The sequence below is a fragment of the Juglans microcarpa x Juglans regia genome, chromosome 6D (assembly GCF_004785595.1).
Source record: "Juglans microcarpa x Juglans regia isolate MS1-56 chromosome 6D, Jm3101_v1.0, whole genome shotgun sequence".
NCBI classification, from domain to species: domain Eukaryota; kingdom Viridiplantae; phylum Streptophyta; class Magnoliopsida; order Fagales; family Juglandaceae; genus Juglans; species Juglans microcarpa x Juglans regia.
The window spans coordinates 7,177,112-7,249,200 of NC_054604.1; the positions used below are offsets into that span (position 1 = coordinate 7,177,112).

Here is a 72,089-nt window from a genome sequence, read left to right on the forward strand (position 1 = left end):
CAATTAATTAGATTTAAGAAAATCATATAGCAAAATTAAATGGATTTAAGAAAATCATATAGCACAATTAAATAGACTTAATAAAATCATATAGAACAATTAAATAGATTTAAGAAAATCATATAGCACAATTGATTAGATTTAAGAAAATCATACAATACAATTAATTAGATTTAAGAAAATCATATAGCAAAATTAAATAGATTTAAGAAAATCATATAGTACAATTAAATAGACTTAAGAAAATCATATAGCACAATTAAATCATATAGCAAAAATATAATATCTTAATTATATAATTATCTGCTATTTGATATATTGTTGTATCCTGAATTGTTGTTGTGTATTACTCTCGTATCTTGTATGTTGCATCGAAATAAACCTTAAATCCGTTTGAAAGTTATCAATCCTATTGAATGGTTGATTGATAACTCTTGAATTGTCTAGAGTAAAAAATTTGGAATTGTAAGATTATTCTCGCAAACTTTCACATCTAACATTATGATTTTGGTAGAGACATATCTTGTTGTTATCTGAATATGTAGTTTCGGTGATGGTCCATCGACATGTTACTCATCGGTGCACACGATCAAACGAGCATATTTGGAGAACATTGAGGAAATACTGTTAAAATGATAGATAATAGTTGATAAGTTGGTAATTATGATCTTACATTTCTGAATGGGATAGGACGAACTACCCAGTGAAAAGAAGAAATTGCACAATATGTTAGATACATGCTTGCTTGTTGATGCCCACATAACTGCTTATAGTAGGACATTAGACATTGATAAGAGTTAGATGGGAGTTAGAGATCGCTTAGGTAAGGATTACAATGTATATGTTGAAGGTGTTAAGAATTCTTGGAGTTCGTATCTTGTATAGTTGATAGTGATGGGCGTATTAGATGTCTATGCTGATAATGTAAGAATTTGCATTCTCATAAGATAGACTTGGTGATAGAGCATCTTTTTGTCAAAGGTATTGATTAGGATTATACTGATTGTGTCTTACATGGAGAACATCGACGAAACAAAATAGTTGAAGCGAGGACTTGGGTTTGATTAAGAAGAAGACATAGATGAAGATGTACAACCAAAGGTTGTTGGGGATGAATATGATGAGGATATGGAGCAAATGCTAGGCAATATTGATGCAAGAATGTTTATGTTTGACTCGGGTTATACAAACACATCAAATTCAAATGATGCGGGCCATAACACTTTTGCACGCTTGTGGAATGATTCACAGCGTGAGTTATATCCAGAATGCATAAGGAATAGTAAGTTGTCATTTACAGTAAGACTACTTCAAATAAAATACATATGTTGATTATCAATTAAGGCTATCAGTCAATATGTTATTCGAGTTGTTTAAAGAGATATTTCCATAAGACAATATTTTACCTTAAAACTTATATGAAACAAAATAGTTGAAGCAAAGACTCGGGTTTGATTATAACGTAATACATGCATGTAAAAATGATTGTGTATTATTTTGACGAGAGAATGAGCAATTGAACGAATGTCCCATTTATCATGAATCAAGATGGACATATGAGAAGTAGAATGTGCCACAAAGTATTGTACGCCACTTTTCATTGATATCTGGATTACAACGGTTATTTATGTCATTTACAACAGTTGTAAACAAAACATGACACTCATAATCTAGAGTCAACAATGATTATGTCGTGTCACATCCTAGTGATTCTCAGGTTTGAAAGGAATTTAATTTGGAACAACCATAGTTTGTTGAATAACCTCGTATTGTGCGACTTGAGTTGACAACAGATAGATTTAATCCGTTTGAGAACATGAGTACTAGTCATAGTACTTGGCCAGCTGTATTTATGTCGTATAATCTATCAACGTGGAAGTGTATGAAGGATCCATATTTCATGATGAGTTTGCTAATTCCATGTCCGAAATCGCTGGAAAATGATATAGATGTACACTTACAACCATTGATTTTAGAAGTAAAAGATTTGTTAGAGAATTGGGTCCTAATATTTGATTTATCAACATGCAAGTCATTCAACAAGCAAGTCGTTATGGACAATAAATGATTTTTTCGCTTATGGAAACTTGTCAGGTTGAAATACTAAGCGGAAAATGGCATGTCCAACTTGCAACAAACATATCTAATAATAGCTTACGTATAGGAGGAAACTATGATTCATGGGTCATTATTGATTTTTACCTGATGATCATAGATGGAGTGTAAATTTTAGGATGATTGATGGAATTGTTGAATGGGGGCAACCTCCACCATATTTGTCTGGTCAAGGTGTACTTGTGCAATTGTTAGATATCAGTTGTAACAAATTTGGTAACAAATTGTTAGAAAATGAAATGCGAATGAGTAGAATTGGACAAATAAGAGTATATTTTTCAAACATCCGTACTGGTCAATGTTAAAATTGTGGTATAGTCTCGATGTTATGTGTATTTAGAAAAATATATTTGAGTCCGTGTTGGGACTTTGGTGTAAATTGAAGGTAAAAGGAAGGATACATTAAACTCCCGAAAGGATCTAAAGCGGTTGGGAATTAGATCGGAAATGCACTTGTAATAAAGTGATTTGTCTGTCTACATGTTGATTGGGTGGAATACATTGTCAAGAATTGAAATGGCTACATTTTGTGAGTGGCTAATGAAGATTAAATTACCGGATGATTATGCCTAAAATCTAACAAGGTGTGTGCGAAAAATGATTGGAAAATTACAGGATTAAAAAGTCATGATTGTCATGTATTTTTATAACGTATCTTGCCTGTTGTATCCGTGGGTACTTGATGAGAGATGTATTCCTGGGTTTGACTAAGTTATGTGCTAGAACGTTGAATGTAGAAGCTTTGGATCGTTTGGAACAAGAAATTACTATAATATTGTGTAAGTGTAAGAGTATTTATCCACCGTTATTCTTTGACGTCATGATTCACTTAGCTGTTCATTTGCCACGTGAGGCTCGACTTGTAGCACCAGTCCAGTATAGATGGATGTATCCCTTTGAACGGTTCATTCGGAAGTTGAAACATACAGTAGGTAACAAGGCTCACTCAAAAGGTTGAATTGCAGAAACATATATTGACGATGAGTGGTATACATTATGTTCCAATCACTTCCATGGAGTTGACACGAGGTGTGATTGACCGGAAAGAAACTTCGATGTTGACCAAGCAAGATAACGAAATGGGTTTGCTGTGTTTTCTTTCCCAACGTGTGCGTCGACTTGGTGCAGCGCGTTGTTATAATTTGTGTGGAAGAGAGTTCGAGAAAGTTCAGTGGTACGTACTAAGCAATTGCCCTAAGATAAAGAGCCACTTAAAGTAAGTTGTCATTATTTATTAATTAATATTGTAATTTAGTTAAAAAAATTATAAGATTATAAATTATTTGATAATTTTCAATTTCAGTGATCATATTAACGTACTTAAAAAATTGAGAGTAAATGATATAAACCGGAAACATGAAAATGAGTTCCCAAAATGGTTTAAACAACGGGTAATGACATTGCAAATGTGAGTTTGAATTACCAAAGAAATATTATGATTGTTTATTTTTGTATTTTTATGCTTTATTCAATATGTAGGTTATACAAATACATGCGAGTAATCCAAACGATATATTGGATGAACTATATGCATTGGCACGTGGCCCCTTTAAACGTGCTGCTTGATATTCAGCACGTATTTTTCGGAAAAGTATGTATCACACAATGGATCAAGATTACTATAGGAAAATACAAAATAGTGGTGTCCTTGTCGAGGGATGTCATGATGGAGAAAACATTAATTTCTATGGGGTTATTGTAAATATAATTGGAATGAGATAATTGGGGAAGCTTGTAGTGTATCTATTTAAGTTTGATTGGTGAGATTTAAGCAATCCTCGAAGGACAGTGCACGATAATGAATATTTCTTGAGTATTAATATATCAAAAAAATGGTATGGAGATGATCCTTTTATTTTGACTTCCCAAGCATCTCAAGTATTCTACTTAGATGATCTTGAGTTAGAAAATCAATGGCAAGTGATACAAAAGTTTTCTCCAAGAAATATATATGATGTTATCCCTGAGTCGGAGGGACAAGAACAAGATGATCCCTCTACTCAAGAAGTATACCAAGAGAGTCAACCCGTCTTCAACTTGTTTGTGGATTTGAGCTAGTATGAGATGATTCCATTACATAAGGAAGATACTGAGGTTGGAATTGTTGATGCGACATTTGAGTAAAATGTTGAGTCATTTGAAATATCTACAGATGATGAGGGTGAATGGTCAACTGAAGTTGATATAGATGATTGACCGATTTTGTGTTTACATGACACTTTCTGACAAATCTTTTATCTAATGAATGTATCAATATTTTGAAATTATGCAACCAAAGAGGAAGAAAGTTCACATCTCATCTCCACCTATTCCTAACTATCATTCTGACTCATCACTAAAGATTAACTCTACAGAAGAAGGTAAAAATCTAATCGCCATTTTGTTTCAATTAAGCTAATTCATATTACATCGTTTCTTGGGGGGTTTTGAACATTCTTATGGTCAGGTTACAAATAATATCGTTGACTGTAGAGTAGTGCTTGATGGGCTTTATCTTTGTTGATAGCTGGGTTTGCAAAATGTTTTAGTTGAGTCCAACTCTAGTGTGGTGATGAGATGGTTTATCTCGGGGACTTGTAACTATTGGTATTTGTGGGACTTTTGGGAAGAAGCAATGTCTCTTACTTTCTCGATGAATGTTCAGTTTAAGCATGTGTTTAGAGAAGCTAATATGGTAGTGAATTTTTTAGCAAAACACGGGGCGAGTGGTGGGACTTGGAATTTTTTGGGGAGGATTATGGTTCAGGTAGATTGAAGGGGCTTATACATTCAGATAGGTTGGGGATTCCTAATGTTAGATATTAGTAGGGACGGTTTGAGTTTGGTGCTTCCTGTCACCACGGTATTCCTCTACCATAAGTGAATGTTTTTTTAATAAAACTGGGAGTGGGTCACTCATGAACAGGTTACTTCCGTCCTTTTTTTTTTTTTAAAGAATCCATCATTTACTTCGTTTCTACAACGAATATTATATTCTTTAGAGTTAACAGTATAATCTTGTCAAGGTCGCGGCACTACTAGAGGCATTACGTTAGGAAAATATCGTTAAGTAGGTAAGATTAAAGTTAACATTCCGGAAAAACATACCGGAGGTGAAGGACAACCGACAGCTTGGCTTGCATTGCATATGGGTGCTCTTATACGAACTTATGCAACTTTGGCTATGAGTTCTTGGTAGAAAGTCTCCTAAAATGTGAAAGAGCTTATTAAGAAGCATTGTTTGGTAAATAATTAATTTATAATATTATTTAATATGTATGCAAAATATAGAGTATGCAAGTGATAATTTCTTTGTGTACATATTTTTTCAAGGATGACTTCAAACTAAATTTTGGTTAGAGAGAGGAGCGTAATACTGTAGATGAGATTATGTATAATGTATTCTGCAAATATAAGACGATGTATTATGAGCATTATAATAAATTTGAGAATAAGGAAGAGGCATGCCAACGTCCTTTTCACGATGTCCGACCTTCCGATTGAGAAAAATTTTGTGACATGTTTGATGATCCATCATATAAGGTAAATTAAATGAATTGTTTTATCTGTCCTATTTATAATTTTCTCTTCCTAATATTTACAACTTCTATGCAGGAGTGAAATTTTATAAACAAAACAAATAGATCGAAGTTGAAGATTCATTATCATACAAACTCGAGATATTTCCATCGTCTTTCTAAGAAATTGGTAATACTATTTTTTTTATTGTATATAGTTTTTTATTTGAATGTATTGTAATGACTTTATATCTCAACAAATGTCTCTTGTAGCAAAAGTCGAATACCAATTACGATCTGACAAAATTATATGTTACATCACATACTGATCATAATGGAGAGTAGACTCATCTCGATATCCGTGAAAATTCTGTTAGTATTATTATATATTTTAATTAAACATATTTGAATATTTGTGGCAATATTAATTCTTTCTTTTATGTGTAGGAAAAAATAGTTGCCTTACATGTTAAATCTGCGTTAGATCAAAATTTCTTAAAAAGTGATGTTGAGATTTTTACCCGAATTTTGGATCAACGTTCAGGATATTTGAGTGGTTTGGGTTACTGTGTAAAGCCTTCTAGCTCTTCCTCATCGTCTGGATATGCCTCCAACACCTCTAGAGTGTTAGAGGAAGCGAATTCTAAGATCAAGGAATTGAGTACAGATTTTGAGATCTATTTTTGTACGAATAACGCTAGTACTACTGTTTTATTTATTTAGTTCGCACTTATGAGACTACTTTTATGGGTACTCAACAAATTGTAATGTATTTTTTTAAAAATATTATGTATGTATATTTAGTTTTTCATTATTTGGTAAAATAAAATAGTTACCGTTCGAACGACCTAAAACCGTTCGAACAAAATCAGTAAAACTATTCTAACATTAATACAGAACATTCGAATTTAATTGTTATTAAATGTTCGAACAATACTAGGAACCATTCGAACGATAACATTGAACATGAAATCAATGTTCAAACGTCATCTCATAGCAAATCGTTCGATTGTATCATAGTCTGATCGAACGTTTTACTCAATAAGTTCAAAGATATTTTCCTGTTTGACCATTAAATTTTTTGTTCAAACATTTCCCATGCCAATTTGGTCGAACAGACTGGTATTGATTGACCACTCACGAATGATGCATTCGAACATAGTTGACGATCAAACATCATATTTGTACCGTTTGAATGTGATCAGGGATGAAATTCAATCATTCCAAAAAGAGGGAATATATATTAGGTCATTGCATACGTCTACTGCTTGTTTATTTACAACATCCCACTTGTAAATCTCGACCTCTCTCCACAACATCACAGCTTACCGCTCATGCATTCTGGTAGATGCATGCATTTTTCCTGCCACATATAATATATGTATATATATTGGGTCATTGCATACGTCTACTACATGTTTCAATGTGGAATGCAAGAATGAATCAAAAAGAGTAAGCGGCATATATGGTCTATAATTTTTTTTCTTCTGTTTTAGATATTGAGATCTTTTTTAGATATTGAGAACAAAACAAACAAACTCAAAAATAACGAATTAATTCGAGAAACAAATTTCTGTCTGTCTGTACGTACCATCATGTGAACAAGAAGATTTCAACGCAGAGGTGCCAAAAATGGCAACCTCCTTTGTTTTCTTGTGTCATTACATGAATGCGTACGTACGTGATGAATGGACCTGGACTCGATCGATAATCCTTTTTCTGATGCATTCATGGCTCTAACTATGTTGCCAGGATTTTTGGCCATCTATCTTTGCCCGGCCAATAAATTCTTAAGACTTTTGAGCCAAGAAGAGAAAAAAAGTAAAAGGTTTATCCAATATCGATGAGTTATAACAAGAATATGCATGCGTGGCATGAATTATCACTATCTTTGTTGTCTTTCAGCTTGTAAAGATAAGTAGTAGCTAGCTAGCTAGCTAGCTTCATTATCGCTAAATAATATTAGAAATTGACTACCATAAAAGTGAATATTTGTGATGGATTATTTGCGATAAAACTATCTATTTACGACGAAAACAAACTCATTTTAATTAGCAAGAAATAATGATTTTTGCAGAAAATAATTGATCACAAATAAATAATTTTCTTATTGTAATTATCAACAAAATCGTGAATGCGACAAATTATGTGATGGAACTATACAACAAAGTTAGCATACATCATCGTATAAGGATTTTAGCACATTAAGGCCAGATAACTTCGTACGAGACCTTAGAACACTTCTGACTTTATTTCTCTTTCACACAATCTTCTAATGCAGTTTTCAAGTATGCATGTCATGTGGCTTTTACATAATATGTTTGTCCTTACATGAAACATTTAGAAAACCTAGCTAGATATTAATCTTTTATTTCCCTCAAAATTGATGAGAATGTTATAGAGACTGTACTATATATACTTTTATAGGATCGGGTACAAAAACATTACCATCCATGGGTTTTATGATAGTAGCTATTATCTTTTGAATACTGTTATTGGACCATTTGAAACTTATAGCTCAAACGATCCTCTTGAAGTGATACCCTTCATGTTTAATTAAAAAAAAACAGTTAAACTAAAAGAGCTTCTAAAAATACAAAAAGAGGAAAACTCTAAGATCTCTCTCTCCCTTTGATATTTGCATGTGTTTTTAATTTTTTTTAATAAATTAAGTGGCATCACATGATGGTACTAGTACTGTCAGGTCAAAAGAGTCATCGATCTGAATGGTAAGTTTTAAATGCATGGCCAAGTATCATTATTTTTATCTTTTTACTATTTGAGTTTCCAATTTTATCGTTTCTTCTCTAATTAGCTAATTAACTAGGGTTTGGAATTTTTTTTTTTGTCAAATTAACAGAATTTGATGTGGCAGACTTCTTTTTTCATTTTCTAATAATTTGGTTTTAGTTTTTCCTATTTCAAACTTTATTGGTTCTAAAATTCAAATTTGGACAATTTATGTCTAAGGTTTGTGTCTTTGGTTGTTTGTTTTAATAATCTTAGTTAGTTAATGCTTATATATATAATATATATATTTTTTTAATTTTCAAAAAGACTTTTATATATATGTTTTCTGTAATTTTTTTTTTATCATGCATGTAGCATGACGTATCATCACTACAATAAATAAGTCAAAAGACTAGATTTTCGTCCCAAAATATTTTTTGAGACGAAAATAAAGCGTCTCAAGGTTGTCCCAATATAACTGTTCAAAAGGTATTTTGGGATGAAAATTACAATTTTGTCCCAAAAAATATCTTTTGGGACGAAATTTTGCTGGACCGTTTGATCATGTTTGAATGAAATTTTTATTCTGGGTTGATTAAATTTCGAACAATATGTCTATTCGAATGGTTATTTCATTGCTGGTTGATCAATACCAGTTTGTTTGACCAAATAGACATGAAAAAACGTTCAAACAAAAATATTGATGATCAAACATTAATTATATTAATTTTTATAATTGAATAAGCCGTTCGAACATGTTTGGGTAGGAAAGAGTGAGTTGCTTGTTCGAAAGTATTCGAACGGTTTGCAACATTTTTCTACCATTCGAACTCTAACTTGTAATGTTAGAACGGTTGTGTCCGATGTATATATGTTTGAACGTTTGATTATATAGCTACTATAGCATAAGTATTATATATAATTACTATATAGCTATTAGTAACATATATTATACTATATAGTAATATGTAATAATATAGTGCATATAGGTTTGAACGTTACAATTGAGCGTTCGACTGAGATACACGACCGTTCAAACGGTACTACACTATAAAGGGACCCAGCACCGCGAACAACCTCATTTCCGTTCAAACATTAAAAACCTTCAAACGATAGTCGTATCAATGCCATTTCACTGCCATATCACCACCACTGCCAACCAACAATACTACTATCAAATAGGTACATTTTTTATTTCGTATTGTCATATTTTTGTTGTTATTTTTCATTATTATTTAGAATTTATATAAAACTTATTTTAAGTTTAGATTTAGTACTCTAGGGCTGCAAAACACAAGGCCGGAATGGTTCTATGGACATTTCAGCCTTGCGTGTGTGTTATTTTGTTGAAGTGACGAAATACTTTTATTTCAATGGCCATTGAGTTGACTCAACCCATTGCTAAGCTTGATCCAGTTACCATTCGAATGGTAAGAACCGAAAATACTTTATTGAGAACAGTGTCTCAACCGTTCGACTGCCTATATACAACACCGTTCGAATGATTAGAACCAAAAAGACTTTCTTGGGATCGGTGTCTCAACCATTCAATTGCCTATACACATTACCGTTCAAACGATTGTATACCGTTCGAATGACTAGAAACGAAAATACTTTCTTGGGAATGATGTTTCAACCGTTCGACTACCTATACACATTACCGTTTGAACAGTTTGATATTGGTCGAACGAGTAGAACCCAAAAGACTTTCTTGGGAACTGTATCTCAATTGTTCGACTGTTTATATACAACACCATTCGAACTCTTTGTAACTGTTCGAACGTCTATAACCCAAATCAAAACCTTTCGAACGCTATTTGCAGCATTCGAACGGTTGAACACAGAAAACAAATTTATATTTTTTCATTAATTATATAATTTTATGATTGTTTTGTATATTATATTTTGTAACTAATCTTTTTAATTTTATTATTTAAATTTCACGTTGAAATGTCAGATAGGGGAAGGTCAAAGCGTGCCCAACCAGGGGAACTAGGTTTTTCTAGTAGTACGGTTGATACATTGTTAGGCTGTAAAGTTTTATTGGAGTGTCAAGTGAAGATCGATGATTTTCAGGATCTTCTCTTCGAGAGCCGCTCCTTGACATCTGGTGGGTCATAGTTGGTCACTGATTTTGGACCACAGGGACGAGGTGTTCAAGTTCGTGGCATATATTGATCTTGTCACCGACTTCTATATAGGGCTTAGTGCCTCGAGTCTGGATGCTAAGGGTAAATATATTATTGGCATGCAAGGTATTTCATTCTCGTTCTCGGCAGATATACTTACTGATTTTATTGGTATCGCACATTTGAAGGCTGCATATCTAAACGTAGTGCCCAGAGAGTCTACAGCTGGTGAGGAGACAGCTGAGGACGAGGGCACTAATCCTGATGGATTGGATGGCCTTTCAGATGCAGAGGTGAGGTAGTTGGTTGTTGGTCCAAATGCTCCTCCTTATGATAGGATGAAGAGTATCAAACAGGTTCATTTATAAAAAATTTTTCAAGATTCTGAACTTAATTATTGCCCACAACATTGACCATCGGCAACACAAGATGGGGGTTGGGATGGACAAGCGAGATTTATGATACGTGTCGCTCGTATGATGCTTATCGACCTAGTGCGTTATATATTCACTAGGATGCAATCAAAGGTTTCATATGTTACGACATATATTTTGTCGTTCGGCTTCTTGATCACATGATTCTTATTGTTGGTTGGGGTCTTACCTGATGTTACTGAGCATATTTGGGAGCCCATTGGACCGATCAATGCCTCCACCCTATCACGGAGCATGGGGCACTTGAGACTTCGTCTTCATACTCCCACTACAGAGCCGGTCGATACTCAAACTAGAGATGCACATCCAACTGATCATGGAGTATCGGCCAGTTAAACATCCAAGCAGCCCGAGGCATCACACACTCTTATTGTTGATCAGATTGCTGATATAATGCGTATGAAGATCCAGATTGCCTTCAGAGACTTATGTATAGAGTTCACGGGTGCCATTGATCTCATGTCTCGGACTCAGGAGACGAATCGAGGCAAAAGTAGATTCAATCGAGGATGTCCTCAAAGAGTTGGGAACATAATATTTTATATATTTTATTTTGTATTTAGTTTTATTTTTTGTATGGACAATATTTGATGTTTTCAAAGTTTAATTACTTATGCATTATGTCTTTCTTTTATAAATTAATTGTTGATTACTATTAGTAAGTCTTTAATTGATTAATTCTTTTATTAAATTAGATTGACCGTTCGACATTAACTGACTGTTCGAAACTGGTGATTTACACGTTTGAACGGTTATAATGAACGTTCGAAAGGCAAATTACTTTCCCACGAACGACCCGCCAATTTTTTCCGCAACCACAAATGATTATTTCACTAGGCATGAAATTTATCATCCATAAGTATAGCATTTGAACGCGTTTGAACGGGAAGCATTTTCAAAATTTTTTTGGGATAAAATCAAAATTTTGTCCTTAAATCTTACATTTTGGGATGATTTTAATTTTGTTCCAAAATTTCGTTACATTTTGATTCAACAATCTCCCCTCATGAGAAGTACTTGATTTACCGGTCTACATCCACTTTTCCCGATCTAGTATAATACTTTTGCGATTGTGAAAATTAAAGACGAGTCTTTGCTCTTATGATGATCTCAGTTTAACCTTTCCCATCTTAAGTTGACTATTGATAGCATCTCACTCAATTGATCTAGCTTGTATAGCTAGAAGTTGATCAAGGAATACATTGTTGTGTGACCATGCCATGATCTCAGTTTAACTGAGGTAGATGGATCATCGCTTTGGCAAGTTTCTACCTTAATTAGGACGGTTCAACACGTGAAATATTAATTAAAATGGATTGAAGTCATGGGTCAGTTTAGGCTGGAAATTAACATAACAATAATACGTACATATAATTTCCCCGATCGGCATGCACGCGCGCCTTATATGTACGTATATATGCTTTCCTTGTAAATAATTGTATGAGTAGTTCTTCTATTTTGAAACTTCTCTTATAAATCAAGTCTAACAAAATCAACCATATAGATCAGGATGTGTTCTCGACACTATTTCAAATCGCAGGTATACACGCGTTTGACCCCTACGGGTGAAAAGCATGATTAGAAATATCAACAAGTATAGTCCAATTTCCGTACGTACGTCGTTTTCATTATTCAATTAGTTAATGATGATGATCCGATTAAGTTCAAACTCATGTTTGACATATATTGTCGCTAATAAATATATATGATTCTGATCTTGTACCCCATGATTTTAACTAATCTTTCTCGATCTCTCTCATACGAAGAATTGCAGGTCCCATTGTCAGCATGCATACCACTCACATTATATATAAAAATAAATAAATTATTTATAATAAAAGTAATTATATATAATAAAAATAAATTTATTTTAATAAAAAATAATCATTTTTACAGAAAATAACTAGCTGAACACAAATAGTGTCATCATCTTTGCACATCATGCATGCATATATGTGGGCTAAAATTAAAAAGGCATACTCGCTTTTTAATTTTTAATTTTTATTTTTTAGGATCTCGGTTTTTTTTGCATGTATATATCATGATTAATATTTATGCACAATTATTATAATTTGTTGTGTAAACACAGTACGTAGGCACATGTTAATTATAAAAAATTTAAAATACAAATTTTTTTATATAAATTGATGTTACAAGCTTCCACGTTAATGATGCTTAGAATTAACTTTTCATATATCATATTAGAATCTGTAGTGTTAATGATCTACCGACGTTGCATGTTGTGACCACTTTCATCGTCGTTACAATTAATATTTCATATATGTTTAAGATTTCAAACTTTTACATAAGACGACCTACATAAATAAATACGGCATAATTAACTTATGTGCAATTAATTGTACGTATTGAAATTTGAAAAAAATAAAGTTGTTGGAGGGGCCGGTTAATTTTTTAAATAAAATTGTGAATTTTTTTTTAACCAAATATATCGATAATATTATCGATATATATATATATATATATATATATATATCTATCTATCTAGATCAATCAAAGGACTCGGCTTCTTTATAATTGGACCGACGTGAGAAAAAAGTTATTTGAATTTAAGTACTATATATATATATATATATATATATTATATTTTTAAAGTTTTAACTATGAAAATCTTTCTCGCCGAAAATTGATGATCTTATTAACTAGTACTTATATATATATATATATACACACTACTCCTTAATCCCAATCCGTAAAAAAAAATGTGATTCCAACTCCCAAATCACGTACAATATTACCACATTCATCTAGTACTAATTATAATACGCTCACGCACTCTAAGATCTCGTTTAAATAGTGAGATGAAATGAAAATAGTAATAAAATGATTTGTAAATGGTAATGAAATAATTTATAAATAATAGTGAAATTATTTGAATTAAGATATTTTGTAGAGTTTAATTTGAAATTAACAAATATGTCTTGTTTTATATAATAAATAGTAGTACTACTTATATGTCTTGTTTCAAATTAACAAAAATAAATCATGAGATTGGCATTAATTTGTTTAGAGTAGTAGTGTAATTATATATAGCCTTATCAATTAGGAGCATGCATGACCCATTTATATATATATATATATATATGGTCCCTATCTATCTCAAACCCTAGTACATATGTATAATATATTCATCGATAATCTGCAGGTGGGCCAGCACTAATTAATATAATAATATTATAAGGGTAAATTAAAATAACTAATCGATATATACATAGTACGATTGTATTTTAATTTCTTGATAATTATTGGTCGTGACTGCATGCATGCGTTCAGCCTCACAAGTCACAATTGCTGTCTCACCGTCAATACTAACTAAACGTCACACACCTATAATTTTCATGTGACAATTACTGGATTGAAATGTCAACCTTTGCGGTTAACATCCAAATTAAAATAAGACTAGATCATGATCAGATCTCATGAATGCACAGAATGAGTATATATATATATATATGTGTGTGTGTATACACACATGATGGAGGCAGTTTTCATTGATGATGATGATCAGGTCAAAGGAAGGTTAAAATTGGAGGAGGTAATATGTAACATGATCCGTTAACTCAATACGAATACGATACGGTAAAAACGGGTTAGGGTTTAACCTTAATGGGTTCGGGTTAAAATAGATTGATCCATTAAGACACGATTGCTTAACGGGTCACTAACGGGTCAACCCGTTATGACCCGCTAAGAAAATTAAATTTACCTTTATACCCTTAGACCTAAAGGGCGAGGATGCCCCACTTCCTTCTTCAAGTTCTAAATTTGATTAGATCTGTGTTTTTAATTTTTTTATTATATTTGGGATTGTAACATTAATATATTTACATTGTATATTTTGTTTATTATATTTGAGATGTAATTTTAATAATGAATATTATTACAAATTGTGTAAATCATATTTGTTTGAATTGTAATTTTAGACTTGTAGTTAGTTTTCTTTATTTTTTATAGATATTATTTATATTTAAATATTTATATAAAATCAATCAAGTCAAACGGGTCGGGTCGTGTCGTGTCTGTTCAACTCATTAACGTAAACGGGTTGAAATGGAACGGGTCGTGTCGTGTCATGTTAATTTATTTCTTATTCATTAACGGATCATAAAGGGTCGTGTCGTGTCAACCCGTTATCTTACCGTGTCGTGTTTGGATTTGAAATTTTGATACGAAATCCTTAATGGGTCGTGTTCGTGTTGATCCATTAAATATAATATATATACTTTGACACGATACGAATATGATCAATTAACACAATTTAACACCCTTAGTTAAAATTAAGGAGCAGCTAGCTAGCTAGCTAGCCAGCCATGGAACTAATGGAACTAAGTCACGTATGCAAAAGGAGTTTCTTATAAAGCTAGTCGATCGGCCTCTCTACTACCCACAGTACTACAAGAACATGATTGATAGCCGTGCGTTTGAAGAAGATAATAGAAACTTTAGGGTTTTTTTTGGGTGCCACAACAGCATCCTTATTGAATGCCACACCGTTTTATGAGGCGGAGAGAGAGAGAGAGAGTAAGCATAGCTGACTTTAATCAAACAACGAGTAAATGCTCTTCGCTGTCCTTTTTGACTCTTCTGCTGCGAGTCCTTTTACCTCTGGTCAGCGGATTAACAGCACTTTTGGGGTTGATCTCTCTCTCTCTCTCTCTCTCTCTCTCTCTATATATATATATATGTATAAATCAAGGGATACACATATTGGACAAGGCAACTCCTAACTTGGACGCCTGTCTCTGCATCTCTTTTTAAAAAGACTTCAGAGAATCGTATCGAAGAAAATCGTTGAGAATCTTGGGAAATTAGAGAGAGAGAGAGAGAGAGAGATGGGGAGGCCTCCTTGCTGTGACAAAGTTGGAGTAAAGAAAGGGCCGTGGACACCGGAAGAAGACATCATCCTGGTCTCTTACATTCAAGATCATGGACCGGGGAATTGGAGAACGGTTCCCACAAGTACTGGTAAATTTTCTCCTCTATCAATTAATTTCTTTGTCCATTTAATGCTTTTTCTGCTTTGGTTATTTTCCTTTACAGTGGATCTCCTGGTTCTTGTTTCTGCCAAATTTGGCAAGGGTAACCAAAGATTCAGATTCCTCTGTATGTTTTGGTTAACTAATTACTCATATATACCATGTTGATTGGTTTTACAGGTTTGCTCAGATGCAGTAAGAGCTGCAGACTTAGATGGACGAATTATCTCCGTCCCGGTATTAAGCGTGGTAACTTTACTGATCATGAGGAGAAGATGATAGTCCACCTCCAAGCTCTTTTGGGTAATCGGTAATTATACTCTCTCTCTCTCTCTCTCTCTCTCTCTCTCTCTCTCTCTCTAATGAGGTAAAGTGGGAAACTCACGTTTTCCAAATTCATCGGTTATGATATTTTATCTGTTGGATTTCAAAGTTTCATATTTTAAAGAAAAGAATATTTAAAACATCTCTATGAATGTTAATTTTTTGGGATGGAATTAATTAAGTGAGATGTTATTTCAGTTGTCCATATACATGTTGATGAAAGATTTTCCAATGTTTGCAGATGGGCAGCCATAGCATCCTATCTTCCCCAAAGAACAGACAATGATATAAAGAACTATTGGAATACCCATCTAAAGAAGAAGCTCAGAAAGCTTAATCACAGTGCAGGCCCTGGTGATCATGACCATAATGTCCAAGATGGTTTCTCAGCCTCACCGCCAATATCCAAGGGTCAGTGGGAGAGAAGGCTCCAAACAGATATCAACATGGCTAAACGCGCCCTTTGTGAGGCTTTGTCCCTAGACAAACCAACTCAAATCCCTGAATCGAAGCCCCCCATCAATGGCTATCATCCTTTCACCAGACCATACCAAGGATATGCATCAAGCGCAGAAAACATAGCCCGATTGCTCAAGAACTGGAACAAAGCTGGTTCCCTCAAATCAGTTCGGGCAAACTCTCTAAATTCCTCCAATAACAACCAGCTCGTTGCAAACGGTTCCAGTCATAGCAGTACTGAAGTTGCCACAACACCAGATCATGCTGCTTTAGACTCGCTGTTGAGCTTCAATACTTCGAACTCTGATGTATCTCTATCCTTATCGGTGGACGAGAATCCAAACTTGACACCAGAAACCAACCTCTTCCGAGTTGAAACAAAGTCAAATTTGGAGACTCAGGTCCCTCTTACATTGCTAGAGAATTGGCTCCTTGATGATGGCACAGCTCCGGGTCAAGATCACAGCCTAATTAACATGTCACTAGAGGACGACAGTGCTGCTGCCGGGTTGTTTTAAAAAAATGCACGATATAACGTCTCAGCCTAGCTAGGTTTAGGAGTCGATCGCTTTGTTTTTGTGGCTCGTAGAAGTACTTTCTGGCTCAAGCAGAAAGAATATCATCATGAAACTCCATTACTGGAGTAAAATAATCTGTAAATTATAAAGTCTGCATATATAAAACATATATATATATATATATATAAGAATATGACATATATATATATATGTATATATGTATGTAGGAAAATAATATTTCTATTCTCATCTTCTTAGAACCTGTAATCATTGTACTTTGTGGACCTTTTGGTTTGTATTAAGAAGTACTTTACGATTGCACATGTTCTAATTGTGCTTCAAACTTTGATACATGCTATAGCTAGCTACCATATATATATATAATATATATATATATTTTCTTAATTAATTAATTAAATCCAGCATGAATATTATAAATTTGTGGACGAAAAACTAGAAGGGGACCCAGTTTTTTATTCATCCTACTGAATCATTTGGATACCAGCCAATTAAGAAGCATTTAACCAATTATAAGCAGATTGAAGTTTGAGATCTAGAGGATGTTTATATATGTCTACAGTCCTTACATCAAATCTTCCAGAATATTGCACCGACGGCATAAAAGACCTAGCGTTGGGTTCAGGTATTATAATTTGGAAAGGAAAATGGTATTTGAACCGATAATATAATTTTAACCCATAAAAGTAATCGATTGACTTTTTTATTTTTTATTTTTTATTTTTTTTACTTAATGATTAAAGAAGTGATTATTAGTGAATTTTTTTTAAAAACAATATTTAAATATATATAAAAATGATTAAAATAAAAAGAAAAAAAATAAAAAAAGTACATTTATACTTATCGGTCAGGTTTTATTGGTCCTTCATCGGTTCCTCTAGCAGCGTCCATTTGGAAAATACAACTAATTCGTCTTCAAAGAAAATTTACGAAAAGAAATTTACAGATGGGTGGCACTACATGAGCCGCCGAGAGTGTATTTCCTTTTTTTTCATGTATTTTTTAATTATCTTAAATATTCTTTAAAAAAAATCACAACATCATTAAAAAACACTTCCTTAATCACTAAATAAAAAAATAAAAATAAAAATGTCGGGATCCATTATTGGGACCTACTAGCTCTCAGGATACTTAGCATTTTCCTTTACAGACTGATATAACTTGATAATATATTTGATATGGTACTTTAGAATATTTAAAACTTTTTTATATTATAAATTATATATTAACAAATCTAACATATGATCAGTACATGCAATATTAAACTGTTCATGCTAATTTATAAACTTCTTTTTGTATATATGATATTTTTATAGATCTAACATAGGCTTTATTTATTTATATAAAGGCCGTATTTTTAAGGATTATTTATTGTTTATTCGAACTCCGTAGCTGTAATATTTGCAATTCATTTATCAACGTGCATGCACGCGCGCATATATAATATCTAGCTACCATATATTAATTAATCGAAACTCAATTTATCAAAGCTGGTAGATCATCTCAATTACTATCCTTGACTAGTCGTGCTCTCTAGTGCGAGACGAATTGGTGCCAATTGTCTCCAGGAACTAAATGCAAAGATCTTGATGGGTCGACTAGGGATTTTCCTCGTTACCTGGCAGATCAACAAAATGCTTTAAAATTCAATCTCTCTGATCTCTTTGCAATTTGTTTGTTTAAATAGTTGTAAAGGCGATATGGAGCCTGTGAAAGAGACAGAGCCAGATTGGCTTTGCAGATATATATGATTGATCATGCCTAAGTTCGCCAAGTTGTTACGAAATATACTAAAGTCGCACGATATAATTTAATTTGATAATCAACAAAAGTAATATTATGTACTAATTCTGGTATTTTGCATATATATATAGTAATGTTATATACAATTCGAGTAGGTACTGGTACAAGTCTCCTATATACTACAAGATATTGGGTTTTTTGAGACAAAAAAATTGTCTCAAAAAATTCAAATTTTGTCCCAAATTATATTTGGAGATGAAAAAATTTCGTCTCTATTTTGTCTCGGAAAGACTGTCTCAAAAAGTTTTTGGAAACGAAAATCAAATCTCATCTCAAAAAATTATTTTTAGAGACAAAATTGGGCGGATCCAGTCAAAACCGTTCGAGCGAAAATCTTTTTTTGAGACAAACCAATTTTGTCTTAGTACATTGTTCAAATGGAATATTTCTTGGTTCGAACCGACACTTCCATTCGAATAATATAAAATATTCATTCGAACTAATGATCATATTTAATCATGTTCAAACAATTGGAGTGCTCGAACAAATTTTATGCGTTAGAACTAAGAAATTTTTCAAATGACTTATGTTCGAACAAAAATTATGTCTGTTCAAACAGAAATTTTATTTTCGAAAATTATATCCTTTCGATTGGGGTTTTGCATATTAATATTGTTCGAACTAATATTTTATTGTTCGAACATCCGTATTTCTCAGTTGTCGTTCGAATGAGTCGGTTTTGGTTCGAATAGAGTTATAAATGGTAATTTACTGTTCGAACGGTATTAATCATACATATAAGAATTTAATTAAAAATATCATACTAATATTACACAAATTGTAATTCAAACATCAATTGTTCAAATATTTTGGAACATCACAATATAAATACAATTAAAGAAAAGATAAATTTTAAGACTATGGTGGTGGCATAGATTTTTGGGACATCATTGGCTGGACCTGTTCAAACATTTTTTGGTTATTCAACTGTATCCTCTCTTCTAATCTCGCCTCAAGATTTGCTGATTGATCTAATCAGGCCAGCAACTATTTTTCCTTCGACCTCAACCGTTCTATTTCAAGTGTTGCTTTCTCCAATTCCTTAGTCTTGTCGTCATTTGATCTGGCTCGAGTATAGGATGATGATGTTGAGGACGGTTTTACGCAACGTTCTAAGCCCCTCAAATATCCAGAACCTGATCCAAGAACTTGAGAAATGATCTGAGCATCGTTAGCAAATGATGCATCAAATGGATCTGCAACAATATCCTTAAGAGATATCATCTTGTCCTACAAAAATAAAAATATTAAAATTAGTATAAGTAACAAAAATATTACGTGACAATGGAATTAAAGAGACTTAAACTTACATAATTTGCCTCTGCTTCTGGACTGGCCTAAACACCATCATGATTTTTATATGTTTTAGCATACAATTAGGTCAGATTATAGTCAGCAGGACTTTCTTCTTTTTGCAAAAGGAAAATCTATATTAGAACTTAAATCAGAAAAGTGCATTATATGTTAATATTTAACGAGCACTAAAATAACTTACTATTTTTTTATACAAACAATGAAAAAATCGAGAACCCGCATGATGATTTATCTTTAAATTTGATCTATTTACTTTGTTCATAGTACTCCGTTGCTTAAAAAATAAAAATTAGTCTATATGTTTAATACATCTATCATATATTATTAAAAAAAGATAGTAGCGATATTACTTGATAAGTATGATCTTCAAACATATCACAAATAAATAAGCAGCTATATGTTTGATTGGTCTGACTGTTAAATCTAACTCTTTTGAAAAATGGTTCGCTATGTAAGACCCAATGTGTGTATTTAGGATCAATTCCATTTACAAATAAATGATCCTTCACTACAACCAAATTATAAGAACTATGATTTTTACACTTCTTGTACAGATATCTTATAAATCTTCGACTGTCAACACTTATGTGAGCAAACTCTATAAAAAATTTCACCCCCTGTTGCATACTTCTTATAGTCTCGCCCAAGTCTATCTCCCAGTAGCATCCCACTTTTATTCATTGTATTTCCGTCACTTGTTGGATGTCTATAAAAAAACACCCAATTCATGGGATAAATACTCTCAATAGTATATTCATACTTGTTTACCATTTATTTTATAAGGTAGTTGATTATATCTCATTCGAGATACTATCATCTATATTGTATATATACTCAGTCAAAAACTCTAATATCAGTAAAAATTTGGACAGTATTTCTCTACAATTCTCCAAGTATGCTAGTCACGATAAGTCGTCGACCTTATTCATGGGCCGAGAAACTTACAAACAACATATCCGAAGAATGTAAGGAATCATTAAACTAAAATTTTTTTTGACTAATACAAGAGTTTAAACTGAATATATATGTCGTATAGATGATAGAATCTCAAACTGTCCACTTTGGACAATTCAAAAGATGTACCCAAACATTCTATAAGAGAATATTTGGCCACAACTCTTGAACGGGTCTAAGGTTCAAGTATATATAAAAATAATCCTAAAATCCAAAACTATCCAACTCCTACAATTATACAATAAATTTGAAAGCAAATCACATTCCAAATCACAAATACAACTGAAAAATATATTTTAAGTTTCCATTTTAATTTTAGTGCAAACTATTTTGTAGTTATACTATATAGTTTTTTAATTAAATATTTTATAAGTATTAAACATTAATTTAAGTATTAACGATTGCTATGTTATATTATATTTTAAGTTTTCATTTTAATTTTAGTGCAAACTATTTTGTAGTTATACTATATAGTTTTTTAATTAAATATTTTATAAGTATTAAACATTAATTTAAGTATTAACAATTGCTATGTTATATTATATTTTAAGCTTCCATTTTAATTTTAGTTTATCAATATTTTGTAATTATACTATACTATATTATTAGTATGTTCAAACAGGATTCTGCTCGAACAGGATCCAGGATCTTGTTCGGATAGGATCCTGTTTGAACTAACATTATAGCGTTCGAACAGGACAAACCCAGATTCTAGACACGAAATAGAAACAAAACATTTGCCACAAAATACAATTTTCACAAACACAATCTCATAAGATGTACAGTGGTTGACTATTTTAAATGAGATTGCACAAACACAAATATACCAAAAATATTAACATAATTAATTGAAAACTATAAATTATAAAAAATCTAAAAATTATAAATATTACCTTAAATTTAAGGAATCCAAATAAAATATGAACCCACAATATCTACATAAGCATAAAACACATTATGAGAAAACCCTAAATCATGTGCAATAAGCTAATATTAATGAAACTCGAAATACAAAAATAAAAAAAAAAAAAAAAATAACACCTCTTATAAACCTCTCCTCTCTCTCAGGAATCCCTTCTCTCTCACTAAGTCTGTTCCCCTCTCTCTCTCCATAACACTCTTTCACACACAAAATCATCTGCCGTGCTCTGCCTCCAAAGAAATTCAAGTTAATTGTCAAAATGAACTGGAGGTTGAGGTATTTGAATCTGTGAAGTCCCATTCGAACTGGACATTTATGTATTCGAACACGAAAATTTCAATTAGGCGCCAAACTTGCCACGATTTAATTCACGTTGAAACGTGTAATATTGTTTTTCAAACTAACAAATTAGAATATTCTTTGGCACATTCTTCAAATATAGAGAAGCTCAAAAGGTATTTTCATAACACTATTCAACCAATGTGTTTGAATGAGCAATTTTCACGTTCGAATAAACTAACATTCAGAGTATTTGGCGTGAAGTTTCCCTCCAAACACATTCCACGAGATTAATCCGTTCGAACGGGACATTATTAGGTTTGAACTAATATCTAGATTATTATACTTATAAGTAATTTCCTATAATTTTAGTAATCTATTGTATAAAATATTTTAATATTATATAGTATATAATATATATATACACACTATAGCAACTATTTTATATTATAATTGATAATATATAATATACTTTTGGTCTAATAGTTAATATAATACTTATACTATATATACTAATTATTAATATATAGTACTTATAACATAGTTAGTATTATATTGTTATTTAACTTATATGAGTATAATTATTATAACTTATTAATATATATACATATAGTTACTTCTAATTTTGCACTATATATAATATTTACACTATAGTAGCTATATAACTAAGAAGTACTATATATATATATTAATTATATTAACTTGTATAGTTATCATAACTTATATATAGTAGCTATATAATTAAGCCATTGTAATTATACTAAGTACTTAGTATGCATTTAGTATAATAGAATAAATATATTTACAAATAATATACTAAATAGATTAATTAAAAGTATTATAATACTATTATTAGTTTTATTTTTATACTTTTGTACTTTGTAATATTAGTATTATTATATATTACTATTAGTAATATAATTAGAAATATATTAGTATAATAACTGTTTGAACGGATATTTATCCAATTCGAACGAGACGCCACGGTCATTATAGACCCAGTTCGAATACAATGAAAGAAAAATCTCCAATTTGAACCAGCAAACGTTGAGAGAAATTGATTCACCCCTTATGTCCGCCATGAAAACCGCCACTCAAACACCCTAGCAACCCCACATTTGAACTTCTAAGAGGTATGGGTCAAGTCTTCACATCTATTGTTTGGTTTTATGTTCTAATGGGTTGAGTTTTGGGGGTATGGATTTCGAATTCAAAATCCTCCATTTTGGTGTATTTTGTAGAAATAATATCAAAATAATCGGTAGAAATGAATAGACTTCACTCCTTAATTATTTCTACTGATTAAAACAAAGGATAACATCTAGATTGAGTTTTTAAGGCCAAGGCTGAGTCGACTCAGCCATGGTTGTTTGGCTTGTTCCCGTTCGAATTAACTCTAGTCCGTTCAAATCCTCAGTTGCCAAATAGCATTATTTCGGTTCAAACAAAAGAAATTCGTTCGAATGAACAAAGATTGCCAGTTCGAATGAATAGAATAGTCCATTCGAATAGCTTCTACGAGTTTGAACAGAATATGTTCCGTTCGAACTATTATTTCAATTCAGTTCAATATATTATAATTCTTCAATAATATAATTTAAATATTATGGTTAATTATATTCTTACTTTTTTTATTGTTAAACAATATACTAATGGCATTAAGCAGAAGAAAACGTGCGAGAGATCAGCCCAACCAAAGTAGTGGAGAAGCTCATGCTCAGAAGGCGAGGCCTATACTTGTCGAGCGTGAGATCATTTTGTTTGACTTCTCTGATCTTTCATGGGAGGGACGAAGCATACAGTTCATCTTCATCGAGCGGAGATGGATACCGATCTGTCAGCAGCGGGGGACTACATATCCAGAGATGATTGGTGAGTTTTATCGTGCCATGGGAGAGGATAGCATTGATGCTCTATTCTACACCTTATCGGTCCGGGGAGTGAGTATTAATTTCTCTCCCCGCATTATTACTGAGTTTCTTGACATCCCGCGCGTGGCTGATGCATATCTTGCAGCGGCTACAAGGGGACCAGCGGCTGCACCATCTGATTCTGATACACCGATTGCATCCTCCATACTAGCCCCAAATGTAAAATCAAATGCTAGTTCAGATGGTAGTGAGGAGGAGGATCTACCTTATGATGGTCTCACAGACGATCAGGCGGGTCAACTACTGCGAGACCTTTCGGCTCTTCCATATGATGGGAGCAAGGTGATCCAATAGGCCGATTGTATAGCATTTTTCAGAATGCTTAATTTGATTGTTGGCTATAACACTGATCCGAAAAAATAAAAGACTAATTTTAGGTTCGAACGAGCCAGATTTTTGTTGCGGATAGCACGAGGGAACCCATTGATCTGGCATTATATTTCTTCCTTTGCATTCGATCGGAGTCACACTTTTCTAGTGGAGGTAGTCTACCATTTACACTACTGATATCTAACCTCCTACTCCGATCGGGGGTTACAGTGTCTATGACTGAGCGGAGGTCACCACAGATGGGGCCTCTTAACAAGAGCAAGGGGGAGCTTGCAGAAGACTGCACCAGAACAACCTAGTGATCCTCCCACAGATCTAGCTTCTAGTAGTACTGCCGCTATTGAGAGACAGCCTCTTAGGGCTACTTTGGATCAAGTATGAGCTTCGTTTGTGGAGTTTATTGAGCTCATCATGGATAAGCTTGGGGATATGGAAGGACACATTAAAATGTCACAAGAGGATGTTGATCTACTTAGGCAATAGCGATTGTTTTAGTTATTATTTTACTTTTTTATGTTGTATTGAACATTACATATTTGTGAAGTAATTAATGTACTGTTTTTATTTTTCGTGTTTGCTACCTTGTTTATTTTTTTCATTTTACTTGTCGTTCATGATAATATAAAAAATGATACTATCTTTAAAGTTATATTTATATAAATTTAACATAAAAGAAATCACTATAATTTTTTGAAATTAATTTATGAATTTATAAATATTTTAACTTATCGCAAATCATAATATAAAATATATACACATTTTTATATTTTGAAAATGATAACAAATTAATGAAAAAAATATTTATTACTTTAACGGAAAAAATATATGCACAAATCCATACTAATAAACAAATTAATTGAAAAAATGTCCGTTCAATCAAAGAAATTTAAGTTCGAACAGTTATTAACTTTCCTTGGGAAAAATAAACTTAGTTCTCGCCAATTTTATTATTTAAACAGATTATATACTGTTCGAACATATATTAATTCCATGTTCGAATCTAATTTGTTCCGTTCGAACGATTTTTCTTTTTTGAGACGATTTTGTTCATCATAAAATATCTTGTTTAAATGAATATTTATCCGTTTGAATAAATTTAGTAGCTCAAGAATTTTTAGAGACGAATTTTGTCTCTAAAAATGACTTTTAGGGACGAAATTTAATTCGTCTCTAATAAATTTCATCCCTAAAAATCAAATCTCTCCTAGATATAGTCGATCTTTTTTAAAAATAGTGAGACCGGCTGTTCATCAAGCGTCGATGGATATTATATGTATACAAAGAACTAATCTTCATGAGTACAGCCAATTGCACAAGGTCATGTACTTGTGATCTTTGAATGTTCCGGTCTTGTTCAACTCAAAGACATCAAAACCAATTATCAAAATTCAAAACATGATATTTTTTTTTAAAAAAAAAAAATTGTGTACAATTTATAAAATAATTGTGTCTATATATATATGTAAAATTTATTTCATGTAATTATAATTCCAACCCGGTATTTTATTATTCGGAATATTGGGTACAATAATAAATTAAGCAACTAACTGAAAAACTTAATTAGAGGTTAAATAAAAAGATAAAGAGATCATTATACTATAATTCGGTCAAAATCTTAGGACCTGTCTCCCATTAATGTCATAAAATACAGTCCTAGATGGCAGTAGTACTACTAGCCACGACCTTTCTCCTATATACTATTATTAAAGTTATTGGGAAGCATTTACGGCCAAAATTGCCTTGGGACATGCATGGCAACTAGTATTAATAAATGCATAACATGTGAAAGTTTGACTTTTCCTTTGTTTTTATTACTAATTGGGGATTATTGGCCATTCATGCATGCCCAACCCTTTGTAGGCATGCATTGACCGGAGGAAGCAGAACCACTCATCATGAATATCATAAACTGGACAAACCCAATTATAAGTAACCTTGCAATATTTAAACTGCTAGCTTTAGGGTAAAAGGCTTGACCATATACGCATGATCTCTTTTGAATTTTCAAAGCGCTGCCAAAATTTATTAAAACATGCTGCTACTTTTACTAGTTTATCATGAAGTACTGCATGCATGCGATCAAGCTGAGATCAGATCAGCTTCATTAGAGGATATTGCATGATAAAATTGCAAGTAGCTAGCCCGCCCCGGCCCTTCTTTCATGCTTTTCTCCCTATTCCCTTTCAATATTCTCAAAAGGATTAATAGCTAGTATGGTCCATTTCCTAAAACTTCTCTATCAATTAATTAAGAGACGACAAACGTTGAACAAAAGCAAGATTTCTCCATCAAACTAGCTAGCTACCTGTTAAGACAGCCACGAGAGTAATCTTAGACTTCAGGCCCTTGGATTCAACAATTATTAAGTTAAGTAAATCATATGGCAGAAGTTCCACCAAATGAAACACATCATCTTCACAAGACAAATTATTAAACAAGGGCACGTACTAGATGGTGATCCTTTCCTATATGCATGGGGACCAACCCCTTCATTAATTAGTCATCACTACTGTAACGTTTATTTTGGATTAATTTCACAGATCGATCATGAGTAGCTAGCTAGGGCCTTGAGCATCCATCCCGGCTAATTGCTGGATCCATTGCGATCGATCAACATGATATATTAATCATGAAGGGTACAGACCTAATTAATATGCATGATATATCCTTTGTTTCTCTTATGAGATGCAAGAATAAGACAAGAAGCTAAACTTCGAAGCTGGCCGGTAGTTAGGTTTCACATAATATATAATATAGGAAAATGATAGGGTTATTTTCTTACTACTCATTTATTACTCTTTTTGTATTTGATTTTTTTTTTAATTTTTTATTTTACTTAATGATTAAGGAAGCGACTATTAGTAAAATTATATATTTTTTTAATTTTTTCTTAATGATTAAGGATGTTAAAAAATACTTAAAAGAAAATGTTAAAAAAAATAAATACATTATAAGTAGTAAATGAGTGGTAAAAATGTAGTAACCTTATCACTGCCTATTAATATATATTGTGGTCATGATCATAAGGATATATATATATATATAGGTCATATCATGATCAATATAATTCGATCATAATTTAGAGAATCCAACACGCACGGCTATCTAGACTCACATTATTATATACGACTCCTTATAATTCGTGTCTGTTCACATAATTATAGGTATATATATGAACTTATAGGTACCTTTGTTATGTGCTCTGTTATGACCATTTTCTTCTTCCTTAACAGCCCCCTCAATGCAAGTGACACATATGAAACATTGAGGCTTGATCGTAGAAAAAGAAACTGAGTTGTAGATAACGGTTTGGTGAGGATATCAGCCAGCTGATCTTTGTTGGAAACAAACGAAACAGTAAGGGTTTTGGCGGCAACCCGATCCTTGACAAAGTAGTAATCTAATTCTACATGTTTAGCGCGTGCATGTAGAATTGGATTTACTGACAAATAGGTTGCTCCAAAGTTATCACACCACAATGTTGGTGGTTTTCCAAAAGGATATTTGAATCCAAAGAAGTTCACAAGTGGTATTGGCCACAGCTTTATATTCCGTTTCAGTGGAAGATCAGGCAATCGTGGGTTACTTTTTGGAGCCTCACGAGACCAGGTGAGAGCCAAAGAAAACAAAGAACCTGCCTGTGGATTTTCAATCATCAAGACTTTTGGCTTAGTCTACATCAAAAAAGGCTGAAAGTGTTAATTTGAAAATGGAGAGAAATGAAGACCAAAGTTAGGAGTTTTTCTAAGATATCAAAGAATACGTTTGACAGCTTGCCAATGCAGATTTTTGGACTATGTATAAATTGACAAATTTTGTTGGCTGCAAAGGAAATGTTAGGACGAGTGGAAGATAAGTATTGCAAGCTACCAACTACACTACGATAGAGATGAGGATCCTCAAAGGAGTTTCCTTCAAAAGCCAAAAGTTTAAGAGATGAGGACATTGGAGTTGAGACGAGTTTTGCATTGTGCATATTTGTTCACTTGAGAAGATCTGACACATATTTGGACTGACATAAGTACAAAACTTTATTATTTCTAGAAATTTCAATCCCTCAAAAATAATGAAGTTGTCCTAAGTCTTTAGAAGGCAATGACATGCCAAGAAATTAACTAAAGGCTGGAACCAATTACAATAATGTCATCCACATATATCAAAACAAAAATAATATGGGATGCATTACGGTAAATACAGAGAGAAGTATAAGATTTCAACTCTTGAAAACCAAGGGAAAAAAGTTTGGTGCTGAGTTTGGAAAACCAGGCCTGAGGGGTTTGTTTTAGGCCATAAATGGCCTTTTTCAGTTTACGCACATGGAGGGGAAAGTTAGGATGAACAAAATCTTGGGGTTATTGCATATAGACTGCTTCCTCCAGTTCACCATGTAAGAATGCATTTTGTATGTCTAACTGCTGCAATGACTAATTGAAAGAAATTGCTAAGGAGAGTGATTCGAATAGTGGTTGGTTTGACTACAAGTGAGAAAGTCTCATTGTAGTTTACTCTAACTTGTTGGTGAAAACCTTTAGCTATTAGACAGGCTTTACACCTCTAAAGAGTACCATCAACGTTCAATTTTGTTTTAAGGATCCATTTGGGTCTCAAAACATTAAAAGAATCTGATGAGGGAACTAAGTCCCATGTGATTGTGAAGAAGGGCATGAAATTCAGATTGCATTGCTTCTCACCCATTTAGGAAACTGAGATGCCTCAATGTAGGTGAAGGTTTTTCGTGTGGGCCATGGCACAATTCCATTTGTGCGAATGAGAGGTTTCAGAGAGTTTACCTTTGCACAAGTGATCATGGGATGCAAGTTGGGAGTTGGAACCACCTCAGTTGGGAAGGACGAAGATGAAGTCGTAGGAGCATTTGAACTAACGGGAGCTAGGGATTGGGGCGGTTATAATTTGGGGATGAGTCTATATGGGGAAGGGAAACTGAGGTAAGAGTACTTAGGGTAGGTGGGCTATGTGAATTCAGTGGAGAGATGGGCCGAGAGTTAACAGGTGCAGGCTGGGACAAATTTGCACGGTTTCTAGTAGGAGAGAATGGAGTGATTGTGGACTTGTGCGGATGGGCTTGAGTGGGTCGGTGTAAAGATGACGTGTGTGGTGGCCCAGTACAAGTTAAAAGAGGTAAAATAGTGGGTTGGTTTGGAATGGAGGAATCGGGCTAAGTTGCAAAGGGAAATTGATTTTCATTAAAGATGACATCCCTAGATGTGTAGAGCCGACCCGATGGGAGATGAAGACACTTATACCCCTTGTGATCGGGAATATAGCCCGTGAATACACAAAGAGTGGATTGAAGGTCCATTTTATATTTATTATAAGGTCGTAAACTTGGCCAACATTTTTTTTAAAGAATAGGACGACACTCCAATTTTATTGATAATCCTCACTTTTAGCGGAGGAAAATCGTAGTTACAATCGAACACCTGGGGGCTACAAATATGCATAAAGGCCCAAACCCAATAATCAAAAACACTAAAATTTTAATACCACAGTACAACATTAACCTAAAAATAAAAAATAACACAAACATAATAAAAATGACCACACAACCTGCAAAGACGATGTTAGCACCTCCAAAAAAGAAAAGCAAAAACAATACCAAACAAATCAAATAATCATAATACATCAACAAAAAATCAACAGCGAAGCGAAGGAATGCCCAGCTTGTCCAATCTAATGATGGCTCACAACATTCTCGGTACTTCCCTAAAGCCTTGACACTCCATTTGATGACCCATCGCGCCATACTTTGCAAGCTAATCAGCAGCTTTATTTCCCTCTTTGAATATATGTCGAACAAAGCACCATAGAATCTATAAGAGCAAGAATTTCCTCCCATAAGTCTTCAAGATACCAAACTCCACATCTTCTTTTCTTCCACCACGACACCACCACTTGAGAATCAAACTCAATATCCACATAACCAATCCCTATATTATCACAGACTTTAAGACCATACAGAAGGACTAATAATTAAACTCTATTATTCAACCCAACGTCAATGGGAGAAGCAAAAGCTTGAGCCAAATTACCTTGATCATCTTTGATAATACCATCCACCCCTGAAGGCCTAGGATTACCAAAACTGCTACCGTCTGTATTTAACTTGAACCAACCTTGACTAGGTTTTTTCCAGGCCATCAAAAGAGGACTGTACCACGGAACTAATGGCAGAATAAACAAGGAATGTAAAACCTGAGTATCATGTCTGAAGCATTTTGGAACCTTATGAATGTCTTGACAGATATCCCTAATCCAAGGTTTGAATGGATTGCCACTAAAGGACTCTAATCGACCCTCCATGCGAGCAACACATCCGCGACGCCAAAGATGCCAAGAAAGAAAAGAAGGGAGGAGCCCCACAAGAATCCCGACTTGGGTAGAAGAATTAGCACGTCTAAACCAAGCCTCCACTATCTCTTTCCAATTACCACTGACAGGTAAACCAAAAATAGCACCACAATAACGCCACACTCTATTAGCAAAGTTCCCTTGGAACAACACATGATTTTAGTCTTCATAATTTCCTTGATTGTAATAGTCACACCTAGACACAATGGGGACACCAATTCGACAAAGACGATCATCAACACTAAGAGCATTATACCAAGCCTTCCACATGGAGACCGAAACCTTCAGAGGAAGCATCTTATGCCATACCCAAGTATGTCCCGCCATAATAGAACGCTTTATACAAATACAATCCCAAGCTAATTTGGTAGAAAAACAACCACTATCATGTCTTGTCCAAATCAGCACATCTGGCCCCCCTTACAAACAGATAGGGCATCAATAATATCCTCCACATTATCATGCCCCACCAACTGAACAAGCAAATCTATGTCCCATGAGTCAGACATTTTACACTCAATAACTTTAAGCATAGGATGACCCACGATTGGGAGATCATTAAATAAAGGACCACGATCCCTCCATTTATCATTCCAAAAGTAAAGATTACCTTCCCTAATATGCCACTTCGGATTATCCAGGACTAACGGAATACTTTTGACACTCATCTTCCATAATCTCGTACCCTTGTTTATATCAATAATAGACCAAGGTTTGGAGTCCACATATTTACCTTTAAAAAATTGAGCCCAAAGAGAATTACCTTGGAGTAGTTTCCAAGCAAACTTCATATGCATAGCCCTTTGAATATCATCCAGAATACGTAAATCCAAACCTCCTTCTTCCACTGGTTTAGACATTTTGTGCCAAGCCACCCATTTTTTCTTCACTTTCCCATTTGCCTCACCCCAGAAAATATACTCATCAATCGGTGCAGCTCTTTGATAATTGATTGAGGAACCTGTAAAGTAGCAAACAAATGCAAAACCATACTAGAGAGCACATGCCGAAGTAAAATAAGGCGACCTCCTGAGGAAAGAAGCTTCATCTTCCAACCACTAATTTTATTCTAGACTTTATTAACCATCTTCGGCAAATGAATGTGCTTAAGCCTCCCTAAAATAATAGGCATCCCTAAGTATTTGAAAGGAAAACAACCTTTTGAAATACCAGTCATACTCATAAGAACTCTCTTACGACCCAGAGAAATTTTTTGAGAAAAGAAAATTGTTGTTTTTTCTTTATTAATCCTTTGGCCTGACCACTTCTCATATGTGTCTAAGACAAATAATAACTCCTGAATTGATCCTGTGCTACCATTGGTAAAGATCACCACGTCATCAGCATACATGAGATGAGAAATTTGGATTGTACCTCGGGCTTGAGAGAATTGACTGAATCTATTTTCCACCACACTATTCTTTAGGAGTCTAGAGAGAACCTCTTGAAGAATAATAAACAAATAAGGGGAGAGAGGATCCCCCAGCTGCAAACCACGACCGCCTTGGAAAAAACCTTTAGAGGTGCCATTCATCATAACAGAATACTAAGGAGATGAGAAGCAAGCCCAAAGTAAGTCACATACCTGAGGGGAGAAACCAAAGCAACAAAGAACCTCCAATAAGAAGTGTCAATCAACACGATCATACGCTTTAGCCATATCAGCTTTAAGGATGATATTACCACCATGAGTCTTCTTATTAATAGAATGGATCACTTCCTGTGTAAGAGAGATATTCTCAAATATATTGCGCTCAGGAATAAAGGCACCCTGTTCAAGAGAGATAATCTTTGGAAGAAGGGTCGTCAAATGATGAACAATGACTTTAGAGTAAATTTTATAGAAGACCAAACAAAGGCTAATGGGCCTAAACTTATCAAAACCTGTAGGCAATCTAGTATCCTCTCTACTCCTCCAAGAAGAGAGTTCTGCAGCAGCCAAATGAAGCTCCTTATCAGTATCTTCATCCCAGCCCTGACTTAAGGTACTTTCAAGCCTCTCCACTTTCTCTTCAAACTGATTAATTCTGGCCGTAGACCCCCTTATTCCAAGCCCGGAGAGCCAGCTGGACTTGTTTTAATTTTTTAGCAAGTTTCCATAAACCCATACCTACAACTGGTACCATCCAAGCTTGCTGAACACAAGTAAAAAATTCAGGATGATCAACCCACATCTGCTGAAACCAAGACAGAGGAATCTCATAAGAGAAAAGATTTTTAGTTAACTCAATATGCATTGGACAATGATCAGATGTTGATCTGATCGTTGTCCAAAAGTACGAAGAAAAGTATAGTCAGGATTTTTTTTTTAAAAGGATTTGAAAAGGAGATTTATTTTTTAAACCAGGTGTAGGCATACGATTAATTAAAAAAAATAGATTTTTGAAACGCATCTAACCAATATTGGGAAGGCTTGGAGGTTAGCTAAAAGCAATAAGCCAGTCTCCACTATATGCCTGTGACGCTTAATGGTCCCATTTTGTTCATGTGAATAGGGACATGTAATGCGATGTACAATACCAAAAGTGTGAAGTATTTCTTTAAGGGGTCGGAATTTACTGCCCCAGCCGGATTGCATAGCCATTACATTTAAAGAAAAGTACTTACACACGTAACGCAAAAAGACAATAAAAATACGACGAACATCCAATTTTTATTGAATGGGAAAAAACCAAATGTACTTAGAATAGTCATCAACAATGGAAATATAAAACCTACAACTATTTGTGGATAAAGTTGGGGCCGGACCGCACACATTTAAGAAAAGCAACTCAAAAGGTTTTGTGGACCGCGAAGGAGTTAAAGGATGTGGGAGTGCATGAGTTTTAGCTTGTAAACAAGCAGTACAATGATGGATAGGTGCATGTTAGCCAGTAGGAAAATTATAACTACAATTAACAAAGGTCGTGATGCGTTGAGATGGATGTCCTAGCCGAAGCCATTGAAAAGGAGGTCCGTTCACCAGTGAAAGCTTGGGGAGACACCGATTCTTCAGATTAAGTAGTGGCCTTCGCAAGTAAGACATACAAACCATTGTTAACGGTGCCCTGAAGTAGAACCTCTCGAGTTTGTAAATCCTTCCCAAGAAAACAATCAGAGTAAAATTCAAAATAGACCAAATTATCAGAACAAAATTGACGCGCAAATAATAAATTTTTTGTTATTGAAGGAACATGCAAAAGTTTAGAAAGAAGAAAATTGTCGGAAGGAGTGTGAAGTTGTGTTGAACCAGAGTGGTGTAAGGGCATGGTTAAGCCATCTCCAATGTTCAATTGGTCCGAGCCTTGATATGATGATGAATCCAAGTTGAGGTTGCACAAATCAAAAGTAAAATGGTGAGTTGCAGCAGTATCGGGAAACCAAGAATTAATATAGGAGGAAAGGGAAGCCATGGTGGTCAAATTGACTGATAACTATGATTAAACCTATGATAGCATGAAAGGGCATTGTGCCCAGGTTTGTTACAAACTTGACAATGAGGGCGATTATTTAGGCGAGTGGAGAATGAGGTAGAATTCGTCCGACCTCATCCTTGACAATGAGTGATTATCTAGGCGAGTGGAGAAGGAGGTAGAATTGGTAGAATTCGTCCGACCTCATCCTTGACAATGAGGGTGATTATCTCGGCGAGTGAAGAAGAAGGTAGAATTTGTCCGACCTCATCCACGTTGACCACAAAATCCCCTAGCACCTCTCCCATGTTTAGAAGTATAAGAGGGTGACGCTGGTTTGGCAGTAGTGAGATGGGCAGTAAGCGAAGGACCAGTGAGTGAGGAGAGTATTGGTTTGATGTTGTAGTCAAGATTCATGATTTAAAAGAAAAACTATAAATTTGTTGTGGGGAAAGAGGATCGGCACGAGTGGAAAGAGAAGTTACCAAAGAATCGTACTGTTTTTTAAAAATAGTGAGACCGGCTGTTCATCAAGCCTTGATAGATATTATTTATATATATATATATATATATATAAATATAAAGAACTAATCTTGTGTACAGCCAATTGCACAATGACAAGGTCATGTAATTATGATCTTTGAATGTTCCTTGTTCAACTCAAACACATCAAAACCAATTATCAAAATTCGAAACATAATATTTTTTTAAAAACAAATTGTGTAAAATTTATAAACTAATTGGGTCTATATATATATATATATATATATATATATATACACACATAATTTATTGCATGTTGTTATAATTCCAACCCGGTATTTTATTATTCGGATTGGGTACAATAATAAATCTACTAATTAAATGACAAACCTGATCATATCTATTAATTAGAGGTTAAATAAAAGGATAAAGAGATCATTATAATTAGGGGTGTAAATTCAAACCGGAAAACCGGTCCGGACCGGTTTTACCGGTTTTGAACTGGTCCGGTCTGGAACCTGTTTTTAAAATCTAAAAACTGGCCGGTTCCGGTCTGGTTCCGGTTCCAGGATTTTTTAGACCAGACCGAACCGGACCGGACCGATTGATTAAAAAAAATAAAAAATAATATTTTTATATATAAGTTTTATACAAAATATTTTATATATATTAAATATTAATATATATAAGTTTTATATATAATGTATAATTATAAATTTTTATGTGAAATTTTTATATATAATATATATAATTATATATATTCATATATGAAGTAATTTCTTGTTATAATTTATAAATTATTACATAAAATGTTAATATTAAATCACTAAAACTTTATAACTAATAGTAATATATAACTTATAACTATACCAATAGTCTAATATTAATACTATTATATAGTCTAATATATTAATAAAAGTATAAAACAATTGTTTTTAAATCAATTTTCTTTTTATAAACAAATTTTTAATAACAAATTGTGAAACTTACTTTTTAAAAAAATCGGAAAATCGGACTGGAAACCGGTAAAACCGGAAGTACCGGTTTAGAAGGATAACTGGTGCGTAATCGGTTTTAAAAATTACAAAACCGGTACATACCGGTTCGGTCCTAAATTTTATCTAAAATCGGACCAAACCGGACCGATTACAATCCTAATTATAATATAATTCGGTCAAAATCTTAGGGACCCCATTAATGTCATAAAATACAGTACTAGATGGCAGTAGTACTACTAGCCACGACCTTTCTCCTATATACTATTATTAAAGTTATTGGGAAGCATTTACGGCCAAAATTGCCTTGGGACATGCATGGCAACTAGTATTAATAAATGCATAACATGTGAAAGTTTGACTTTTCCTTTGTTTTTATTACTAATTGGGGATTATTGGCCATTCATGCATGCCCAACCCTTTGTAGGCAGGCATTGACCGGAGGAAGCAGAACCACTCATCATGAATATCATAAACTGGACAAACCCAATTATAAGTAACCTTGCAATATTTAAACTGCTAGCTTTAGGTTAAAGGCTTGACCATATATGCATGATCCCTTTTGAATTTTCAAAGCGCACTGTAACACTTGTTGACATTTGTAAACTGGAAGCTGGGGATTTGATGAAGGAAATCTGAGTCACTTCTCATTATCAACTACTTATTCATAATAGCTATACAAATGAATCTATTTATACACTTTTGATGGATTAACATGACTATACAATACTTGACATTTGGCCAACTTAACTTAACTGCACTTAACTAACTTAACTGTCAACTAACAGCTAACTAGTAGATGAAGCCCTTTGTTTGGCTTCTTGGGATTTTAGTTCCAATTCCTCTACGTGATTTTGTATATTCCAACACCCCCCCTCCCCCCTCAAGATGAGAATGGATGTTAATTATTCCAATCTTGCAAATAAGATTATGAAAGTTAAGAGATCCGAGAGGTTTGGTTAAGATGTCTGCCAACTGATACTTGGAAGGAATATGGATGATCTTGATGAGGCCTTCTTGCATTTTTTCTCGAACAAGATGGCAATCTAGTTGGATATGTTTTGTTCTTTCATGATAAACAAGGTTTTAGGCAATTTCAGATGCAAGTTTGCTGTCAGTATAAAGCACTGCAGCTTGAGAATGAATTATGTTTAAGTCAGCCAAGAGATAAACTAGCCATTGAAGTTCACAAGTTGTAGAAGCTAGGGCTCTATCTTCAGATTCTGCAGATGATCTACTAATATTAGGTTGCTTCTTTGACTTCCAGGATAAAAGAGAGTCTCCTATGAAAATTGTAAATCCAGTGACACTTGTAGTGTCAAGACAATCCCCCTAATCACAGTCTGAGTAAGTCTTTAGGTGCAAGGAAGATGCTGCAGCTAGAAAAATTCCTTGACCTGGTGTAGCCTTTATGTATTGAAGAACTCTTTCAGCAGCTTGAAGATGCATGGTGCTAGGATTGGACATAAACTGGCTGAATGCTTTTACTGAATAAGCTAGATCAAGTCTTGTAATTGTGAGGTAGAGTAGTCTTCCATCAAGCCTTCTGTAAGATGCATAATCAGATAAAGGAGGAGGAGAAGAGTCCTTTGCAATGAGTTTTAGAGTTGACTCCATAGGAAAAGCCACTGGTTTGCAACCAGAAAAGCCATTGTCTTGCAGAATATCCAGAGCATATTTTCTTTGACATAAAGTGATGCCCTTGGCTGATCTAGCCACTTCAATACCCAAAAAATATTTCAACTCACCCAAGTCTTTGATGGTAAAGGAATCATGTAGAAATTTCTTTACATTATCAATGTGCTCAATATTATTAGAGGCAATTATAACATCATCAACATATATCAGTAAAGCCATAAAACTAGTTGAAGTTTGTTTTATGAAAAGGCTTGAATCTAACTTTCCTTGAGTAAAACCAAACTGAAGTAAGGATGAAGACAGTTTTGAAAATCACTATATTGAGGTCTGTTTTAGACCATATAAACTCTTTTTGAGTTTACAAACTCGAGGATCATTAGGAGCTAAAAATCCTGGTGGTAATTGCATATACACTTCTTCATTCAAGTTTCCATACAAAAAGGCATTATTTACATTAAGTTGATGTAAATGCCATTGTTTTATTGCTGCAACAACATGTAAGACATGCATAATTGTCATTTTTGCAACAGGAGAATAAGTGTCAAAAAAATCAAAACTTTCTTGTTAAGTATATCCCTTTGCTACTAATCTAGCTTTGTACATCTCAATTGTGCCATCAACTTTAAATTTCATATGATAAACCCATTTGCCGCCAATTGTAGTTTTATTTGGAGGCAAAATGGCAAGATCCCAAATTTTATTAAGTTCAAGAGTTTTTATCTCATTTGCCATTGAGCGTGTGAAATGACTTGTTTGAAAGTTTTGGGTTTAAAAGTAGATGAAATAGCAGGAACAAAGGCTTTGTGTTTAGTAGACAATTTGGAATTAGAAAGAAAATAGAAAATAGAATGAGGCTTACAAGAGGAAGAGTAGCAGAGAGATGCTTGAAATGCTAAAGCTATCTTAGTCATATTACCACAATAGTAGTTTTGCAAATATGTAGGTGAATGTTTGATTCTTTTAGACCTTCTAAGATTATTAGTCTCGAGATTTGTAGAAATTGATGGAGAATAATTATTTGGGACCGTCAAGTAATAGATTTGAGGAAAATCAAGAAAAACAAAAGGTGTATGGATGGTGTTTGGAATGGAAGGAAAAATTGATTCATGGAAGACCACATTTCTGGATACAAAGGTTTTGAGAGTGAGTAGATCAAGGACTTTATATCCTTTTTTGTTGGGTGGGTAGCCAAGAAATAGACACTTTGAAGCTCTTGGTTGGAACTTGCCTCGATTACTTTCGATTGTATTAGCAAAACACAAGCAGCCAAAGACTGTGAGATGGTTATAATTTGGTGGTTTTTGAAATAAAAGGTAATATGGTGTTTAGTTATTAAGTATGGATGAAGGAGTATGATTAATGAGATGTGTGGCAGTTAATACACAATTAGTCCAGTAAGACAAGGGTAGTTGACTGAAACAAAAGGGCTCTAGCTATATTCAATAGGTGTTGATGTTTTCTTTCAACCCTACCATTTTGCTGAGGTGTTTCAACACATGATAATTGATGAATAATGCCATGCTCTTGATAAAAAACAGGCATATTAAACTCTTGACCATTATCTGTTGTAAGAGTTTGAATATTTGTGTTGAATTGAGTATGAACATAAACAATGAAACTAGTGAGTAGAAACAGAGTGTCTGTTTTTGCTTTCATAAGAAATAACCAAGTGAATCTTGTGTAATCATCTACAATTGTTAGAAAGTATTTATAACCAAAATATGATGGAGTAGAAAAGGGACCCTAAATATCACAATGAATCAATTGAAAAGCTTTATTTGAATAATTGTTTGATACAGGAAAAGGTAGCTTCTTTTGTCTAGGTAAAGGGCAAATCTCACATACATGATTGTGAGCAGCTTTTATAGAAGAATCAAATTTACTGACGATTTGTATTCTTGCAGGTGGAAGATGTCCTAATCGAAAATGCCATATATCAGAATTGATATTAGAAGTTTCATCTAAAGAAGTAAAAGATGAAATGATTGAATCAGGCATTTCATTGCTTGCTTCAGCAAAGAAATTTTGTAGATGGTATAGACTAGATTTTACTTCAGCAAGCCCAATCATCTTCCATTTGCTGAGGTCCTATAGAATACATTTGGATTGGAGAAAGAAAAATCCAATTGAATTATCTTTAGTTAATCTTAAAGCAGAAATAAGACTGATATTAAAGGAAGGAACATAAAGAGCATTATGTAGGATTATATCAGGTGAAAATTGAACATTTCCAGCAAGGATAATGGGGATAGATTGGTCATTTGGTAGATGAACTTTAGAAGGTTACTAGGTAAATTTGTGGAATCAAAAAAATGAGGAGAACAGATCATATGATCTATTGCCCCAGTATCAAGAATCCAAGTAAAATGATTCTATGATAATGAAACTGTGTTACAGGATGAAAAATTACCTGAGGTAGAGGCAATATTAGCTGTTGCACTAGGATTAATATTTGAACTGGATAGGCTATTAGCAAGTGTAAGCAGATTTTGAAGTTTCTATTGAGAAAAAATCATGTTGGGAATACTTGGATTCTGCTCCAAAGAAGAAGCATTGTTTGCAATGGGTAATCTTGGAACAGTTGCACCTCCAGATGATGTAGAAAAAAAATCTTTTGCCTCATGGACCCTACCATCTAGGTGGATAGCTAATGAGTTGAAAACACTTGTCTGCAAGATGGCTAGAATATCCACAATGAGAGCATATCACATCTATTTTTCCTTTTGGATTTGTGAATCGAACCCCATTTTTTGATGTTGGTCTTGATGTTTGTGCAACAATCATAGCATGTGAATCAAGAGGAATGCCAACTTGATTAGTCACGGATCTTTGGCTTTCTTCTTGCAGCAACAAAGAAAAAACTTTGCTCATCGAGGGTAATGGGGACTGAAGCAATAATTGACTTCACATGACTGAATAAGAATCATGTAAGCCAATTAAGCATTTCATTACAGTGTTAGATTGTTGACAATCAGTGAGGTTCTTTAAAATGTCACATGAACATCTATCAAGATTTCCAAATCGACAACTTGGAATAGGAAGATAACTAATGTACTCATCCCATAGAGTCCTGAATTCATTGAAATATTCAGTGACAAATTTTGAACCTTGAGAAATAGAACTAAGAGACTTTTCCAAAGTAAAATCTCTTGGACCATCACTTCGAAGATATCGGGTTTTAAGCTCTTCCAAGATATCAAATACACTTGTAAAATAGAGGAGACTACCACAAATTTCTTTGGCAATAGAATTCATCAACCAGTATAAGACCAAATTATTGGCTCTCAACCAAGCAACTTGAAGCCTAGGATCATCAGGATTAGGTTGAGCCAAGCTTCCATCAATGAAGGGAATCTCGTTCTTCATAGTGAGAGCAATGGAAATCGATCAACTCCATGCAATGTAGTTCTCACCAGTGAAGATTTCAGAAACCAGAAGAGCTCCAAGATTATCAGAGGGATGCAGATAGTAGTGACTTGATGAATCATCAGAGGGATTGACCATAAAAGCAGAAGAATTTGCCATAGAAGCAAGAAAGAATCAAGAAGAAATCAAGAAAGTAGCGGAAGAATCTTTATTCTCGATGATACCATGTAAAACTTGTTGAAATTCGTAAACTAGAAGCAGGGGATCAATTTGATGAAAGAAAACTGGGTCACTTCACATTATCAACTACTTGATCATAATAGCTATACAAATGAATCTATTTATACACTTGTGATTGATTAACATGACTATACAATACTTGACATTTGGCTAACTCAACTTTACTGCACTTAACTAACTTAACTGTCAACCAACAACTAACTAGTAGATGAAGCCCTTTGTTTGGCTTCTCGGGATTTTAGTTCCAATTCCTCTATGTGATTTTGTATATTCCAACATGCACTGCCAAAATTTATTGAAACATGCTGCCACTTTTACTAGTTTATCATGAACTGCATGCATGCCTTGATCAAGTTGAGATCATATCAGCCTCATTAGAGGATGTATGATAAAATAACAAGTAGCCCGCCTCCCTGCCCTTCTTTCATGCTTTTCTCCCTATTCCTTTTCAGTTTTCTCAATGGGATTAGTAGTATGGTCCATATCTCGATTCCTCTTTCTTCCCCAAATTCATCTTCTCCATTTTCGTTCTTACATCAAATTAATTAAAACCCACCATTTTCTGTTGCAAATCCTACAATCGGCTATCCATTTTGCACACGCTCTTCTCTCCACTAGATTGTCTCTCATTAGGAAACTGGGTTTCGGATTTCATCTTCTGCGGTTCTGTCATGTTGAGACAACTGTACCCTCTGTCTTACTGAAATACCACTCACAACAACCTTCTAGAATAAATGAGAATATTCAGGAAGATTCGGTCTGTGAACAGAAACAATGATGTGGCACAATTCTGTTATGATTTACTTTTCTATATATACTCTATATTGTGCAATGTAAAAGGCATGAAAGGTAGTGGCTAGTCAATGAGACTCTGTTTCCTACAATTTCAGTAGTGAACTTTCGTCAAACACGTCTTGTGCAATTTATTCTTTCAACATGGCATCACGAGCCTAAACAGGACTCGCATCCAAATTTTTTTTTTCTTCCCTTTGCTTCCTTTCTTCCCTCCCATGGCACCATCTAATAAATCAAACCCCACAAACATCCTCAACACAGCCTCTCATTTCATCACAATCAAGCTTACCATAGACAACTATTTTCTATGGAAAGCTCAAATTGTACCATTTTTACAGGGTCATCAATTATTCGGGTATGTTGATGGCTTGTTTCCTATGCCTACCCCATCCTCCATTGCTACTCCCAATCCCAAGCATACTAAGTAGGTTCTTCAGGATAAATTCATTATGTCCACTCTTAATGCTTCCCTTTCTGAGTCGGTGTTGGCACAAGTTCTTGATTGCACTACATCCTTTGCAATTTGGAACACGCTTCAAAGTCTTTTTGCTGCTAAGTCTTCTGCCCATGTTGTTCACAATAAATTCCAGATAGCATCTTTAAAGAAAGGCCTTAAATTAGTGTCCGATTACTATAATAGAGCAAAAAATCTTGCTGCCTCGTTGAGTGCTGCAGGACATCCGTTGAGTGATTCTGAGTTTTCTATTTCTCTTCTTGCGAGACTGGTTCTAAATATGAATCATTGGTAACCTCACTTACCACATGTCCCGATGACATTTCCCCTCATCAACTCTATAGTTATCTTCTGAATCATGAATCTCTTATGTCTCATCAAACTCAAAATCTTCTTTCTAATACTACCCTTGCTATGTGTAATACCACTCGATTTTCTCCATCTCCAACACCCATTCGTGGTCGATTGCAGTCTTGTGGAGGAAGACGAGGTCATTTTTTACCTCGTGGTTTCCCGAGATCAAGACCCCATTTCTCTCAGAATAATATGTCTTCTCCATAAACTGACACTCGTCCTTAGTGTCAAGTGTGCCAAAAATTTGGTCACATAGCTTTGTCTTGCTATGATCAGCTCACAAGTCCTTAACTTGCTTCTCCCTTGCCATCACCCACAACCAACTATACCTCATTTTCTCATTCCCCTTCACCTGCCACTACCTGGTTTCCAGATACTGCTGTTTTGCATCACTTTACATCTGAGTTCAATAACCTCAACTTGGAGTCGACACCATATCAGGGACCTGACCAAGTTTGCATCGGGGATGGCTCAACACTGCCCATCCAACATCTTGGCACCACTCAATTGCCGACCTCTTCTAGCAAATTTCTTCTCTTAAATAATCTTCTTCATGTCCCTTCCATTTCCCGCAATCTTCTATTTGTGTGTCAGTTTTGTAGTGATAATAGTGTATTTTTTGAATTTCACTCTAATTTATTTTTTGTGAAGGATTCATGCTCCCAGGAAATACTCCTTCAGGGTCATCTTGAAGATGGTTTGTACGTCTTGCCACCAACTGCTAAAACTTCCACTGCCCCCCCTCAAGCTTTCTTAGGTGTTCAGACTTCTGCTCAACTGTGGCATTCGAGGCTGGGTCATCCCTCTACACACACCACCTCACTTATCTTGCATCGGTTTAATCTTCCTCTCTCTACTACTGCTTCAATAAGTCACTGTTCTGCTTGTTCTAGTGCTAAAGTGCATGCTCTACGACATTCGTCTTCTCCCTCACATTCAACTTGGCATTTCCAGCTTTTGTTTTTAGACGTTTGGGGCCCTGCTCCAGTGCCTTTTTTCCTTAGTTGATGATTTTTCGAAGTTTGTCTAGTATTTTCCTATGCAAGTTAAATCTAATGTAACTGCCATAGTCATGGCCTTTCTTCGTTATGTGAGTAATACTTTTAATGCAATAGTTGTTTCAGTTCAAACTGATTGGAAAGGGGAATTTTGTCCCCTTAAAAATATTTTTCAAAGTTGTGGTATAACTCATCGGGTCATATGTCCCTACTCTCATCATCAAAATGGGAGTGTGGAACGTCCACACTGACATATTGTTGAGACTGGTTTATCCCTTTTGTCTCATGCATTCATTCCTCACATTTATTGGGCCAAGCATTTCAAACTGCTACTTTCTTAATAAATTCCATGCCAACTTCTCTACTACAAAATCAATCTCCATTTGAAGTATTAATGGGGTAAATCGCTGATTACAAATTTTTTAAAGTGTTTGGATCTTCCTGATGGCCAAACCTCAGGCCCTTTAATCAACATAAATTGGATTATCAATCCAAGCCCTATGTGTTCATGGGCTATAGCCCTGATCACAAGGGGTACATTTGTCTTCATTTACCTACGGGCCAAACTTACATCTACAGAGATGTAATCTTTGATGAGACTCACTTTCCTTTTGCATCTCCGCCCAATCCTTCTTCCTCAATGCATGACTCTAATTTTAGGACCACTATTTCTTCTCAGCCCATGTTACAGCTTCCTATCACTTTTCCTCAAAGCCACCCCCACAACTTCTCTTGGCCCACTCACTCAGGCTCCTACGACCCAACCCACTTCATCTCTTAGGGTTCCTTCTCATTCTATCACATCTGCCTTCTCTTCAGACTCATCATCTGCCATTTCCTCCTAACGACTCTGCTTCTATTTCTTCCACCGAATGCATCTCTTCACCTCAAAATCAAATTTTGCCTTCTTCGACTCACCCAATGCTTACTAGATAAAAAACGAATACCTTTTGTTCTCGCCGTTGAAATGATGGTACTATATCTTGGCCTCCTTGCAAGCAAACTACTTCTCTCACCACCTCCTCTATTTCTTCCTCCCCCATCAATCCTAAAGAGCCCACTTCATTTATAAAGGCCTCTAAATTTGTTGAATGGCGCACTGCCATGGCAACTGAGATTGATGCTCTTTTCAACAACAAAACCTAGGATCTTGTCCCTTCCTCCCCCACTTATAATCTTCTTGGGTCCAAATGGGTTCTGAAAACCAAACGAAAATTTGATGGATCACTTGAGCGTCACAAGGCGCCTCTAGTTGCACAAGGGTTTCATCAGCAACCCAGTCTGGACTACCATGAAACTTTTAGTCTGGTTGTTAAACCGGTTACCCTTTGCCTTTTGCTGTCACTTGCTATCACTTCTAATTGGCCTTTGCATCAACTCGACGTACAAAATGCATTTTTACATGGTGATCTTGAGAATGCGGTCTACATGAAGCAACCTCCCGGTTTCGTGAATCTAGACTTCCCAGTTCATGTCTGTAAGTTAAGAAAGTCTATTTACAGTTTGAAACGGGCTCCTAGAGCCTAGTTTGCTAAGCTTAGTGATAGACTACTGCATCTTGGTTTTACTTATTCCAGCTTCGATTCCTCTCTTTTCATTATGCGTACTACCCCTGATTGTGTATATATTTTGATATATGTAGACGACATTTTGGTCATTGGTTCAAACTCTATACTTATTTCAGATTTTATCACTTCCTTAAAGCAATACTTTCCTGTTAAAGATCTAGGGTTGCTTCAATATATAGGAAAGTAGATTAATTTCTGCGTAGAGTAGAAATCAGTATGTTAAACTGAATCAAAGACTTTGCGCCAATCTATTTTTATGTGATGTTATTTCCTTCCAGACTATGTAATAATGGAAATAAAAGTAAGTTAATATTATTTTCTTACTGAACAAACATAGAGTTACCTTAATAACCTCTTGGCTACCTATTTAATTACCAAATACTTATTTCTTAACTCATGAGTTCAATTTTTTTAAATTTTATGTCAAATGATTTTCTAGTTTTCATGTGGTGTATATATATATATATATTATATATATATATATATATTTGTTTTATTATTTGGAGGCAAACTTTTTGGACTTGATAAAAATATTGAGAAACTTATTTTTCATACTTTTATGAAGAACCAGGAATTTTAGATAGACTTAGACGAAATTTTTATATTTTTCAAAAATTTCTAGAAGAACTTTTCATGTTTTTTGGGATCAAATATTTTCTTTTCCAAATAAGTTATTTAAATTTAATACTTTTTAAAAAAAAAAAAAAATTCAAGGGAGGCCAGGGGAACCATGGACAGATCTGGTCTCAACATAGTTCCACCAATGCATACTCCCAATGTGGGGCTGGGGTGTTACATTGTTGGCTACAATGTTGAGTTTTCCGTTTCCTTTAGTGGTTTCGTTGGTTTATTGGTCTATTTTAAATTCTATTGTCTTGGTAAATGTGTAAATTCCATTATTATGATATTTGCCTCTATAAGTTTAAGTTTAGCAAATAGTGATATTAAGCTCTCTTAGGTAGAGGAGCTGCTTTATAGGGGCGATGATGGGCTTCACTACTAGTAGCGTAGTGTGTGTGTGTGTATTGTAAACTGCACTTCTTATCATTTGATCCAATTAGAGATCAAGTTTGATATTTTGTAATAAAATAGACTAGGAAAAAATACGAAGAATGTGCTACAAAAGGAACAAAGGTTACTATGACCAACATCTCAAAGAGTTCTCGTTCACATCTTAACTTAAAACACATTGAATGACTTTGGCAAAAGCAACCAACCAGGTTTGGTTTGCACTAAAAATCATGAACAGACATCCTACAAATAAAACAGAACACTACCTAAATCATAGTATTAGGCATTTAGCTTATATCCAAAGTTCAAAACATGGTCAGAGAGGTCAAAAGTACTAAAAAATGAAAGAAATAATATCAGTGTTTGGATTTCCATCAATAATAAGAAACAAGGCATTTGTATGATTATCCCATTATAAGAAAAACTATAAGATGATATTAGTAATAAACGGTATATATTAGAGAAGCGATTTTCCTCTTCAAAACTTGTTGGAAACTTTTAGAAAGATATTATTATTTTTAAATTGGCTAGTCATTGCACACCCAATTTCATATGAGAACCTAACAATCTCTTTTGAGGCCACATCTAGTATAATACCAATCCATTTCGCTACTTTCTGGCCTTCTCCATAAGTTTACCGCTGTGAAAGTAGTTTCGTGATAAACCATTTATGGTTTTTTGATGGAATTTGCAGTTTTTGGGTTATTAATCTTTATTAACTTCTACAATTTATAGTCAATATATTAGATGGATAAGGCTTGGATGCATAACAAAAATAGATTGCGTTCTAATGAATATGATGAAGGTGTTAGACAAATCATATCCATAGCTCAAGCCCATGCACTTGGAGTCCATGTAGGAGATGCCGAAATAGAGCTTTCCAAACTCTTAGTCTAGTCGAAGATCATTTGTTCGTCAAAAGGATTGACCCAACTTATTCGGGATGGATATTCAATGGGGAGGATGATCCTTTCCTACATGCTACTTTTTTTTGACGAAGAAGGTGGTGTTGCATCTAATTACGATGACTACATTGATGATATAGATGAGATGTTAGATGACATTCAGGTAGGGTCATTTATAGATAATTCAATTAGAAATGAAGGTAATGCAGATACTGGTCAACAACCCAACACCTCTAACACTCGAATAAACCTTAACTACGAGGAGTTGGTAGACAATGCAAGACGTCTAGTTTATCCATCATGTGCAAAGTTCTCAAAACTATCATTTATAGTAAAGTTGCTTCACATCATGATAATTGGTGGTTGGACCGTGAAGTCTTTTAACATGGTTATAAAGCTTTTTCAAGCAACATTTTTCTATGCCCTTTTTCTTGACTCATAGAACGATGCTCATCGCTTGGAGCATGGGTTGGGTTTTAGTTACAAAAAGATACATATATGCCTAAATAATTGTGCATTGTTTTGGAAGGACAATGCTTATAAAGATGAATGCCCTAAATGTAATGCATCTAGGTGGGTCAGTTCAAGCACAAGTAACCAACAGAGGATACTCCATAAACTTCTCTGGTATTTTACTCTGAAGCCACGCTTGCAGAGACTGTTTATGTCAAAGAAGATAGCTCAAGCCATGAGATGATACCTAGAACAACATGTTGATGATCTGAGCTTCATGAGACATCCAGCAGATTCTAGGTATGGAAAGATTTTGATAACAAACATGGTTGGATTTTCCAAAATCCTCTCAATCTTAGACTTGGTCTAGTGAGTGATGGTTTTAAATGTATAAAATATGCAATAATGCAACTCAATTACACCCCCAACTAGCATTTTGCTAGTCTTTGAGCAAAATAGTGAAAATTAATTGAGATGAATATTGCATAAAGTTTGAAATACAAACAAAAGCAATCAAACACAATAATGAATTCTCACAAAATGCAACACATGACTACTCAACCCCCAGGAGCTATATCCACCAAGACTGTCTCGACAATTTTTCACAAAGAATTGAGGAAAATCTCTTAGAATTCAAATGTGTGTGTAAACAACTTTGTGTTCCTCATTACTAGCCACGATTTATCTTAGGATTTTTAAACCTTAAGATTAATCATTGTTGATTCTAACTACCTCAAAGCTCAAGAGACTAGCAGTTTTCATGCCAACTCTGTTTAAAAGTTGAACACTCAATCTCCAAAGTTTTAAGTAACTGTTTCTAGCCATTTACTTAGGAAAGCTCACTAAGCCGCCTTTATACTTGTTTTCTATTTTTTTTTCAAATCTTTTTTTTTTTTTTTTTGAAAAGGCTCGGTAGTCTTGCAGTTTACTTCTCCTGAGTTAAACCAGTGAACATTAAATAAGAATACTACAAGTGTAAGCATGTGCAAAATATCCTTCAAAACTTTCCCTTCATTCTATATAAATTTTGCCAAGTCTCATCTCAGTAAGTATAGCATCCCAGTGTTTTAAGCCACACATCAAACAAAATATGATGCATAAAAAATTATGCTCTATGCTCAAGTTTGAAAATAAATCTTCACAAAAATAATTCCATTCAACCATTCCATCAAAATGCTCAAATTTCACAAAATGCTAGAAATAGAGTGTGTGTCAATCATGTGTATATCAGCGCATTAGGGGCTTAAGGCAAAATTATGTTTATCACGTGCACAAACACTAGGCAAAAACAATTTTTTTTTTTGTTTTTGGTTTAAAAATTAATGAAACAAACAATGTAAGAACAGAAAAGAAACGACTCATTCAAAAGTGGATTTTCTAAAACTCAATATCCCTAAAGAAATACAACCAAAAAAATCAGATAACAAGCAAGATAACTACTCTACCAAAGTAGACACTTGCAATCATTGTGCTATCGCGTGTCGGTATCACTTCATAATGCCAAGAAATCCTGAATGCTATTTTTTTTTTTAGACAAACAAAACAATGAATAAAAATAAATGAAAATAAAGATAAAAATAAAAATCACGAGTTTAAATTTACGCACGCAACTTTCTCCCACAACAGTGCCACAAACTTGGTTTTCCAGCATAAGTTGTTTCATTAAATTTTTGCTTCCATTTGCATAAGTTGCTCTTTTGCTTTCCAGCGTGCGTGAGTTCTTTGTCCTGCCCGCGTGAGTCCCCTCCCTTACATCAATGCATGTCATAGCCTATAAAATAAAATAAAAGAAAAAAAATAAAAATTTGTTTGCTCAGTCGTTTGAATTTTATTTATGCTATTTGGACTGGTTTGGGTGAGTTCAAAATAAATTACGTAGAGTTGCATGGAGCACTGAAAGGAGTATACACAGCTTAGAGATGGACATGGATGTAATGCATGCCATGACAATATTTTTATTTCATCATCTCAAAGGACTTATAAAAACTTGAGACTTTTAGCCTCATTTTTCAAGTGCTCTTGCTCTTCATATATCAATATGTTATCCTTATCTAAAGGAGTAGGAAGTCGAAATGAAGAGGCAAGTAAGAATTTTAAATCCTTATTCTCCTGCTTTAAGTCTCCGATTTTTTTGTTAGATTCATGGACAAGTCGTTGAAGTTTATAAATATTCTCGTCAAGCTTTTCAACCTCACGAGTTCTGAACTCCAATCGCAGGGAAATTGCGTAAATGGATTATGAGTATCGAGTACCGAGACTCACCAATTCATAAATGGCATCATCATCCGACTTGTTAGTTAGATCATTTTCATTCTGCAACATGGCACCTTTGGTGGATGCAAAAATAATTGGTGGCCGAGATGCATAATGCCCCATATGGTGAAAAGGGGGATTGTTGGAAGAAGATTGCTGAGCCATTAAAGAAAAAGGTTAGAAAGCGAGAATGCAGATAAATTTTAGAGAACAAAGAAGAGTTGATGCAAATGAAATGAAATGCAAGACTGATTTTATAGGGATGGAAATGAGAAGAAGACAAGCTATCAGATTACATGATATGCTGGGTACATATTTTATTTAGCTAAACCAGTGAGATTAACTGCAGATTGCCCCTATGTTTCTCGTAAATGCTAAACCTCTGCTGTTAACCACTGCTATTCACTTTCTATTTGTACCCCCTCTCGTTCCAGCTCTTCTATGTGTGGCTGCTAGTCATGAGCATAACGGTCCACAAATTTCTTCAACTCCTTGTTTTCGTGTTTTAATATTTTATTCTTTCTCCTTTTATTGGCAAGTCTTTGTTGCAACGCATTTATTTGATTTTTAAGCTAATCAACGTCACTAACCTGTGACAGTAACCTACGAGATAAGGTCGTAATAGCGCCAGCATATTGAGCATTGAGCATTCTCGATCCTACAACAACCTCAGCATCAGTCCTGCTAGAAAAATGCCTCTCTATCCCTATCTTGACATTGACGGCCCCAGGATTAAAGATGAGTGATTGGGGCATAAATGGTTCCCGATTCAAAACGAGAACATTATTGGAAGAATGTTGCTCGGCCATTTGAGAGATTGTGAGAAATTATGATAAATGTGATAAATGCAAAGAAATTGTTCTGTGTATTTCGTAGGGTGAAAATGGTCTTTTAAGTAGAGACCCAAAGCATTCAAGGCTCTGCGAAAGCTGATCCAGGCAGGACCAGGGTTAGAGCTCGAGGCTCTAAAGGATTTGTCAGCTTGTGCTTTCCAGCACGAATCAGGACCAAGGGCGGAGCTTGAGGCTCTAAAGCGTTGTCGGCTTGAGCATTACAACACAAACCAGGGACCCAAGACTCCATGATTTGAGGCACTTGTCGAACTTCAGAATTCACAGCACTTGTTGAGTTCTAGGTTTTACGACAATTAGATGAAAATTGCAACGCTTAGCTGGCAAAAGAACGCATGAAAATTTCGCATGATAAAAAAAATTTCACCCCAAGCATTTCACATTTGGCCAGGAAGTTTTTCCTTACAACTTTCGCTTACATATTTGAATGTTGTATCTGTTATTGCATCTCGTTGTTTATTTGAGAGTTGTTCCTGTTATTACTTTCTTTGTTTATTTATTGTGTTGTTTGTTTGTTTATTTATTTTTTCTTTTATTTTTTGTGTTGTTTGTTTCTGTTTCCGTTGTTTTTCTTCTCTGTTAGCATTAAGGATACTGCATTGTTCAGTTGGGGGGAGGGAATTGCATTCTGTATGGGCGAATCTTTTCTTATCTTTGGTCTGTGATTCCTACTTGAGTTGCAGCATCTTAGTGTCTTTTATTTTCAGCAACTTCATTTCTTTCTCTGGTTCTTGCTTCGTTCCACTGTTTGTAGCTCTTCCATTTTCAACCCTTCAATAAAGCCTCGTTGCCTTGGAATGAGTTTTGTTCTACATCAAGTCCGAAAGTCTTCTTTCTTTTTTTTCGGAGGTGACGCTATGGTGGGGGTCCAGTGCGTTGTGCAAGAGGAACTTGGTGGTGCAGGTTTGCTGTGTGGGCAGCCCTGGGTGCTGCAGCTGGGCTACTATGCATGCGAATGTGCAAAGTAAGTTGTTGCGTGTGATGGTGGCTGGTGGCGGCATGAGGTTGGCAAGGGCTGAATGGCTACCATCAACATTGTAGGCATAATCTTGCATAATCTCCTTCATCAATACAGCCCTAGCTAGAATAGACACACTCAATGGGGAAATAATCTTGCATGTTCTTGTGACTAGTAAAAATACAAAAGGGGAAGAGGTCAAATTCAATTCATGAGGAAAAATAAAACCGTGAACGGAGGCTGTGGTTGAGCTGGTGGTTTCGAACGGTGGCGTTGTTGGATGTGCGCCGTGGAGGCTAGTGGCTATAAAACAAAAAGAAGATAAATAATACAAACAAAAAAACAAAACTAGTCAAATAAAAGAAAAAGAAAATAAATGAATAATTAAAGTCAAAAATAAAATTAGAAAAAAAATGAAGAATAAAATATTAAATGTGTGTTGTGCATGTGAAGAAATATTATTAAATCACAAGTTTTAAAATCAAGCATAAGTTATGCTATTAATCAATTTAAATCACAACTTTGATTTATGTCTCTTAATCATTTTTTTTTATCTAAAACTAATAATAAAATAATAAAAAAATTAAAAATATATTCGTTTTAAATGTATAAAATATGCAATAATGCAGCTCAATCATAAAGCAATTACTTAAGGTCTCAAATGTGCAATTTGGGTAAATCTTCAAACAAGAAGAAAGGGCATCCCAATCAACTGATTTGGACAAAAAAAAAAAGTATATTTTTTGAGCTACCTTATTGGTTAGACTTGCAATTGAGACATAACTTAGATGGTATGCATATTGAGAAAAATATATGTGATAACATATCCGGAACATTGATGACTATTGACGGAAAAACTAAGGACTCCGCCAATACGCGTAGGGATTTGGCATATCTTGGACTAAGGAAATAATTACATTTACAACATGATGCTGATCATATTTCTATGAGTCTTGCATGCTACATGTTAAATTTAAATGAACAAATGAATTTTTGTGCGTGGTTGTCATAAGTGAAATTCTCTGATGGTTTTGCTGCAAATATTGCCCGTTGTGTCAATGTTAGTGAAGGAGAAATCACAGGAATGAAGAGCCATGATTGTCATAACTTTATGCAAACACTACTACTGGCTGTGATAGGTGGGTACTTACGACCCGATGTGTGTCCAGTTTTAATAGAGATTAGCTCGTTTTTCAAAAAATTATGTTCATGAATATTGACCTTATCAATGTTGCATCGGTTTCAAGCTAATATCTCCATCATTCTCTATAAACTAGAAATGATATTCGCACCTACATTTTTTGATATCATGGTGCACCTCGCTATTCATTTGCCAAAAAAGGAATTGCTGGCAAGACCTATGCAGTACAGATGGATGTACCCTTTTGAAAGGTATTTAGGGAAGTTCAAGCGGTGCGTCCACAACATAGCCCGTCCAGAAGGCTCAATTACTGAGGCATATGTTCATCTCGAGTGCTTTACATTTTGCTCTATGTACCTTAATGATATTTAGACCAGATATAATTGAGAGGAATGCAATAGTGATGTTCCAGTTGCATCGACTGAGTCAATAAGTGAGCCAAGTTTATCTATTTTCTCACAAAAAGTGCATTTGTTGGGGGTAGCAATCTCTCACAAATTAGAAGACACATTATTGGCCAAGGTTCGATGGTATGTACTTAATAATTGTATGAAAGTAGAGCAATACATAGAGTAAGTACACCATGATTGCATTTATAATTTTGATTGTTGTCATAATGTTATCAGTCTCTTCCTAACGTAATGAAATTTTGGCATGGAGCACTATAACAAGATCAAAGAAGAGGACAAGACTAACATCGAGCGTAGGCACCAGGGTAAATTTCTAGCATGGTTCAGGTCACTCGTAAGATACCATACAAATCCCTATACATATATATGCTTTAATTAAAATAGCGAGTTTTAACTGTGTTTTCTTCTGTCCAAGCTTCATGTTAGATTCGAAACTTGCGTACCATATGTCCAGGCAAGGTCACTGATGACATATATGCATTAGCATGTGGTCCAGATCCATGGGTCATATCATATGTTGGGTGTATAATGAATGGAATTCAGTTTCATACAAAAGAGCGTGAAAGGGAGTTGTAGGACATTATAGAATTACGCTACATGGGTTGGCATAAGGTATACTTGTGTAGCTGTGCTTAGTGGTACATTGGCGACTTGAGAAGGGGAATATGCATCGGGGACCACTTAACAAGTGTGAATACTTCAACGCAATGGTATAACAATGAAACTTTCGCTCTAGCATGCCAAGCGTTGCAAGGGTTTTACCTAAAGGACCCAACCTTGGGGGAAGTTGGCCCGTCTTACATAAGACAACAAATAGAAATGTTTATAACATTTGCCTGATAATGTCTGTTAAGGATAAGGATGATGATGATGAATCATCTGGTGGTGATGCAGATGATGAGGGTAACATTAATCTCAACAACTATGGACCTGTTCTCAAGAATGAGTTAGCAATGCCCAATTCATTGCATCGAGTCAATGAAGAGCATTTGTCCGTTGATCCATCAACCATATCGTGTCAAGAGGCAACCCAACTATTTGACAATGAAACCATTGACGATGAGCAGGGGATGCCGAACATAAATGATGGGGATAACGATGGTAGTGTGCGATCATCATCTACATGGGGAGACAAATGATGATGATGGTATTTCTTATCCATTCAATATGATCATATAAAATCCAAATCATAATGTGGTCTCGACTGAGTCGATATATAGTTTATTGATTGACGATTTCCATTCATGGTTTCTTTAAATTTTTTAATGTTTCCAATTCACAGCCCATGATAAGAGTATACTAGTTTACCCATCTTCCAATATATGTATTGATGAGTTATACTGGTATCTTACTTTGTGTATATGGTTCTTTGCAAACAGTGTGTGACTTTAATTGACAGACTCGAGGAAGGTGGATGACATGTAAGTGGAGGTACTCAGTTGGGAATGTGATGGTTAATATGATATTGTTTCTCTGAGTAGATGCATAGACTTAATTGTTTTTAATTTGGTTTGGGAGCATCAGATCTTCTCTATTAATATGTACTAAAATAGTTTAACCATACTCAAACATTGGATGGGTTTAGAGCATTACCATTAGAAGAGTATATATAACAAAGTTAATGGAAGGAAGTACAAATTTCACTACAATCACTTGTATTAGTAGAACTGGTATGGCACATGGCATTAGGTTGTGATTAATGTTAAATGTCGTTCTTCAAACTCAGGATTGAAGTTGGCTAGCCTTAAAAACATTATAAATGTGGACAGGTAGTGAACTTAATGTCATTAGCACTCTACATGGACAGAAATGAAGGCAATGAAATTCCTAGGAGGTAGAGCAAACTTTAGTAAGAATTTTCATTGTCATGCACAATAGGAAATTTCATTACTAAAATAGTGGGGAAAAGTAAGGACAACATTTTTGTGGTCTACTGAAACTATAACGATGTCCTATAAATTTGAACACCTTCTCTGTGGTAAATGTTTCCAATCAATAATAAATGTTAGTACATTGGGGATGGTGGATGATATGTTGTTGGGAAATATGTGGTAGATAAAGTAGATATATATGTACCCCAGACCCTGTGATTATCTTAAGTGGAACGCATTGGAGTGATATTAAATATTTGTATTCCAAACTTTGAGTAAGAAGAAAATTGATAGGATGTGTTTCTTAGTGACTCTAAATCTTCAATACTATTATGAAATTGTAAGTTGCTGTTTCTTAGACATTATACATGTGCCTATAACTTATATGTGATAATGTTTGCTCAAGTAGGCAAACGTTGTTTGGCATCTTGTACTTAACAATAACAAGAGTCTCAGAGGGTTGTGTAAAGGATGTAAACAGTGGCTCATTAGGTTTTAATATTGTATGCAAATGGAGTGGTTTCCATCAACCAACATTCCAGAACACCTACGTCGAAGGTTCAAGCACATTATTGATGAATGTGGAGACTCCATTGCCAGGGGTGTGGTTGATGGTTTGTTTGTATTTTCTAAAATGGGAGTCAAGGACAAATATTGATTGTTAGTGTAAATCTATAAACGTATGCTGAAATGAAAGAATGATGATCACTTATGGTTATTTTTTTTATAAGTAAATGATGACTTATGGTTTATGGATGACAAATTAGCTGAAATTAGTGCACACACTTCAAATGAATGACATAATTGTTGGAAAATAATTCACACATTAACATAGTTACCTTACAGCTTGGCCCTCCAGCTTACAATTAAACACATTGCTACAAAACTTGCAACTGACATTGCATGTTTTGGTGTAAATGACCGGGTGAGTTATATCCATTGGAAAATGTGATGAGCACCCAAAATTTGGAAAATGAGGTGAAACTGTACGTCTCACGAAACAGAGGATGAATACAAGGAAAAGAAGCATAAAGGTATTGCACAAGTACACCCCAACATGTAGAAAACACCATGCAACAAGCAAGTTGATGAAAAGCACAATGCAGCAGCTGAAAAGTATAAAGCACTGGCACAAGAAAGCAAAGCAACAAAAGGAAAGCATAGGGTGACAGATCAACCTTAAAGGCTGCACTGATTACACACAAAAGCAAATAAAGTGATGAAAAGCAATGTCAAAGAAACAGACTGCAGTAGATTTCTTGCAAAATAGTAGAAAACAAAAAGTTAAGTTTAGGACTCTTCCTTTTGATCCTTTTAGTTTTCTTCTGTAATGTATATATATATATATATATATGTAGCAGAACCTTGTATCAACTTAAAATAAGAAAATAAGAATAAGTTTTTCTCTATATTGAGATTTCATCTCAAGTTCTTGTTTCACTTCTAACATGGTATCAGAGAAGGCTATTTGTCCTGTTGTGTTTGCTTAAATCTGCAAACAAATTTCATCTTTTAAGCCATGACATCCTCCTCTTCCTCTTCTCCTATCTCCATTGCTGAGGACCCAAGTAGTCCATTCTTCCTACATCACAGTGATAATGCAAACACTATCATTGTGTCACCCCTATTAACTGGTTCGAATTATATATCTTGGAGCATATCATTTCTGCTCTCCATTTCAATAAAAAAACAAGCTAGGCTTCCTGGATGGCACCATTAATACCCATGAGTTCTCAGATCCCTCATATGTGTCGTGGCTGAGATCCAACAACATTTTATTGGCTTAGATCTTGAATTCTGTTTAAAATGATATTGCTTTTAATGTATTTTTCATAACCTCAGCTAAGCAGGTTTGGGACAAACTCAAAGAAAGATTTGCTCAACCTGATGAAGCTTGAATTTATCATCTCCAGCACAAGCTCAGTAGCATTGTTCAAGGGCACCTCTCTGTAAGTGATTACTTCACACAACTTAATGCTATTTGGGAAGAACTACATAGTTAAAGACCACTTCCTTCTTGTTCTTGTGGAAAATGCCCTTGTGATGCCTTAAAAACTGTTGGTGAGGTCCAACAAAAAGATTATGTTTTTAAGTTTTTGATGGGCTTAAATGATAGCTATGATTCTGTTAGGGGGCAAATCATTTTACTAAGTCCCTTACCTTCATTAGATAAGACCTTTTCACTGATTTTGCAATAAGAAAGACAAAGGCAAGCAAGAAATACAGCTCTACCCATCTCAGAGTCTTCTACTCCTTTAGCCTACCAAAATCTTCCAAAGAAAAGGGAAAAATCAGACCTGATTTGTCACCATTGTGGTAAAGTTGGACACACGAAGGACAAGTGCTATAAATTAGTAGAATTCCCACCAAACTTTAAATTTACCAAAATTAAGTTTGGAAGTATCTTGCTGCATCATATTCTGCAAATCAAGTTGCTACACTAGTTGTCTCTTCACCTCAAGAAGCACCTGCTCCAAGTGCTTCGCAATTGAATCTCTCTTAGGCACAAGCACAGCACCTCATAGCTCTCATCAATGCTCAATTCCCTCAACTAAACTTGGGACAAACTAAGCCAATTCTGCCTACTCCTACTTTTGCAAAACCAGACACTATTGAACCAGCTCTTCAATCACACCCTACTCAAACTTAGCAGGTAATTATCACTGTCTCACCACTCTCTCATTACCTGCTAATCAATTCCATCGTAGTTCTATAAACCACTACAAACACAACTCACCTTCTCAAGATGAACAATCTGATGTTTATAACACACCATGGATCATGGACACAGGAGCCACTGGTCACATGGAATGCTCCACCTCATTTTTTGACAAGCCCTCTTCTTGCATACAAGCCTTTGTGCAACTCCCTAATGGTACAAAGGCTCAAGTTACACACATAGGCACTGTCAAACATTTAGAATCACTAATCCTGACTGATGTCTTATGTGTACCCTCGTTTACTTTCAATTTGATCTCAGTCAGTAAGCTCACTCAAAGACCAAATATATGCCTATTTTTCTCAAATGATTTGTGCTTCATTCAGGCCCTCTCTTCATGGATGACAATTGAACTTGCTAAAGTCCATGCTGGGCTATATTACCTGCTGCCTTGTCCTCATAACAGCAACATCAACCCTCCTTCAACTCTCTCCAATCAAACTCAAGTCAATCAAGCTGCCACACAACAAGTTTTTTATCTATGGCACTTTAGATTAGGACATTTATCTTCATAGAGGATGAGTTTAATTCATTCTCATATTCCTAATGTAAAGTACAGGGATCATTCTCATTGTAAAATCTATCATTTGGCCAAGCAAAGTCATCTTTCTTTTCCTTCAAGTGTATCCTCTAGTTCACTCCCTTTTGACTTAATACACTTTGATATATGAGGACCATATTCTCAAGCCTCACTTCAACGTTTTCATTACTTTCTAACTATTGTGGATGATTTTTCTAGAGTGACTTGGATTTTCTTGATGAAACTAAAATCAGATACAAGATCCATTTTACAATCCTTCTTCCAACTCTTACACACTTAATTCAATAAGAAAGTAAAGAAAATCAAGACTGACAATAGTCTTGAATTCGATATGGCAAACTTTTATAAAGATCATGGCATTATTCACCAAAAATCTTGTGTGTATACCCCTCAACAAAATTGTGTTGTTGAGAGAAAACATCAACATCTCTTAAATGTGGCCCGAGCCCTTCTCTTTTCAAGCTGCATTGCCCACTCAATTTTGGGGAGATGCAGTTCTAACAACTGCATACATCATCAACAGGATACCTACACCTCTTCTTTCTAATAAATGTCCCTATGAAGTACTTGTTTCCTCACCACCTTCATTTTCTCACCTTCAAGTCTTTGGATGCTTAAGTTATGCTAGCATTTACCAAGCACCACAGAACTAAGTTTGAGGCACGTGCTAAACCCTGCATTTTTCTAGGATACCCTGCAAATGTCAAGGGTTATAAGCTTTATGACATGGAAACTCATTCCACATTCATTTCCATAAATGTCATATTTCATGAATCTATCTTCCCATTCCAATCTCCCACCTCCATTCCTTTTCCTCCTCCCTCCTTTCCTCAAAATCTGGTACTCCCTCCTGCACCACCAGCTGACACATTCTCACCCACTTCCATGTCACAATCTGTCCCAATAGATGACTCATCTCCACCCACTCACATGTCACAATCCATCTCACAATTTGAAACACCTCAGCCCTTTATATCTTTCCCTCCTACCTCCCTTGATTCACCTCCTCCTTCACCCCAACAACATGAGCTACCTACAAACCCATCCCTTCGAAGATCCACCAGAGAAAGACATCAACCTGCCTATCTCCACAAATACCACTATCAAACAGCAGCCTCCCATCCCTTCATCAATACTTCCTCCACATCCTCTTCAATTCTTCACCCATTCCACCATCACTTGACTTACAAACACCTCTCTTCATCCCACCAATCTTTTTATGCTTCCCTCTCATTATTTTCTAAACCATCCTCCTATAGTGAAGCTGTCAAATTCAAGCATTGGCAGGATGCCATGAACACTAAGCTTAGTGCCTTAAAAGAGAACAACACTTGGACTGTTACTTCTCTTCCCCTCAACAAAACTGCAATTGGATGCAAATATGTCTTCAAAGTCAAGCTCCAATCTGATGGCTCTCTTGAAAGACACAAAGCAAGGCTTGTAGTAAAGGGATACACTCAAAGAGAAGGTTTTGACTTCCAAGAGACCTTCAGTCCAGCGGCCAAGCTCACCACAGTTCGAGTCTTTCTTGCCTTGGCAGCCATTCAAAACTAGTTTTTATCACAAATGGATGTTCATAATGCTTTTTTACATGGGGATCTTGATGAGGAAATTTATATGGATTTACCACCTGGTTACCACATTCACATAGAGCAGCTTGAGGGGGAGAAACTGGTATGCAAGCTGAATAAGTCCTTCTATGGACTTAAAAGCATCCAGGCAATGGTTTTCAAAATTTTCTAATTCACTCACTGCCATTGGTTTTAATCAATCCAAATCTGACTAATCTTTATTCACCAAAGGGAATAAAAAATGAGCCTTCACAGCACTCCTAGTCTATGTGGATGATATCATAATAGGAGGCAATTCTCAAAGAGAAATTGATCTGCTCAAAGCTCACCTCCATGGAAAATTCAAAATCAAGGAACTTGGACCCCTCAAATACTTCCTAGGACTAGAAGTTGCAAAATCATCAGCTGGAAGAAATGTTTGTCAAAGGAAGTACACCCTCAAAATCTTGAAATACTCAGGGTTACTCGGTAACAAACCTGCCTCCACACCTATTGAGTTAAATCACAAATTGAGTCATACCACAAATGAGATCCTACAAGACCCTACAATCTATAGAAGACTCATTGGAAGGCTCATCTACCTGACCATTACTAGACTAGACATTACATATGCTGTAAATGTGCTGAGCCAGTTTATGGACAGACCATCACAAGCTCACTTACACTCAGCTTATAGAGTCCTCAGCTATCTAAAAGGTTCTATAGGCCAGGGCATCTTCTTGTCATCAAAGTTATCTCTAGACTTGAAGGCCTACAGTGATTCTGATTGGGCTGCTTGTCCCGAAACTAGGAGATCAGTCACAAGCTTTTATATATTTATCGGAGACTCATTGGTAAGTTGGAAATCAAAGAAACAAGTGACTGTTTCTAGGTCCTCAGCAAAAGCAGAATATAAAGCATTAGCCTCTACAAGCTATGAAATTGTTTGGCTCCTTGGTCTACTAAAGGAACTCAGCATTGACCATGCACAACCTGCTCTCTTGCTCTGTGATAACCAAGCAGCCATCCATATAATGAAAAACCCTATTTTCCATGAGATAACTAAACATATAGAACTGGATTACCACTTTGTTAGAGAAAAGGTTTTGGCTGGAATCATCACACTTGTCCACATTGTCTCAAAATCCCAACTAGCAGATATCTTCACTAAGGCCTTAATAGTTTCTGTTTTTCAGTTCTTATTGTCCAAGATGGGAATACTCAATATCTATGCCCATCTTGAGGGGGAGTCTCACGAAACAAAGGATGAATACATGGAAAAGAAGGATGAAGACACTGCACAAGTACACCATGCATGCAGAAAACACCATGCAACAATAAAGTTGATGAAAAGCACAATGCAATAGCTTAAAAGTATAAAGCACTAGCATAGAAAAGCAAAGCAACAAAAGGAAAGCATGGGACGACAGATTAACCTTAAAGGCTGCACTAATTACACACAAAAGTAAATAAAGTGATGAAAAGTAATGTCAAAGAAACAGATTGCAGTAGATTTCTTGTAAAACAATAGAAAATAAAAAGTTAACTTTAGGACTCTTCCTTTTGATCCCTTTGGTTTTCTTCTATAATGTGTATATATATATATATATATATGTAGCAGAACCTTGTATCAACTTAACTTAAGAAAATGAGATTTCAATTTTTCTCTATATTGAGATTTCATTTCAAGTTCTTGTTTCACTTCTAACAGTACGTATAGAGCATATATAACGAAAACATATATAACGTGCGGCAAAGTACTATAGTCAACTGTAAGCGATGCTTGTGAAGTTAATGTTGGCGAAACTATCCCCTGCAGATGATGTAAAGAAAAACTGATGGGGTTTATTTTTAAGCTTTTTACATATTAAAAAACACAAATTATATATGAGGTTTTGTATGTTGAGAAATTAATAAATGTTTTGGATAACATTATTTTCCTATCAATAAATTCAATAAACTACATATTTCTGCACCTTATTATATGATTTCATCTGAAAATTATAAAAAGAATTTAGAAGGGTAATGCTGACTTTTCCAATTTATATATGATTGGCGTGTTTTAGAATGTGGATGTTGCAAAAATGGCCAAAAAATTACTTGGACATGATATGATTTCAAAGTGACACTAGCTGTCGATTCTAAGGGTGTTACGGCACAAGAGGATTCTCTTTCTATCATCTCCCGTAGGCGATAAAGGTGAAGGAGTGAGTCTGCTAGCTATATTCCAATTACTGAGGTGATCAGAGTGGAGGAAATGGAAGGTTTAGAAGAAGGATGAGATCGATTGAATCTAGATGACGAAGAGAAGAATCCACTTGTACTTGAAGCAAATGAACTTGATGAATTAAAAATGAAAGGAAAGAGAAGTCTGGTGGGGAAGATCTGTGCCGAGAGGGTGATTGGGAAGGAGTTAGTGTGGTTGGTGATGGAGAAAATATGGCGAGTGAGTAAGCAGATGGAATTTAGTGACGTTGGTGGGAACTATTACGTGATTACCTTTGCGAATCAAGGAGATAGAGACAGAGTTCTAGACGGGTGCCCTTGGTTGTATGATAACTACCTCTTTGTGCTGAAGATGTTCGACGGAATGACCCAATCACACCTATTGGATTTTTCTTATGAAAGATTTTGGATCCAACTATATAATCTCCCTCTTGGAGGTATGAACCGTAGAATGGGTGAGAAGATTGGTGGATCTATCGGAAGGGTTATCGAGGTGGATGCAAATGAAGGAGATGCAGCTTGTGGAAAATATCTCAGAGTGAGAGTGAAATGTGATTTACGAAAGGCACTAGCAAGAGGCAGAACTGTGAGTTTTGAGGGCCAAGGTGTGTGGATCCCAATCAAATATGAAAAAATGCCTAGAATCTATTTTCATTATGGATGTATATTGCATGGGAAGCAAGGGTGTAGGAATGGGGATAAAGAAGAGTTGTATGGCAAGGGGAATCCACTTAGTTTGGTTCATGGATGAGAGCTCCAGCAGGCAATCGAAGGAACATGGGGAAAAAGGGGGAAATGAATAAACAAAAACAACAAAATGAGGGTGGATCTCAGGTTTAGATTCAAGAAAATATTGGGTTGGAAAGGCAAGGGAATACTAATGTTGATGAAAGGAGTGTCCATGAGGTGGTGGAGGATCCTGTTGCGGATCAAAGGGTGGGGATGGAAAGGATGAGGGGAGTGAAGAAGTCAGTGGAAAGGGAACTGAATGGTGGGGATGTGGGCTTTATTATAACCACTAATGTTGTGCAGGAATTGGGAGAAAAAAAAAAGGAAGGCTTAGGCAGTCAATATGAACCAGAGAAGCAAAAGAAAGGCAACTGGAAAAGAAGACTCGAGGGCAAAAAACTACTGGTATGTCTCCTACTTCTGCTACAATTATGAAGAGGAATGTGGATAGTGTGGTAGTGGAGGGAAGTTTGAATGGAGGTAAGGGGAAGAAGGCTAGGGTGGAGCTTATGGAAGGGGATAAGTTGATGGTGGATTTATTGGCGGAGGCTGCTAAGCAACCCCGCCAGTCATTATGAAACTGTTAAGTTGGAACTGCCGAGGGCTTGGGAACCCTTGGACAGTTCAAGATCTTAGCCAATTGATTAAGGAAAAGAGACCCAAAATTGTCTTTCTAATTGAGACAATGAGAAAAGCAAGGAGAGTGGAGACTATAAAAAATAAGCTTAGGATGGAGGGATGTTTTGCAATTGACCCTGTAGGGAAAATAGGGGGGTTAGCCTTGTTTTGGAAGGATAGAGAAGAGGTACAGATCCAAACTTACTCCCACTGGCATGTAAGTGCAAGAGTAAGAGAGAGCAATAAAGGTAACTGGGTTTTTACTGATTTTTATGGACACCCTGACACAAGCAAAAGAAGGTTCTCTTGGGAGTTGTTGAATAGAGTTAAGCCAACAGAAGGCACGGCTTGGTGTGTTGCAGGTGATTTTAATGAAATTCTTTCCTTTAGAGAGAAAGTGGGAGGGAAATTAATACCTGAGCACCAACTGATCCAGTTTCGAGGGGCCATGGAGAGCAATAATTTGTTTGATGCTGGTTGTGTGGGTAATATTTTTACATGGAGCAATAGGAGATATGTTTTCAGGTTTGAGGCCAGCTGGACAGATTTTTGCTTAATGCAAAGCGGAAAGCTTTGTTCAAAGATGTCTTGGTGGAGGGGTTGGTTGCAAGAAGCTCAAACCACAAGCCCATCCTATTATCCATTGTGGAACCAAGAAGGAATTGGAGCAATAGGAGATATGTTTTCAGGTTTAAGGCCAGCTGGTTGAAGAAAAGGAGTGTAATGAAATAGTCGAGAGGATCTGGGATGAAGGGGTGCAGTGTCATAAGCCTATGGAGAAAGTGCAAAAACTCCTAAATATGTGCTGTGGTAAGCTGGCTAGGGGTTTTAGAAGGAAAGGCAGGGAGAGTTGTAGTAGTATTGATAAACTCACTGCTCAAATCAAGGAGTTGCAAGATAAGGAAGGTCCCCAGAATATTACTGAAATATGCAACATGCAACAAGAGGTGGGAAGATTATTGGAGCAGGAGGATTTGAAGTGGAGACAACGGGCTAAGAGAAACTGGTATAACATGGGAGATAAGAACACTAAGTTCTTTTATGCATGTGCCAACCAAAGGAAAAGGAAAAACCAGATCCTCTCTGTTATGAATGGGCAGTCTAAATTAAAAGAAGAGCAGAAGAACATTGTGGAGGTTTTCAGAGAGCATTTTGATGAAGTCTTTAGAACTACTGCCCCTTCTAGTGCATTAATAGAGGAGTGTTTGCAGAGCCTTGAGTCCTATGAATGCAGAGTTGGAGAAATCCTTCACCAAAGAAGAGGTGGAACTAGCTTTGAGACAAATGGGGCCTCATAAATCCCCGGGCCCTAATGGTTTTAGTGCATGTTTTTACCAAGGCTTATAGAGCATGGTGGGGGATAATGTATGTGAGTCAGTACTTGAGGTCAAATGGTGGTAATTTAGAGGTTGGTCTGAACTTTACCTATGTTACTTTAATCCCAAAGTGTTCTGAACCAAAGAGGGTAGGAGATTACAAACCTATCAATCTGTGCAACGTGTTATACTGCAAGTTTTTTTGTGTTGATCAATGGAGAGCCAAAAGGACCAATTGTCCCTAGTAAAGGGCTGAGGCAAGGAGATCCCATTTCGCCTTACTTATTTTTATTATGTACTGAAGGATTGATTGCTTTACTCCAGAAGGTTGAGAGAAACCAAGTGCTAAAGGGGATTAAAGTTTGTAGAAGGGCTCCTCAAGTCAATCATCTGTTGTTTGCAGATGACAGTGTAATTTTTTGCAAAGCAAATGTTGAAGAAAATAGAACTGTTCAAAGGCTCCTAGATATTTATTAGAAGGCATCGGGCCAGAAGATAAACAAAGAGAAAACATCTGTGGTTTTCTCAAGTAATGTGTCAAATGCTATGAAAGGAGAGATTCTGTAGGTGTGGGGGGTTGCTAAGGTTTAACAATTTGAGAAGTACTTAGGCCTTCCTCCCATGGTAGGTCAATAAAAAATAAGGGTCTTCTCTAAGATAAAGTAGAAAGTATGGAATAAATTGCAAAGTTGGAAAGGCCAGCTCCTATCTCAAGGGGGCAAGGAAATTTTAATTAAAGTTGTTGCTCTCTCAATTCCAACTTACTCAATAAGTTGCTTCCTGTTACTTGGAACCTTATGTAAAGAGTTGGAATCTATGACGGCGAAGTTTTGGTAGGGTCAAAAGAAGGATGAGAGGAGGATACATTGGCTTAGTTGGGGAAAAATGTGTGAACCAAAAGCTAGAGGTCGGCTGGGCTTCAAGGATTTGCAGTCCTTTAACCTGGCACTACTTGCAAAGCAGGCTTGGAGGATGTTACAGGCTGAAAACTCAATGCTCCATTGCATTTACAAGGCAAAGTATTTCCCACAGAGCACTTTTTTTAATTCTAGGCTGGGCCACACTTCATATACCTGGAGAGGGATATGCACAACTAAGAAATGGTTATGGAAAGGATGTAGGTGGAGGATTGGTGATTGCAAAACTACAAAGGTGTGGTCAGAGAGCTGGGTTCCAGGGCATCCAAACCTCCTAAGGGATGCTGGTGCAATACGGCCAGAGGAGGAGATGGAGACAGTGGATAGTTTAATTGATAGCACATCAAGATGGTGGAATGTGGAGAAGGTTAGAGCCCTCTTCAATCCAAATGTAGCCTCTAATATCTTGAAAATTTAATAACCCTTGGAGATCAACCAAATAGGTGGGTTTGGGCGTAGGAGAGGAGTGGAATCTTCAGTGTATAGAGTGCATACAGACTTATTAGAGGGCAGTTGCAAGAAAATTTAGGGGAATGCTCCTCAGCTAGCAGACAACAGTCTTTGTGGAGGGCCCAATGGAAAATGAAGGTACCTCATAAGGTTAAGGTGTTTGCCTGGAGGCCGTGTAAAGATGGGCATCCAAATCTGTCAAACCTGAAAAGGAAGAATGTGCCAACAGAGGAGTTATGCTACTTCTGCAAAGCCGATATTGAAAACCTACCTCATGCTTTACTCTCCTGCCCTCAAATTAAACCTTACTGGTGTAGCTTATTGCCTATGGTGAGAGTGTTGGGAAATGAGTTGACAGTTATGGATATTGCAATGAAGATACATGAGGATGGCAGGGATGATGATTTAGCAGTAATGTTAGCATGGGGATTTTGGTTTAGGAGGAATAAGTTGGTGAATGAAAATATTTGCATGGAGCCGAGACGTGTAACTGAGCATGCTTTATCCTTGAAAAAAGAGTATTGTGCTGTGCAATCTATGATGAGCAATGAGCTAAAGAAGTTTTGTAGTTGGAAGCCTTTTGAATCTATTAAATATGGATGGAGCTATGTTTAGAGATCTACATAAAGCTGGGGTTGGGGTGGTGTTAAGAGATGATAAAGGGGATGTCATCATGGCAGCTAGTAAGGTAGAAAATGAGGTGGCAAATCCTGATTATATCAAACTTTTAGCTATTTTCCGAGGTCTTCAACTATGTGCTAATATAGGGATCCAAAAGATTATTGTTGAAAGTGACTGTTTGTTGTTGATTCAGGATCTTCAAAGGGAGTCTGGCTTGTCATCTATGAGTGGGATTCTGTTTTTAGAAACTAGGAAATTGTTAAGTTTGTGTCCTGAGTATAAATTCATGCATGTAGGTAGGTTAGGAAATGAGATTGCTCATAGACTAGCTCAACATGCTTGGAATGTTAAATCACTTGATATGTGGTGAGATTGTTTTCCAGATTTTATCTCTCAAGCTATTTGGCTTGATAGATATCTGTAATACTTTTACTACGAATGGGAATGTTTTATCATAAAAAAAAATGACATATTTAAAGCAAATTTAGAGTTTCAATTGTATAAGTTTTTTTAGTTCATGACTTTATAATTTTGCCTTATTCCGTGATGATGCAAGATTTACTCGGTTTGGGCTTTTTGGTTTCACGTTGGTATTTCTGAATTTTCTCAATGTGTAAACAAATATATTATTGCTTGTATCATTTTATATTATATTTTGTGTTTATATTTTCAATTTTTACTTGTTTTTGCTCATGATTTTATAATCATTTTTGGTTGTATATCTAATGGCATTCTGAATTTTTCTTAGTTTTATTTTTTCGGCAACTTTTGGCTATTTGCATTGAGGTTTGTATTTCTGCATTTTGTGAATTTTATATAAGCCTTTGTTAATTGTTTCTTATAATTTATTTGGTTTTAGGTTATTGTTTATCTGACTTTTTTTTTTTTTTTTTTTTTTACTTTTTCCAGGAGGTTTCTGACATTTGCATTCACTTTGAGGTTTGGCTCTTTCAACTTGCTGAATTATATGTGGTTATCATCAATGTTTTATAGTTTCTTTATAATATGTGATTATCAATTTATTTATAAGTTGTAGTGATGAAAAGGTTGAATGATGTCTTTTGTTTTCCTTTTTACTTTTAACAATGTGAAATCTTTTTGATGTTGTGCAGCATCTTATGTTTTCAATTTATGTTGTGAAATCTTATGTTGTGCATCAATTTATTTATAATATTCGTTAAGCATAAATATTTAATATTGATATGTTCAATAGATGATTTTGTACTTATTTCTAATATTGTTATGTTTGATAATTGTGCTTACCAAGGTATTCGATTGAACTTCAACTATTTTGAGCATTTACCAATATTCAATTCAATTGCAATTATTCTTCTTTGTAATTCTTATTTCTGATTTATTCAATTCTTTGATTTTGTATCTATTTGTTGTATTGGTTTTTGTCTTAAATATATTTTTCATCTTTATAATTTTTTCTTATTACAATTGTCTTCATTATCTATAATTTTTTTTTTCATCAATTTTACTTCTCAATATACACATTTACATATTTTCTATTAGTGACAATTGTACTTCCTTTTAGATATTAATTCCAAATTGATTGTGCTGATCATTCCTTCACTTGGATTTGATTTTTCCAATTTGACGCAATCATTGGCATACCTCTTTTCTTGAGAAACAAAATAAATAGTGGTAAGATGACTTTAACAAATTGTGACAATTTCATTAGAAATACTTTTGATCAATATTATTATCTAATTTCTTTTAAAAAAATTCACAAGGTCTTGCAAAACAATTGACCAAAAAAATTCTATATAATCTCTTACCAAAAGAACAAAAAGAAGAATTGCGTTGAAAATAAGATAAATGTATCATCAACAGAAAGCATCAACAAGTCGTGCTATTCAAGTTGGACAATCTTCTGTTTATCAAACAAATGTCTTGAATAATTATACACAGATTATCAACAGTGATAAAAATGTTGGTGTTGTTCAACAAAAAAGACGTGTCTTTTATCATGATATCAATCTAATTGAGATCTTCCTTTTACAAGATATTGGATATTCTCAAGAGATGAGTATCTTTTCGATCAATCAAGAAATGGATGCATCTACGATCTATGCCCACTACAATGGATTACGATAATCAGAACAATTCAACAAATTCTTTGCCACCAAGATCAACAAATACATCTATAGAAACTTCAAATAGATGTCATCAAGTTGTAATCAAATAAGTTTATTGTGTAACTCTCATTTTTCTTGATCTTTTAAATGAGACTTTTTATTTATTATGTTATATTGAAAGTGTAAAACATTTTAATCAATAGGCTACTTGTACTCTTCAAGATCAATTCAACTGTAAAAGCAATACATCGAGATTTTGCCAACATAAGAAAAAACTATAGCGTTAAATCGTTCTTTTCATCTTCTTTTTAATATTTGTTATTATTAAAACAATCTTTTTTATAAGAACTTGTACAAAATTTTAAAAATTTGTTTATATTTTTTACATTATTTTTCTTTTGTGCCTTAGGTAAATAGTCTGATCAATTTGGTCGATTTAGAAAAATATTACAAATTGTACCAAATGAAACAAATTGTTTGCCATTGGTACCATGTTGTAAATATTGTGGAGCAAAAAGATTTTATCGTGCAATAAATGGCTTTTATTGTGCTGATGGAACAATATTTTTAGCTACAAACAATGTTTCTAATCAACTTTATCATTTATTTTGTTCAACACAGTTCAGACTACCAAATTTTTAACCTATGTGTGGACATATAACAACAAATTTGTGTTTACATCCTTTGGAGTTAAATTCGATAGAGATCTCTGTAGAAGAAATAAAGGAATCTATACATTTCGAGTTTAATGATAGAAGTAAATCATCAGCTGATGTTGATTCTTGGGGTCCAAGCGATGTTGATCTTTCATTTGGTGGAAATAGTATACCTTTTTTTTACTATTTGTATGTCATTGTGCCAACCAATATCACCATAAGGAAATAATAATGGATGTTGAAGTGCGTTATAACATCCAAAATGATATTGAACTATATGACTACCACCTAAATGATTATGAACCATAATATTTCTTTCACTCAACAGTTTGGAATCATTATTTTCAATCCAAATTACTGCAACTTGTGATGATGTATGAGCATTAAAAACACGTTGATCTAAACTAGGATCTGATCTGATATAGATTTTGTGATTTTCAAAGTTGGGCATATCACCAAGTCTTCAAAAAAATTGAATATGGATTAACAAGTAGCATGGCCATGAGTTGAGAAATAATTGATGTGTCCAGTCTTTCTGAATCAGAAATATGTTCTGGTCGTTTGTTGCTACAATTTGTGGTTGACATGTATGTTAAGATTGAAACATCAAAACTCGATTATTTCTTAGTAAATAACAACAAATTCGATCTAAAGTATATCAAGGCATTGTTGATAGTTTTTCACTTGCAGAAACATATGGTTCAATAATTGGCAAACACATTTTATTATCTTCTTCTTTTACTGGAGGACCAAGAGACATGCGGAAAATATATATGGAAGCAATGGGTTTAGTTCAACATTATGGAAAACCAGATATTTTTTTAACAATGACGTGCAATCCAATTTGGAAAGAAATTTTAGATGAATTGGGTCCACAACAAGAGACACAAAATAGTCATGATTTAATTGTCAGAATCTTCAGAGTAAAATTAGAAGAACACAAAGATCAGCTATTCAAAAGACAAATCTTTGGCAAAGTTGCAGCATATGTTTATGTGATTCAGCACAAAAAAAAAAAAAAAAGTGGACTTCCACATACTCATTTCTTGATTATATTACAAACAGATTGGAAGATTTATGCTCCAGAATATTTTGATGAAATTGTATCATCAGAAATACCTGATAAAAATATAAATGCGCATCTTTATAAAGCTGTTGTCAGACATATCATGCATGGCCCCTATGGAATGTTAAATCCAACTAATGTCTGTATGAAGAAAAATGGTACTTAGTAAAATCATTATCCGAAAAACTTTATGCCTAATATAATTGTCGGAAATGATTGTTTTCCATAATATAAGCATTGTGATAATGGAATTACTACCAAGGTTAGAGGGCAAGAGTTAGATAATCGTTGGGTTGTTCCATATAATCCATATTTGGTTGCAACAATTGATTCTCACATCATTGTTGAAATATGCTCTACAATTAAAGCAGTCAAGTATCTTTACAAATACAACTACAAGGGTCATGACCATGTTGCTTTTAATGTAATCTCTTAACAAGGTAATCAAATCATTGATGAAATTGAATTATTCCAATCAACTCGATAGATTGCTGCTCCTAAAGCCATGGGAGGATTTTTGAGTTTATTGTGAATGAGATGCATCCAACAGTATATAGATTATAGCCTACACTTACATCTTGAAGATCAACATATGGTGACTTTTCCTGCAAATTAAAACTTGGGCAATCTTGTGAAGTCTGATTTTTATACAAAGTCAATGTTAATATAATTTTTTTATCAAATCGTGTAAATGAAAAACCTCAAAAATTCCTATATAAAGAATTTCTTGAGTTTTTTGTTTGGAACAATCAACATAAAACCTAGACTCCTCGAAAGAAACAATGAGTTATTGGCAGAATTGTTGCAGCAAATCCACTTGAATGTGAAAGGTATTATCTGTGGATATTTCGTGAAGCAGCTACATTGTATGGTTTGTTAGAAACAGATAATAACTTGGAAGATTGTTTACATGAAGCATTACTGTACCGAATGACATATAGTTTGAGACGACTATTTCCCATAATCTTGGTTTTTTTTTTTTTTTTTAATCCTACAAATCCAAGAGAATTATGGGAACATTTTGAAGAAAATATGTCAGCTAACTTTAAAAAAAGTGAAAATGATTCAATAAATGTCAGAAGAGAGGTTTTACGGCATATTTCTTCCACACTTGAGTTAATGGAAAAGGACATCAACATGTTTCATCTTTTAGATGATGCTATTTGATTTGATGAAGACCAACTTGAATCTACAGAGATCAATGATGAATTGGCTATCATAACTTCAAAAGAAGATCTTATAGCATCAACAATTCTCAATGATGAACAACGACATGCTTATGATTCAATTTTAAAAAAAGTTTTCTCAAATCAAGCAAGTTCATTCTTTATTGATGGTCT

The 72,089-nt window shown here is 34.8% G+C and overlaps 2 protein-coding genes across 2 annotated transcripts; both read left to right on the forward strand.

The window, feature by feature from the left end:
• The first annotated feature begins 15,615 nt into the window (after positions 1-15,615).
• LOC121236035 (myb-related protein 306-like) lies at positions 15,616-17,379 on the forward strand. The gene is made up of 3 exons (XM_041132527.1): positions 15,616-15,888; positions 16,080-16,209; positions 16,465-17,379. The coding sequence occupies exons 1-3, from the start codon at positions 15,756-15,758 to the stop codon at positions 17,198-17,200; spliced, it is 999 nt and encodes a 332-aa protein (XP_040988461.1). The 5' UTR covers positions 15,616-15,755; the 3' UTR covers positions 17,201-17,379.
• Positions 17,380-63,751: 46,372 nt separating this feature from the next.
• LOC121235349 lies at positions 63,752-64,348 on the forward strand. The gene has a single exon (XM_041131697.1). The coding sequence runs from the start codon at positions 63,752-63,754 to the stop codon at positions 64,346-64,348; it is 597 nt and encodes a 198-aa protein (XP_040987631.1).
• The last annotated feature ends 7,741 nt before the right edge of the window (positions 64,349-72,089 follow it).

Excerpts from the sequence above, each read along its gene's own strand:
- LOC121236035 (XM_041132527.1), top strand. The coding sequence starts at position 15,756 with ATGGGGAGGCCTCCTTGCTGTGACAAAGTTGGAGTAAAGAAAGGGCCG. Across the intron at positions 15,889-16,079 it reads AACGGTTCCCACAAGTACTG|GTTTGCTCAGATGCAGTAAG; the intron begins GTAAATTTTCTC and ends TTGGTTTTACAG. Across the intron at positions 16,210-16,464 it reads CAAGCTCTTTTGGGTAATCG|ATGGGCAGCCATAGCATCCT; the intron begins GTAATTATACTC and ends CAATGTTTGCAG.
- LOC121235349 (XM_041131697.1), top strand. The coding sequence starts at position 63,752 with ATGGAGGGATGTTTTGCAATTGACCCTGTAGGGAAAATAGGGGGGTTA.